Below are 72,089 nucleotides of genomic sequence, written 5' to 3' on the forward strand. Positions count from 1 at the left end.
TAATTCTTTACAGTTCGTAAATAACCTTGGAATGTTCATGCTAAGTGTTTGGAAGTGGTATAGGAGTAAAACCCAAGGATATTTTGACTGGATTTTCCCCGATTGTGAAGATTCTGCCTTCTGCGGTTACGAACTCACGACGTGAATTATACATGATTCACGACGTGAATTTTGGGGCTAATCAGAATTCATTTTTCTTCTATGTTTGATTTGTGGATATTTGTTTTGGCTGTTTCTTTTTTGTGTTTTTGCAGGAATGGCTCCAAGAAGAGAGGTTCCAGCTGGGGTTGCGGGTTTACACCCGTTTTACAATTTTCCCACGACGACGGCCCGTGATGTTTTGACCCGTTGGAACAACAGATTGGGGTGGCTTTACAACAGGGAAATTGCAGTTGCTCCAACAATCAATTGGACAAGATTGAGGGAAGTAGGGCTCGTAGATCTGGTGGGCCCGATCTTGACAAAGACATTTATTGGAGATGGCTATTCGTTCACCTGTTCTGGTTGGCAAAATCTGTTTCGGGTGCAAGAGCGGGTCTACAAGGAATTTTGTGTCAAGTTCTTCGCAACAGTGACGTTTCAGGAAGCGGTCCAAGATCCACATTGGCCACATGCGTTGGTATTTCGATTGGGGGGTGAGTACCGGGAGTGCAGCCTAATTGAGTTTGCTTGGAGAGTGGGACTGTAGGATCGACAGGAGGCTGTGACTCCCGAGTTTGGCATGTTTTTAGGAGGGGCTGCTAGCGGATATATGGAGGGTGTCACGGGATATTCTTTTTGGCATAACATTGCCTCCGGGATGTTTAATTCCGGAGTATCTCCTGAGAGTAGTATTCGGTCCCCGATCCATCATTTACTCCACCGGTTCATTACCTTTTCCATCAACCATAAGAGGCATGGAGACAAAGTGACTAAGCAGAACTTATTTTTCTTATCGTGCATCTTACAGCCTGGTGTCTGCTGTAACATCCCGTATTTTCTAGCCCGTTTTCTGGCTGGGTCTGCCGCGAGTTCGCGTCCTGGGAGCCCTATTTGTGGGGGTCATTTTGTTACTCGTTTGGCCCGTTCTTATCATCTGATTGTTCCCGATATTATTAGATCCATGACATGTGTGGACGAGCATGACTTTGGTATGGGATATTTGGAGACTATGCGGGTGGTCAGAAATTTTGGATCGCACTGGGGAATAGTTCCATCAGATGTTGAGGGTGAAGATGAGGATGATCAGCCAGCCGATCAACCTGCGCCATAGCCGAGACTGAGGCTCAGGAACGTGAGAGGAAGGGGAGACCGCGGGCAGCCGATACACCCACCTGCTTCCATGGTTGGTGCACCTTTTGGGGGTGATATGGCTGGTTACTTTGACCAGTTATCGTTGAGTGTGAATTGGATAGGCGACACGATGGAAAATGTGGTTCAGCATCTTGGGGTGGAGCAGCCGTCTCATTTAGGGTATCATTACCCGATTTGCCCACGATGGTCGGAGTATGGTGGTCGTGGAGGTGATGGAGCTGCTACCAGTGGAGCGCATGAAAATGAGGAGGATGATTGATCGTTATTTATTTTGTTTGATTTGTGTTTAGTTTGTTTTTTTTAGTTTGTTTTTATGGGATTGTAAGAACTACTTTGAATATTATGTTACTTTTATTCTTCGTTGTTGATTGTTTCTCAGAAATTGCTACGGAGTGCTTAGGAGGGATAGCGAGTTATGAATGCGTACGTTTTTAGCTGGGAGTGTTTAATTCCGAGAGTCGAGAACCATATTTTCAAAATAAGTTTGGGGTGAGTTAATGAAGTGGGGTGTCAGCGAATGAGTCATAAACTGATGACTTTGGAAGAGTCTTAATACATTAAGACATTAGAAGAAGGATTGAGCAATGTTTTCTACTTGTCCAGTTTTCACGACGTGAACATTTCTCAGAATACGTTCAGTTCGATTTCACGTCGTGAATTATTCCACACTCACGTCGTGAATATTAGATTTTTACGAGATTCAAGGCCCTTGACATTTTAATCTTCTATGGATTGATGCTGTTCTTCTTGTTAATATATTCAAGATTATTTTGGCTCATTTTTTTACCACCATGCAATGTGGCGTATGCTTTCCCACATTGGTCATTCTACTTTTGGAGACTTACACCATATTTGAAGATGATTGAAGGCTCGATTTCATGTTTTGCCAGTACACTCCTTATTTCGCGAGTTCCAGAATCAAGTTTCTATTTTTGGAAGTCCATATTCAAGATGCACATTTCCCGCACGTTTAGAGATCTTCACGCCACTATCCCAGGGGAGTTTGTTCTTTTTTCTCCCTTTTCTTTAACATTTTTTTTTTTTACTTTGATGCATACAATGAGGGCATTGTATGAAATAAGTGTGGGGTAGGGGTAGAAGAAGTAAATTGCTAGAAAATCATATAATAGTAAAGATTGAAATTTCAAATTTTTAATAATTGAATCTAGTAATAATAGTTTGAGCTATAATTGCTAGTATTATGCGGGATGATCCGATGAAAGTTCAAATGTTTAGTTGAGCCAATATACGTTATAGTGCATTTGTGGCTTCCCTTATTTTAGTGAAATCATGGAACAAAAACATAACCCCGCTCGGTTTGAAGGATGCAATATGTTTAGCAGCCTAAACCTGAAATGTATCCAGGAAAATTATTATCATTAACCAATAAAGGTTGAGGTTGAGCGCCTCTGCTTAAGCATGTAGGTTTTGAGTGAAAAAAGAGAGGTACATGTAAAAAAAAAAGAGAGAGAGAATTATGAAAAAGTTTGAAGAATTTTGGAGCAAATAAAGTGAAGATCAAAAGATCAAAATTCCAAGAAATCCGAAAAGTTGAAGATACCAAGAAATCAAATCAAATAAGGTGGTGAATTCAAAGAAATCAAAGATCAAATGTCAAAGAATTGAATAATTCCAAAAGAGCTCCATAGTGGTATCGAAAAGTTGTAATTCTAGATTATGTATGCTTAGGTTGCTCAACTAAAAATACCTTGAGGTTAGGAGGTTTTCTGCGGATGGATTCGAAGGGTTGCATAAAATGAGCATTGTTCGGAAAAAGTGGGCAAGTGTTTATGAAGATTGTGAGTATTTAAAGTATGGGGGGTACTTTAGGAAAATTTTAGACACAAATGCATGCGTTGAGGTCTTGGCATAATGGCTGAATTAGAGTCGGATTGTTCAATGTAATGTTAGTTTAAATTTGCTTGAGGGCAAGCAATGCCTAAGTGTGGGGTACTTTGATATTGCCATATTTATACTTATTTTTAGGCAATATTTAAATACATTTTTATTAAAAAGTCGGTAATTTGTTTAGAATAATGGTACTTATAAGCTTAAACGTTGTTTACAGCCAAAAAAGAAGACATTTTGAAGAAAAGGGGACTGAAAATGTTAAAGAAAGAAACTTTGGGAATAAGAAGAGTAAAAGTGAAGTAAATCTGGAGAAAAGGTTATTCACAACGTGAGAATTAAAGGATTCACGACGTGAATCAATGGTTCTAGAAGATATGTACGCGGGTGAAGAAATCCTTGACGGGCACGGTTATCTACTACTCACGACGTGAATTTATGATTATTCACGACGTGAATTTATGGATAACAACAATTATATAGATCCTTGACCGTGACGAATAGAGGGACTTTTGGCAGAAGAAAAGGAGTTCCAGGAGACGTTTCAGAGCAGAAGAAAGGTCCTGGAAGAGGGATTTCAACACCAAAAGAAGTAAAGTTTTATATTTTAGTTAATTATGAACATGTCTTTCATTAGTTTTAGCTGTGTTAGTTTAATTACTATGATGAGCAGCTGAATCTAGCTACTCTTGCTTAGCTAGATGAAGCTTTGAACTTATGAATAGTTATATGTTTATGGATTAATTTGAGTTGGTAAAAATTGCTTGTGTTTGATTTGTATAACCTAGCATGTTATTATTTGTTTATCTAATTGCTAGATTGCATATTCTGTGTAGCTTAGTGACCATGAAACTGCATGAACTTGTTTACCTAATAATTTAGTGAACATTAAATTGTTAGAGCTAGGATTGACCAATCTTAGTTAGTAATTAGACTGAATAAATCTTAGCTGTGCTAGAGAACATGAATTGTGACCATAATTGCGTTTATACAACAAATCTTACATAGCATATTTACATTCATAATTAGTTCTGTGTTTAATTATGTGTGAACATACATGGTTTGACATGAATTAGTTACTTATTGGTAAGATAGAACTAAATTACTAATATAACTAAAAACCAACTTAATAACCCATGATCATTAGCTAGCCATAAGGGAGAAGTGGATTCAACTAAGCAAGAGTGTGTTTTTATTTAATTTGATTTAAGTTCATCTGATCTTGCAAAATCAGATAAAACCCCTTATTAAACTTGTTAATAAATTAGGTTAATTTAAGAGTAAGTAGATTAATCAGTAACACCGTTCCCTGTGATCGACACCCGACTTACCTAAGCTATACTGTAATCTGACTACGTACATTGTCTATAAGTGCATAGTTAGTCTAAGTTTGTTAGGTTATAAATATTAAAATTAGTGGGTACTTTTGTTCACATCAATGGGGGAACTCACTAAGCTTCGTGCTTACATTTTTCAGTTTTGGTTTCAGGTACCTCTTCTTCGAAGGGGAAGGAGCTGGTGCGGTAGTGGCACATCACATACACGCTTTGTATTCCGCACTATGAGATCTTCCTGGGGATTTGTACTCTGACATTATTATGTTTTAATAAACTGGTTTCCAGACACACGACATCTTTTATGAAATGATATGATCGGTGAATGTTTTATTTCTAATGTTTTGCTAAGTATATGTTTTAAAAATGAAATTTTTGGCTCGTATTTTTGGGACATTACATGGATCTTCAAGAAGAAGACCAACATGGATGGTAATGTACACACATATAAGGCACGACTGGTTGCAAAGAGCTTTTATCAAACTTCAGGAGTTGATTATAATGAGTCCTTTTCACCACTAGCAAAGATTAAGTCCATTAGGGTTCTGTTAGCCATCACTGCATTTCATGATTATGAAATATGGCAAATGGATGTCAAAACCGCCTTCCTTAATGGAAGTTTGGCTGAGGATGTTTACATGAGTCAGCTAGAGGGTTTTGTCAGTACAGAATACCCTAATAGAGTGTGTAAGCTGGAGAAATCCATCTATGGATTGAAACAGGCACCTCGGAGATGGAATCTTTGCTTTGATGAGAAAGTCAAAGAATTTGGATTTTCAAGGAGTGAAGATGAATCTTGTGTCTATGTCAAGTCTAGTGGGAGTATAGTTAGTTTTTTGGTACTATATCTGGATGACATACTACTCATAGGAAATGACATCCCAACCTTGCAGGAAGTGAAGTCCTGGCTTGGGAAGTGTTTCTCTATGAAAGACCTAGGAGAAGCTGCCTATATTCTGGGGATAAGCATTCTAAGAGACCGGAGTAAAAGACTAATTGGACTTAGTCAAGGTACCTACTTGGATAAGGTGCTGAAGAGGTTCGGCATACAGAACTCCAAGAAAGGAGAGTTACCCATCCAGAGTAACGCTAGGCTGAGTAAAACTCAGAGCCCGAGTACTGAGAATGAGATAGTAGAAATGAGTCGAGTACCTTATGCTTCTGCAGTAGGATCGATCATGTATGTTATGACTTGTACTCGTCCTGATGTAGCCTTTGCTTTGAGCATGGTTAGCAGATATCAGGGGAACCCTAGCAAGGCTCACTGGACTGCGGTAAAGAGTATCCTCAAGTACATGTGGAGGACTAAGTGTAACAGCCCGGAAGTTCAGGTATTGTTATAATATTGTTTTTGGGGTGTTTTAGGAGGGGACTCGGCGAGTTGGAGCCAGACTCGCCGAGTAGGACCACAAACTTGGTCGCGGGTTCGCGACTGGACTCGACGAGTCCAGATATGGACTCGGCGAGTCTGCGCTGTTCAGCGGAAACCCTAGCCGATTGGTTTTGGAACGTATATAAGGACTTATAGGCCGTCATTGTCCGTCTTTAGCTACTGAGAAGAACCCTAAATCGGTTGTGGGCATCTAGAGCAAGGATTGAAGGCCATTGGCGATCTTGAAGAAGTTATTGTGCAAGGAAGAGAAGAGTTTGGCTAAAGGAACAGCAAGGGAATCAAGTTCTGAGGATAGGGGACACAGAGAGTGCATTATTCAGGTAATATTTCAGATCATATTCTGCTATGTTGATGTGTGCATGGATTTAGGGTTTATGGAACCCTTTTGGGACTAGATTGATTATTACCCTTGTTCCCCAAACGGTTGTAGCCCTGTATTAGGACCTTTAGAGGTCCAGAATGTCCCATGCATGTGTATTTCGGAATTAAGAGAGGTTTTGGATTGGAATCCTTATGCCTTAGGTCAAAATGTAAATTATAGGCCTTGGGGTGTAGCATGAGCACCTAAATGAAGGCCTTACGTGTTGTACCAGCTTAGGAGGACCAAACGTATGAATGGTCGGGACTATACTGACCTCAGGAAGCAGTTTGATCGACTGCATGGCATGGACTCGCCGAGTCCAATGAATAGACTCGGCGAGTATCTTGGAGAATAACTGGGACTCGTCGAGCTGTTCTTCAGACTCGACGAGTGGAGTTAGGGTGGCCCCGCGATTCTTCCACGAGGAACTTGTCGAGTCAAGAGGGATACTCGACGAGTAGAAAGGGAACATCAGGGAATTAGTGAGGACGTCTAGACTCGCCGAGTCGCCATAGCACTCGCCGAGTCCGGTCAAGTTGACCGTTGACCGTTGACCAGAGTTGACCAACATGTGATTTCTTAGGGTCAGTTGTCTTGAAAGATAAAAGTGTTAATAAGAGATATATGATATTATAGGGAGTCTGTAGCTCGGCGGATCGAGTGCGAGTGATTTCAGGAGTCGCTAGCTTTCATTACCCACGAGGTGAGTCTTCTCACCATACTGTACCCGGAAGGGTTTGACTGTGAGACCAGAAGGTCAGATATGATATGTGTTATACGTGCTATAAATGGTAAGGTAATTGCTATGCGTGCTATGTATGGTTATATGGGCCGGAAGGCAATATGTTATGTGACCGAAAGGTCGGATATGATTTATGATATATGTGTTGTATGTGGTAGAATAAATGTATTATGTGCTGTGTATGTTTATGGGCCGGAAGGCAATATATTATGGGCCGGAAGGCAATATGTTATGGGCCGGAAGGTGAATATGTTATGGGCCGGAAGGCGATTAGATACGGGCCGGAAGGCGTTGTGTTGTAGACCGGAAGGTCAGGGCCTGGAAAGGCGTATATGTGTAAGTAGTATACTGGGGAACTCACTAAGCATTTATGCTTACAGTTGTTATGTATGTGTTTCAGGTACTAGCGAGGACCGTGGGAAGGCGCCGGCATGATGCGTACACACTGTTGACATTTTTGAGATCTTGGGGATTTTATGATTGTATTTTGATATGAAACTTGGAATAATTTATTTAGTTTGAATAAAATCACTTTATTTTAAATGAAAATTTTGTTTGAAAATTTGCGTTGTTACAATTGGTATCAGAGCCTTGGTTTGAGGGATTCGGGTGTACCTTCGGGTGTAACTGAACTCAAACCGAGGATTTGAGGAAAATCTTTTATAAAAAAAATAATAAATATAATAAAGGCATAAACTTTTATAAATGGTAAAGTGGTAAACAAGAAAGAAGCAGTGTGTACGATCAGCCAGCACCCGGACAGTAAAGATCCCCAGAATACCTTACAATGTTATGTTATGCAATGAATTATGAATTGTTATGCATGCTAGAAGACTAGGTATTCGTGTTAGGACTAGAGTGGCCTAATTTGTGATGCCTTAGTCTAGGGAGTTTGCCGATATGAGATATTTGATAGCGTGCAGGTAGATAGTGCATGTCAAAAGTAGAGTACTCACTTTTCGGGGTTTGAGGAGGAAGATTTGGGACGAATGCTGATACGGTGTGGTCGGTAGTATTGGGCCCGTACTACCGAAGACACCGGGTCGGTGGAAGACCCAAGTAAGAATCCCTGGATATCGGAGACTGAGTAGGGTTGCGTTATCGAGTACAATTGTACTTGATGGAGTCTCTGATAATTTTATGTTGTATTTCAGAGACATCATGGTTACCACACGCCATGGGGCGAGTTCGAGCAGTGTGAGCGACGAGGATATTCGTCAAATGATTCAGGAGGAGGTAGCTGCAGCGATCCGGGCCGAGATCCCGGAGATGTTTGGGTCTATTAAGACCACTCTGATGGAGACGTTCGAAGAGCGGTATGCCGCAATGACTGAAGCTGCAGCCGCTGCCGCTACCGCAGCCGTGGTCGCTGCCAGGCCGCAAGGGGGCGATTCGTTGCTATTCCGGGAATTCAGCAACATGAAACCCCCTGAGTTCGATGGGACGCAGGATCCGATTACTGCGATGAGGTGGATCGCCGACATTGAAGGGTGCGTCTACACTTGCTCATGCCCGGAGCACCTGAGGGTACGGTTCGCTTTGAACCAGCTCCGTCTGGGAGCGAAGGATTGGTGGAAGTTCGTGACGGCGAACTTCACTTTGGCGGAGATTACAGCAGTGACATGGGAGAGGTTTACTGACATGTTCAGGGATGAGTACGTTCCCCCAGTGGAGAGGGAACGATTGATTCAGGAGTTTTTGACCCTTAAGCAGGGCACTGATTCGGTTGCGGTGGTCACACGGAAGTTTCACGAGAGGGCGATGTTCTGCCCCGAGCTGGTGTCTACAGAGCAGTCACGGATGAGCCGACACTTAGGCGTTTTGAGGAGGGATATCCGGGAGTTTGTGTCAAACTACACCTATCGTACTTTTACTGAGCTTCAGGCGAATGCCAGGAAGCGCGAGATCGAGTTGGAGACCCAGGCCAGGGAGGAGGCCGAGTCTCGGCAGGTGGACCGGCGGCCGGCTCAGTCTCAGCCGGCAGCCAAGCGGACCAAGTCCGCTGATTTGAGGACGGGAGGTCCGAAGGGCCGCACTTGCGGAAAGTGCGGCAAGGGTCACGAGGGGGCGTGTCGAGCTGGTGGTTGCTACAAGTGTGGCAAGGAAGGACACATTGCCAGGGATTGTCCTAAGGGGTTTATGGTTTGTTTTCATTGCAATCAGACAGGCCATCGGAAGGCTGAGTGCCCTCAGCTTCATCAGGGATCTACACCTACTACCAGGACTACTGAGACCCGACCGGCGAAGGTCGAGGCCCCGAGGGCTCGCGGGAGAGCCTTTCAGCTGACTACGGAGGAGGTCCGCGTTGCGCCCGATGTTGTGGCAGGTATGCTGTAATTCACGTATTTATTTAAAGTCGAAATGTTATGCTTATGTTAATATATGTGTAGGTACTTTTCTTGTGAACTCTATGCCTGCTCTAGTGTTATTTGATTCGGGTGCGAGTAGGTCCTTTGTATCTTTAGCTTTTAGTCAGCATATCAGCATTAGTCGTGAGCCGTTAAGTCGGCCTCTGAGCGTTTCTATAGCGGCCGAGAGGGTGGTTTGTGCCATGGAGGTTCTTCGGGGATGCGTATTAGAGATTTTCGGGGTTGAGTTTCTGATTGACCTAATTCCTATTGCGATGGGTGATGTCTGTGTCATCGTGGGCATGGACTGGTTGAGCCGATTCAGCGCTGTCATCGACTGCGAGCGCCAGCTGGTGACTATACGAGACCCTAGTGGGGGAGTTCTTACGGTGTACGGCGAGGGTACCCGTTCGGGATCAGCTTTTTGTTCGGCCGCTAGGGCGAGGCAATGTCTACAGCAGGGATGTAAGGGTTTTGTGGCGTATGTGATGGATACGCGGGAGGCTTCTGAGAGACTGAGATCAGTGGAGGAGGTCCCAGTGGTGCGTGAGTTTCCAGATGCTTTTCCCGAGGAACTGCCGGGAGTACCTCCTGCGAGGCAAGTAGAGTTTGGTATCGACCTGATTCCGGGGGCTGCGCCTATTGCGAAGGTGCCTTATCGTCTCGCACCTCCAGAGATGCAAGAGTTGTCCTCGCAACTCCAGGAGTTGCTGGGGAAGGGATTTATTCGGCCGAGTAGCTCGCCGTGGGGAGCACCGATCCTGTTCGTCAAGAAGAAGGATGGTTCACACCGGATGTGCATTGATTACCGGGACTTGAACAAAGTGACGGTCAAGAACCGTTACCCGTTACCGAGGATCGATGATTTATTCGATCAGTTGCAAGGGGCATCTTGGTTTTCCAAGATCGATCTGAGGTCAGGGTACCATCAGGTAAGAGTGCGGGATGAGGATGTCCAGAAGACAGCATTTAGGACGCGATATGGGCATTACGAGTTTGTGGTGATTCCTTTTAGGCTCACCAATGCCCCGGCGGTGTTCATGGACCTCATGAACAGGGTATGCAGACCGATGCTGGATCAGTCTGTGATTGTATTTATCGACGACATCCTAGTGTATTCGCGATCTAGAGAGCAGCATGAGGGACATTTGAGGGAGGTCCTTGAGGTACTGAGGTCGGAGAAGCTATATGCAAAATTCTCCAAATGTGACTTCTGGTTGCGGGAGGTCCAATTTCTTGGACATGTTGTTAATCAGGCAGGGATATTGGTCGATCCGGCCAAGGTTGAGGCAGTGATGAGTTGGGAGGTACCGAAGTCACCTTCCGAGATCAGGAGTTTCCTTGGGTTGGCGGGGTACTATCGGAGGTTTATTAGGGACTTCTCCAAGATCGCAGTACCGCTCACCAGATTGACCCGGAAGGGTGTTGCATTCTCATGGGGACCCGAGCAACAGACTTCCTTCGAGACACTCCGCCAGAGACTGTGCGAAGCCCCGGTATTAGCTCTCCCGGAAGGGATGGAAGATTTTGTCGTATATTGCGACGCATCGATTTCGGGACTGGGGGCAGTGTTGATGCAGAGAGGCCATGTGATAGCTTATGCATCGAGGCAGCTAAAGCCTCACGAGGCGAGATATCCCACGCATGACTTAGAGTTGGGGGCAGTAGTGTTCGCTCTCAAGATTTGGCGTCACTACCTGTATGGGGTTCGATGTACGATATACACGGACCATAAGAGTTTGAAGTATTTGATGGATCAACCCAACCTAAATATGCGTCAGAGGAGATGGTTGGATGTGGTCAAGGATTATGACTGTGAAATCTTATACCACCCGAGCAAGGCTAATGTGGTAGCCGATGTATTGAGCTACAGGGCGGAGAGCACTCCATTGCGAGATGTATGTCTGAGACTGACGGTGATGACTCCGGTATTGGATGCTATTCGTGGGGCACAGGCCGAGGCTGTGAGATCCGAGATGCAGAAGAAAGAGCGGGTCGTTGGGTTAATCTCAGAGTTCGTTAAGGATGGACGAGGACTTCTGACGTTTCAGGGTCGGATTTGGGTGCCGTTCGTGGGCGGTACGCGTGCTACTTTGATGGAAGAGGCTCACAGATCGAAATTCTCGATCCATCCCGATGCTACAAAGATGTATTTGGACTTGAGGAAGGAATACTGGTGGCCTTGTATGAAGAGAGACGTCGCCTGGTTCGTTGAGAGGTGCTTGACCTGCCGTAGGGTTAAGGCCGAGCACCAGAGACCGCATGGCAAGTTGCAGCCTTTGGAGATTCCTGAGTGGAAGTGGGAACAGATTACTATGGATTTCATCACCAAATTGCCGAGAACTGCCAGGGGAGTCGATGCAATTTGGGTGATTGTAGATAGGTTGACGAAGAGTGCACATTTCCTTGCCATCAGTGAGAGTTCATCAGCGGAGAAGTTGGCGGAGTTATATGTGAGAGAGGTGGTATCTCGGCATGGAGTGCCGATCTCGATTGTTTCAGACCGTGATGTACGCTTCACTTCCAGGTTCTGGAAGAAATTCCATGAGGAGCTGGGTACTAAACTTCATTTTAGTACCGCATACCATCCCCAGACAGACGGTCAAAGCGAGCGGACGATTCAGACATTGGAGGACATGCTTCGAGCGTGTGTGTTAGACTTCGGGGGTAGCTGGGATGCGCATTTACCCTTGGCAGAGTTTTCCTACAACAACAGCCATCATTCGAGCATTGGTATGCCACCTTTTGAGTTGTTGTATGGTAGGAGGTGTCGGACCCCCATTTGCTGGGGAGAGGTGGGACAGAGAGTGATGGGCAGTACAGAAATCGTACTTCAGATGACAGAGCAGATTCAGCAGGTTAGACAGAGATTATTGACCACCCAGAGCCGACAGAAGAGATATGCGGACAGACGCCGGTCCGAGCTTGAATTTCAGGTTGGCGACTTCGTTCTCCTGAAGGTTTCTCCTTGGAAAGGAGTGATCCGGTTCAGGAAGAGGGGCAAGTTGGGGCCCCGATTCATAGGTCCATTTCGTGTGATTGCAAGGGTAGGCCGTGTAGCCTATCGGTTGGAGTTGCCAGCAGAGTTGGGACAGATCCACAATACCTTTCACGTATCGCAGTTGAGGAAGTGTATAGCCGATGAATCGGCAGTGGTTCCATTAGAGGATATTCAGGTAGATGCGAGCCTGAATTACGCCGAGAGACCAGTAGCTATCAGGGATCGGAAGATCAAGGTTCTGAGGAACAAGGAGGTACCTCTGGTGTTGGTTCAGTGGCAACACCGGAAAGGATCGGAGATGACTTGGGAGCCGGAGCGTGAGATGCGGGAACAACATCCGGAGTTATTTGCAGAGTGAGACTTCGAGGGCGAAGTCTAGTCCTAGTGGGGGAGAGTTGTAACAGCCCGGAATTTCAGGTATTGTTATAATATTGTTTTTGGGGTGTTTTAGGAGGGGACTCGGCGAGTTGGAGCCAGACTCGCCGAGTAGGACCACAGACTTGGTCACGGGTTCGCGACTGGACTCGACGAGTCCAGATATGGACTCGGCGAGTCTGCGCTGTTCAGCGGAAACCCTAGCCGATTGGTTTTGGAACGTATATAACGGACTTATAGGCCGTCATTGTCCGTCTTTAGCTACTGAGAAGAACCCTAAATCGGTTGTGGGCATCTAGAGCAAGGATTGAAGGCCATTGGCGATCTTGAAGAAGTTATTGTGCAAGGAAGAGAAGAGTTTGGCTAAAGGAACAGCAAGGGAATCAAGTTCTGAGGATTGGGGACACAGAGAGTGCATTATTCAGGTAATATTTCGGATCATATTCTGCTATGTTGATGTGTGCATGGATTTAGGGTTTATGGGACCCTTTTGGGACTAGATTGATTATTACCCTTGTTCCCCAAACGGTTGTAGCCCTGTATTAGGACCTTTAGAGGTCCAGAATGTCCCATGCCTGTGTATTTCGGAATTAAGAGAGGTTTTGGATTGGAATCCTTATGCCTTAGGTCAAAATGTAAATTATAGGACTTGGGGTGTAGCATGAGCACCTAAATGAAGGCCTTACGTGTTGTACCAGCTTAGGAGGACCAAACCTATGAATGGTCGGGACTATACTGACCTCAGGAAGCAGTTTGATCGACTGCATGGCATGGACTCGCCGAGTCCAATGAACAGACTCGGCGAGTATCTTGGAGAATAACTGGGACTCGTCGAGCTGTTCTTCAGACTCGACGAGTGGAGTCGGGGTGGCCCCACGATTCTTCCACGAGGAACTCGTCGATTCAAGAGGGATACTCGACGAGTAGAAAGGGAACATCAGGGAATTGGTGAGGACGTCTAGACTCGCCGAGTCGCCATAGCACTCGCCGAGTCCGGTCAAGTTGACCGTTGACCGTTGACCAGAGTTGACCAACATGTGATTTCTTAGGGTCAGTTGTCTTGAAAGATAAAAGTGTTAATAAGAGATATATGATATTATAGGGAGTCTGTAGCTCGGCGGATCGAGTGCGAGTGATTTCAGGAGTTGCTAGCTTTCATTACCCACGAGGTGAGTCTTCTCACCATACTGTACCCGGAAGGGTTTGACTGTGAGACCGGAAGGTTTGACTGCGTTGTGTTGTAGATCGGAAGGTCAGGGCCTGGAAAGGCGTATATGTGTAAGTAGTATACTGGGGAACTCACTAAGCATTTATGTTTACAGTTGTTATGTATGTGTTTCAGGTACTAGCGAGGACCGTGGGAAGGCGCCGGCGTGATGCGTACACACTGTTGACATTTTTGAGATCCTGGGGATTTTATGATTGTATTTTGATATGAAACTTGGAATAATTTATTTAGTTTGAATAAAATCACTTTATTTTAAATGAAAATTTTGTTTGAAAATTTGCGTTGTTACACTAAGGACTAGGTCCTTACCCTTGGTGGGAGTGATGACTTGAGAGTTGTAGGGTATAGTAATGCTAGCTTCCAGACTAATAAGGATAATTTCCCCTCTCAGTCAGGTTGGGTCTTTACCTTAAACGGAGGAGCAATTACTTGGAAGAGTTCCAAGCAGGAGACAGTGGCTGATTCAACTTGCGAATCAGAGTATATAGCAGCAAGCGAGGCAGCAAAGGAGGCGATATGGCTGAAGAACTTCATTGGAGACCTTGGAGTTGTACCAACTATAAAGGAGCCATGGGAGTTACAAACCCATAGGTCATGGAAATCGAGTCATGTCACATTAGGGTTTACATGGTGTAACCATAGATGTGACACACTATATAAGGCACATGATACTCTCCAAAATTGGCTACACTAAGAACAAGAGAGGACTAGGCTAATTTTTACAAGTGTTATACATTCTCTTAAGTTATTCCAAAGCATTTGGTGTCATGTGAAGCATTTGAGGCATCACACTTGGGGTGCTAGGCTCTCAGGGTTTTCAAGGAAACAAATCAACTGAACAGTATGTAATTCTAGCCATCTTTTAGAATAAAAGTTCCCCATGTATGCTAGATAGGATTATGAACCTTGGAAATCATATTTTGCATGTATTTTAGACAAACATAGATCCAAGGTTTTCTAGGGTTGCATGTACACTTAGGGGGTGTAAGAATGCTCAAAACCCATCATACATTTAGTATAGATTTTTATTATTTATTAGCTAATTATTTTCAAATTATGGACCAAAGATACTTAATAGTGTTTAAATTGTATTTTTAGTCCAAAAGACATGCTCGGAAGCAAAAAGGAAGCAGGAGAGGCGATCGGAAGCTCGAGAACTAAAGAGAGAAGAAGAGAGTCAAATTCTGAAGCTACTCAGTGAGTTGAGACGTCTACTCAACGAGTACCCACGAAGGTTCACGAAGCCATACGTAAAGTCCTTGCTGTATACAGATTCCACAAGGGGGACTCGGCGAGTCGGTTATCTACTCGACGAGTAGACCCTGTTTTCCAAAAATTATAAATAGAAGTCACCTTCCCGAATTGAGGCTAGTTAGAGAATCTTAGTGGAGTTACCTGGCGACCAAGAATACATCTGGAGCTTGGGAAATCATGAAGAACCCTAATTCTCAATTCCAAGAAGATTAAGGCAACATAAGTTTACTTTTTCACTTTATCTTTGAATATAATTGTGTTTGGTTTGATTGAATTCGTTTTTAGGCTTTTATCTACTGTAATTATGAACTAATTTCGTTAGTTTCTGTTTAGGGTAGATAAGTTTGCTCCTATGGATTCATTTATGTTTGGATTGATTGTTATTTGGTGAACTTTGTTAAATTAAGCTTGTTAAAGACCCTTATGCATTAACCATAACTATTTTCTGTTAATTTCCAAGTAATTAAGCTGCATGAACATCTCTTAATTGCTTACCTCATATGATTTATGTGAAAACATTGTTATATGCCTAGGAATAGTGAATGTGAAACTAGGATTAACTAGAGAGTGGGTAAATTAATGTGTGAGCTTGTGTGATAAATCATCAACAAGAGGTTAATTGAATTATTAATTTGATTAACTAATTACAAGTCTTATTTAATCCGAATAATTAAACTAGGGAATTTATTAGTTTAATCACTCGATCACTATTTAAATTAATTTATTTTCTAAGGATTCGGAATAGCGAATGTGAATTTAATCACCTTAGTCGGTAACCAATAATAATTAATCCATTGCATTGACAATAAATTAACCATAGGAGTAAATGAATCCAACCTAAACAGAAACCCTTTTGATTACTGAATTTAGTTGATTTTTACTTGTTTTAGCTGTTAGTTATTTAAATTGCATGTTAGATAGTTTGTCAAAGTTTCTAGTCTTGCAAAACTAGAGAAAACCTTTTATTTAATTTATTTGCTTAGTTAATTCTAGTTATTAGTTTAAATTTATGTTCCCTGTGTTTGATACCCTACTTATTAACTATATCACTAATAGACATGTTCACTGCCTTTGTGTGTTTAAATTTCATCTCAAAAGTAGGACTAAAATTTGTGCATTTATATACACATCAAGAGTCCCTTACCGCCCATTAAAAGATGCAGAGATATGTTGATCGCTTGCTAAAGTTGAATGTTAACTTTGATGAAGAGATGATGATTGACATCATCCTTCACTCCTTGCCTCCCTGCTACAACCAGTTTTGCATGACCTACCACATGAACAAGGAAGATGTCACCTTGAGCAAGCTTCAAGGATTGCTAAGGACTGTTGGGAGCAATCTCAAGGATAAGTCTGTTGCATCAACAACCGCTCCAACTGCTGCCACTGTTTTGGCTATTGGGTAAGGGAAGGGTAAGAAGAGGAAGGCTCCCTTAAAGAGCCACCACAAGGGAAAGTCCCAAGATGGTACCTCTTCTAGTGGAACCAAAGTTGGTTCTGCTAAACCCAACTCAAACCCCAAGGAGACAGAGTACCACCACTGCCACAAGATATGGCATTAGAAGTGAAGCTGCCCAGAATATCTACAAGCAATCAAGGATGGGAAGATCAAGCCATCCTACGCAGGGATTTACACTATTAAATCTAATGATTCATCACATTCCATTTATTGGGTTCTTGATAAAGGATGTGGTTTTCACATCTGTTATGATTTGCAGGGCCTAAGAAGAGATAGGGATGTGGAGCATGGAAAGATAAATTTGATCATGGGGAACAGAAGATCGTCGCCTGTTACCAAGATCAGACTTTACTCTTTAATGCTCAGTAGTGGATTAGGATTAGATTTAAATAATTGTTTCTATTTGCGAGATATGGCAAGAAACATCATTTCATTTCATGGTTTATATATAAAAGGTTTGAGATATTCATTTGATAATGAAAAGGGTTCTATTAATGCTTATCTTAATGGTGTCTTTTATTTTGAAGCATTGCCTTGTAATGGAATATATGAAACTATGATGGTTGTAGATAACTTAGGAAATGATGTGTTGTATATTGATTCATCCAATGGTTTGGATAAAGCATGCTTGTGGAAATATCATCTTGGACATGTCAACAAGAAACGCATAGCCCAACTCCAAAAGGATGGAGTGTTGGAGTCATTTGACCTTAGGGACGATGACGTGTGCGAGTCTTGTTTACTTGGAAAGATAACCAAGTCACCCTTTACTGGCACTTGTGAAATGGGTGAGGATTTATTGGATCTCATACGTACCGTTGTATGTGGGCCCTTTAGATCCACCATAAAGGATACGAGCCGCTTCTACGTGACTTTTACCGATGATTATAGCAGATATGGGTATAGCTACTTAATCAAGCACAAGTCAGAAACCTTTCAAAAGTTCAAAGAGTTTAAACAAGAAGTGGAGAATTAGGTGGGCAGGAAAATCAAGATGCTTCGATCCGATCGAGGAGGAGAGTACCTAAGTATTGAATTCCATGACTACCACAAGGAATGCAGAATTGTTTAGCAATTAACACCACTCAAAACACCACAGTTGAACGGTGTGGCTGAGAGGTGTAATTGAACCTTGCTAGACATGGTTCATTCCATGATAAGTCGTGCTTCACTACCTATCTCATTCTGGGGGTATACCTTAGAGACTGCTACCCATATCCTTAACTTAGTCCCTACAAAGAAGGTTGCCAAAACACCTCACGAGATGTGGACATGGAAAGCTCCCTTGTTAGCACATATCAAGGTTTGGGGTTGTGAGGCTTTTGTAAGACGAGAGACTCACAAAAAGCTCGAACATCGTAGTGAGCGGTGTATTTTCATCGGTTACCCGCAGAAGTCCTTTGGATATATCTTCTATAGATCGAATGACAATGTTGTCTTCGTTGAGAGGAGAGGGGTTTTCTGAGAACGAGAACTCAGAAGCCAAAGGGGACAGTGGGAGGCAAATCGATCATGAATAAATTCAAGAGTTGAGCAATGAAGGAACCTCTAACACTGGCGCTCAACCCGAGGAGGAAACTCTGGTTGAACCGATTGACGATTCCTTACCTCTTACACGTTCTTATAGAGTTAGGTTTCAACCCCATTTTTATGGTTTTCATATTACTACCGAAGGGGATATGTTCATTAGTAATAGTACACTAGTGAATTTGGATGAACCTAACAGCTATAAGGAAGCCATGACAGGCCCGAAGTCTGGAAAGTGGAAAGAAGCGATGGACAACAAGATTCAGTCCATGTATGACAACCTAGTTTGGAATTTGGTTGACCATGTAATAGGTCGTAAGAGGTTCGGGTGCAAGTGGATCTTCAAGAAGAAGACCGACATGGATGGGAATGTGCACACTTATAAGGCACGATTGGTCGCGAAGGGTTTCACTCAAACTCCCAGAGTTGACTATGATGAAACCTTCTCACTAGTTGCAAAGATAAAGTCTATTAGGGTAATGCTAGCCATTGCCACATTTCATGACTATGAAATATGGCATATGGATGTCAAAACCACTTTCCTTAATGGGAAATTGGCTGAGGATGTTTACATGGCTCAGCCAGAGGGTTTTGTCAATGTGAAGCATCCCAATAGAGTATGCAAGCTTGAGAAGTCCATTTATGGACTGAAACAAGTGTCTCGCAGATGGAATCTTTGTTTCGATGAGAAAGTCAAAGAGTTCGGTTTTCTACGAAGCGAGGATGAATCATGTGTATATGTCAAAGCCAGTGGGAGTATAGTAAGCTTCCTCGTATTGTATGTCGATGACATACTACTCATAGGAAATGACATCCCGGCACTGCAGGAAGTCAATCCCTGACTCGGGAAGTGCTTCGCTATTAAGGACCTCAGAGAGGCTTCCTATATTTTGGGAATAAGGATAATGAGAGACAGAAGTAAGAGACTAATAGGACTTAGTCAGAATACTTACCTGGAAAAGGTACTAAAACTTTTTAGTATTGGGAATTCAAAGAAGGAAGAGTTACCAATCCAAAGTAATGCCAATTTGAGTAAGACTCAAAGCCCAAGTACCGAAGTCGAGATAGCAGAAATGAGCCGAGTGTCATACGCTTCCGCAATTGGCTCGATTATGTACGCTATGAATTGTACTCGCCCTAATGTGGCCTTCGCTTTGATCATGGTCAGTGGATATAAAGGGAACCCTGGCAAAGCGCATTGGACCGCAGTCAAGAATATTCTTAAGTACCTTCGGAGGACCAAGGAATGGTTTCTAGTCCTCAGTGGGAGTGATGACTTAAAGGTGCAAGGGTACAGTGATGCCAGTTTTCAAACCGACAGGGACAACTACCATTCGCAGTCGGGCTGAGTCTTTACCCTTAATGGAGGAGCAGTGACTTGGAAAAGTTTCAAACAGGAGACCGTAGTTGATTCAACGTGCGAATCAAAGCACATTGCAGCGAGCGAAGCATCAAATGAGGCCATATGGTTGAAGAACTTCATTGGAGACCTTGGAGTTATGCCAGCCATAAAGAAGCCCATGGAAATTTTCTATGATAATGAAGGAGAGGTTGCCTTGACCAAGGAACCGAGGGATCAAGGCAGATCTCGACATATCGACAGAAAATATCACTTTATTCAACATCGGGTGGAAGAAGGACTCCTCGTAGTAAAGAGGGTATCGTTAGAGGATAACCCAGCAGATTCGCTTACAAAGGGACTAAGCAGTGTTAAGCACTTGCAGCACGCTAGGAGCATCGGGATGAAGGACGATATTACTTTGGATTAGATAATTTATAAATGTGTAATAGATAAACTGTAATTAACATTTGATGATTAAATAAAAGAGTATTATTTATTAGTAATGTTACTGTCTTATGTTAATTGTTTACCTATTATTTCACTTTGCATATTTTGACTTCCTGAATAATGAGATTATTCGAACCGTCCACAGTCGTTCATATGTTCGAAGTAGGTATGAATGAAGACTGTCATGAATTGGTGTGTAGATTGTCTAAAGTGTATTAGACATAGGAAAAGTTTGCTACAATGTTCATGAGTGCTTTTGAGTTTGATTTGAGCATTGGAATAAACCCACGCTTTCATAGAATTTATCTCGAGTGATCTCAAGACGATAATATCATATGGTCTAAAAACCTAGATATATAGTTTATTGTTTGCTAATTGGTTGTGCATTGTTAATGCGTAAACGCATCAGTAACTTGATCTTATAAAACGCATTGTTGTGTATGATTTGACTAGTGGATAGTAAATGCATATAAGTTGGAGTTTATCTTCTCCTTTTATCCTAAGAGGGTAAAAGCGATATCAGGGCCCCTCAATGATTTGGTTTGACTTATGTGTCGGGCCCGATCAGGACTGAATTGATGTGTTCAATTAAGTTCTATGTCAAAAAAATTATAGATCGAGAAACAAACTGCTGGACAATAAGTATGACTATGTTCCATGTAATTGTCCACACGATATCTAGAACAGATGATTATATGATCCCTTATCTAAAGGACAGGTTACTGATAACATAAGAGTTTGACAGTGTCTTTGAGAGCTACGATTGCTAATCGGATTGTGCTTACATTTGTAGTTACTAGACTTATCCAAGTGGGAAACTGTTGGATTAGTGTCTAATCCCGTAACTATATTTGGTAAGTACTTGACCCGGTTGTGCATGGTCCTTTTGGGTTGCCTTCACCAAAGCAACATGATAGGATGATTTATGAATAAATAGGTTATTATGATTTATTAATATGTTATATGAATAATATATTAATGGAAAAATCATATAATTAGATTAATGTTAGATAAGGATTAATTAAGAAATTAATTTTGTGGCTAAAAGAGATTAATTTAATAACAGGGACTTCAACTGTCAAATGTGTGATAGTTGAGTATTGGGATGAGGAGCCTCTTGGACTAGGCATGGATGAAATTAGGATGTGTTCATCCTATATTTCGGCCATAAGGCCCTATTCCAGATGCTTCGTTGGATAACTTAAGGCCTAAGCTGTCAATTAGGGTTTTTGATTGAAACCCTAGTGGCTCGAGTATATAAATAAGTCCTTTGGGCTCCAGAAATCGGCTACCCTATTCCTAAGAGTGCAAGAGCAAAATCCAAGAGCCTCCAACCTCTCTCCAAGATCATTCTTTTTGCTCTTGGTGTTTGTAAGCCATTAGAAGAGTGATACTTGTAACTTTAAGCTTCAAAGACAAGAAGATTTAAGCAAACAACAAGATGTAATCATCTAGATCTGATTTTCTCATTAATTTCAAATTATTCTCATTAGATCTAGGGTTTGAAAGTCTTGGATGAATGCATGTACAATTAGAGAAAGCTAGATCCAAGCATTAGGGTTTGCATGAGCACATATGATTTTCTTTTAGCTAAAACCCATAAATAGACTTATTCAAGTGAGAGGCTGTTAAATTAAGGTGACTAAGATCATAACTAAACTGGTATATACTTGAACTGAAGGCAAAGTTCTTTTTGGGTTTCCTGTATAACTAGTAAATGGGTAGAATGAAATTTAGAGAAAGATGTTGATTTATTGATTTATTGTAACGCCGTAAAAATTAAAACAATTTTTTGCATTTTTAAACATATTTTCCAAACACATTCATTAATAAAAATGTCATAGTATCATATCTTTGTTTCACAAAGCATCCCCCAAGATCGAAATACATAAAATCCCATGTGTGTGTACGAATCAAGCCGGCGCCTTCCTGCGGTCATCACTGGTACCTGAAACTCATAAAACGTAACACTGTAAGCATAAGCTTAGTGAGTTCCCCAAAATACCACATAAAAACATATCGGCCACTCAAGGTTGTAGCTCTGTTGACCCTCTAGTCGAATATCTCTGTGGGACCCTCATGGTCCCATAACTCTGTGGACCCACTGGTCCTAACTCTGTAAACTCTGAATCATGCATTTCACATATCACAATAAATCACAACACGTAATATCATACAAACACACTGACATATAACTCTAGAATACTCTGTCACACAACTCTGTTACCACACTAGGTAAAGTATAGTGAGAAGACTCACCTCAGGCGTCTCGGTAAATCTCTGACTCGGTAGAAAATATTGCCTAGCCTCCGCTTATTCACATAAAGTAAATACTCTCATAAGTATACTCTCGAGACTAGACCCAACCTTCCATTGGCACCCTCAGAAGGGTAAAAGACTATTTTACCCCCCTCTTGCCACAAGGACTCCATGGTTGACCAAACCCTAAAAGTCAACAAAAGTCAATGGTCACACTTTGACCCTACTCGCCGAGTGCACTCTGGTGACTCGGCGAGTTCATGCATGTCCTCTAACACTTTTGTCCCGCTTGGCACGCCGAGTCCCTCCCTATGCTCGACGAGTCATACCAAGCATGAATCGCGGGGCCACCCCGACTCAACTCGCTGAGTCTCAAGAACAACTCGTCGAGTACCGCCTTGAACTCCAGTCCTCTAACCCCTTCTGACTCACTGAGTCATCCCCCAACTCGGCAAGTCTACTCACTGAACAATTTATGTGAAACCCTAACCCTACTCGCCGAGTCTCAAGAATAACTCGGCGAGTTCATGCCATGCACAAAACTCTACTGACCTCCTGAGGTCAGATCTGTTTCCCTAAACCATAGATCTGGCCTCCCCAAGCATGATTGTCACGTAAAGTCCGAAACTTGATGCTTGTATAACAACAACAAGGCATCAAAAGGAGATTTAGTCCCAAAAATGGCAACCTAAGTCCAACAACCCCAAGCTGATCCATAAAGCTCCAAGGGTTAAGGTCTCTGGACCTCTTTGAGTCCAGATCCAAGGCACAAAATCGAAGAGGGACCATTTGCTCCACATAATCGCTCTCCAAAGGGGTTAGAAAACCCTAACTCTAATGATCAACACCAAAACTGAAGGAGGTTCGAACTATTACCTTAAAATGAAGTCTCTGAACTCTGGAACTGCTAGAATCGCACCTCCTCTTTGCTCTTGGTCACCTCCTTCTTGCTAAACCAAAGGTACAAGGATCAAAAGCGACTTCCTCTTCCTCACAACGATTTGGCTCACTTAGGGTTCTCTTAAGGGACTGGTAGCCGCAATGGGAGGCTATAAGTGCCCTTAAATAGGCCCCAAACCCAAGGGATTAGGGTTTCATTAAACAACGTGGACTCGCTGAGTCCATGAATGGACTCGCCGAGTCTGGACGTGAACCCGGATGAACATCCGCGACCCTACTCGGCGAGTCTTGGCTCCAACTCGCCGAGTCCCTCCACAAATTCCAAAATAATTAAATAAAATAATATACCTGGAAATCCGGATGTTACATTTATTATATGATTAATGAATTGTAATAAATGATTTGTTAATATATTAATTAGAAATAATATTGTTTAATTATGGATTAATCAGAAATTAATTGGAATTAACTTTTAGGATTAATTGGATTAATAAAAGGTGCAAGAACTTAAGTTGTAATTGTTCAAAAAATCAAACAAAGGAAGGCTTCCAGAACCTTCCATATGTAGATGGTTTTGGAGGAGCCTAATTAGTGTTTGCGGAAGCCTCATGAAAATAAAGATACTAGATAATATCTTGAATTTGAAATATTATTATTTTATTCAAGATTAGGGTTTCCAGGGTTTTTCTATCAGCTATAAATATGACTCATTGGGTGCCTCATTTTCGTCCACTCCTTCTTCCTAATAGAATAGTCAATTTTCTTCCCTCTCATCCTCTCTTCTCAAGTCTTCTAATTGCTATGGTTTGGGTACAAACCACTAGAGACACTAAACATTTGGTGCTTTCTTTCCAAGGCTTTCAAGAAGAATATTGTGTGATTATTTGTTGTGATAATCATAATGTATGTAACCCTAATCCTATGTATTTTTCGATTATAATAGGTTACCATTAGGGTTCTTAATGTTCATTGTTTATTGCTATCAATTAAAGAAAACATAGATCCTCTATAGGTTGTATGTGCACTTAAGAGTTAAGCTTTTCTACTACACATGTTTTGTTATAACCTATAAAACTCATCATTTACAACCATATAACATTATAAATGTTTGAATTTTAAATTCTACGCAACTCGACTATCAATTTTACCAACTCGACTTCCAGTAACGGTTACTGGCCCATGGTTTTTGATAAATAAAAAATAATCACAATATAATGATCAAAATAATAATAATAAATAAATAAATATAAATTAAAAAATGTTTAAAAAATTATAAATAGGTTGGTGGGTTGTCAATGGGTTAGAAATTTCAATCTTATCCCAACTCATTTAATTAAACGGGTTAGACGGGTTGACCAATTTAATTAAATAGGTAGGAGCGGACGCAGGATTTCATAGTAGAGATGTCACGGGAAATTTTAGTAGTATCACGATAATAGAAGAAAAAATTCAATAAATTTCGAAAAATTTTCAACTACATCCAAAAAAACTAACCAGACGTTGTCGGTGCCACTACGTGCACCATAATAAAATCGTCAGTGTAAACGGGTTCAAAATGTCACCCCTAGCACTTGTATGAAAATTATATGAAAGTATAAAATAAAAAAAATAAAAAAAATAAAAAAAAAAATTATAAACAATGTTTTAAAAATTGTATTAGAAAAAACTTATAGGAAAAAATATCATAAAAATGTTGCAAAAAGTTCTAAAAGATCTTGAGAAATTTATAAGAAAAAGTTATTCAAATTTAAACAACTTTTTTTATACATATTTGACCATTTAACTTGTCAAATGGGTTCACATGTTACCACATTCTTTTGAGATAGCAGATAACAATAATCATAATATATGAACACATTGAACAAGTTAAATGGATAAATGTGTAAATAAAGAAGTTGTTTAAACATGAAGAAGATGAAAAAATAATTATTTAGACAAGTCATTTCCCATAAGTTAATCTCCAGTGACAAAGTACATACTGGGCTTCAGTTGTTTTTTGTTTCAATCTTTTTGTTAAACATATTTAAAATCACAAAAAATTTAAGTAGTTTTTTGTTTCAATCTTTTTGTTAAACATATTTAAAATCACAAAAAATTTAACTCATTTAGTTAAACGGTTATAAAATTTCAATTCAAACTCAAATATACTAAAATAAACATAACAATTGAAAAGTTTATTATTTTTACATTCATTATCTAGTATCTACAATATATAAGACTAAACGTGGATAACTCATTTAATTTAGAAAATTTCAACTCAAACTCAATGTATTAAAATAAATATGATGGCATGTTTATTATTTTTACAATTCATGACTTTCTATAATAAACGGACTGAACCTGGTTAAATCATTTAATTTTCAAATTACAACCCATCAATGTGTCATTTATACTTACAACGTTTGATTTTACTAAATTTGATTGAAATCAACGGAGAAGTCAATCGGTGTAAAAAAACAGTTATTTGTTAGAGTTTAAAGTGTCTGGTAATAAGACCCCTCAGTGCGCCTAATATTGCACATCGTTGTATGTGACGTGTCACTACGGTGTGCGGTAAACACCACACCTATCAACCATGCTCCACCGCGGTAAGCATGCCATACGTTATGGTTTCACCGCATGGTCTACCCCTTCAAAGGTAGTATTTTGTGTATAAAATTGTGTCAAGTGGTGAGTGCGGTAAGTTGTGCTATGACATCCATCAACGTAAGGGCCAAAACAAAATAAAGGAGCAGCCTCCAATTAAGTGCATGGATCGCATGGATCCCAACGTGGCTGGAGTTTTTCCTTACCTGTCAATTTAAAAAATCCAACCATTTGCTAATGTACGTCTCTCTCTCTCTCTCTCTCTCTCTCTCTCTCTCTCTCTCTCTCTCAAATTTCATTTTAAGAACCCAACTTTATCTATACACCAACCATTTTTTAGTACCATTTCTTCGGTTTCAATCACTAAGGTGATGTTTGTTTTTTAGAAAAAATCTCTTCAAATCTCTTATTGTTGCACGGCGCAGCACACGCGCAACACTTATCATCTTGTAGTTATTTGTTTTTCAGAAGCATTCGGATTAAAAAACCTATGCGTGTGTTCTTCTTGGCACAACACTTGTTTTGCCTCTTCCTACCTCTTCTAACCTCTTCTTCTTCTTTCTTTCTTGCTAAAATATTGATTATATATTTCTGAAATCTTATTTCATATTATTTTTTTTCTTTTTTTATGTTTATTCTTGTTGAATTTTTTTATATTGAATAATAATAATTTGTTGATGAAATATCATTATTTTATGCTAAAATATGATTTTTTTTTTGTTAAAATATCATTATTTTTGCTGAAATATCATAAATTGTTGCCAAAATGTGATACATTATTAAATTTTCGGTATTAAAAATCTATTTTCGGATTATAAAATCAGTTTATTTTAATTTTTTAATATCTACAGCAGCATGTAGATGTTAAAAAAACAAGCACACTTCTTATTACAGTCTGCAGCTGTTTGGTCCACCTCTTCTATTACAGGGGGTTGTAGAAATGATCCGCAGACTTAATGGATTTTTACTTCAAAAAAACAAAGAACACCTAAATCATCTTAAGACACTTCTCAACATATTTCAATAAAAGTTTTAGAAAAATATATTACTCCACAATATAGCAACTGTTTTGAATATTTTAAATTTTTAACATGTCCAAATTGAAAATTTTGGTTATCAAGTTAAAAGACATGAGTCAATTAAAAATTTTCATTTTAATCGTAGAACATCGGAAAAATGTCAACGAAGATTAACTTATTGAACAAATCATAAAAGAAGCCGAAGCCCTAGAACTAGAAACTTGTATGAATTTAAAAAACCTCGGAGGAGATCTTCGGACTCTTTTTTCTTTGAGTATTTTTTTCTTAGAGGACGAACTGCCTCACCCCATTAAGCTTCTAATTTACTAATGATTTCACATGCGATCAAAATACATAAACAACAAAAAGGCAAAACGAAAAGAGGGAAAATTTCAGGATCACTGAAAAGATATTGTAATTGTATATTTGATGAATCAATCAAATTAACAGATTGCAACAGCCATTCAAGCCAAATATGTCAATCTCTCACGATGATCTGTAGAGCCACCAAACCACCAATAAGGGTAAGAGAAGGGGACCGATCAAATTGTATCTAAAGTCGCCTCTCAGATTTCTATTTGGTTCCCACATGAAGACTTTGGTTTAAATAGGCTTTTGATTTTGGGTGCTTTATTCAATCGATATCAAATTTGTAGATGGAGCCGATACTCCATGATAGTGGCGGTTTGAGTCGTTTGACTAGAGATGGAGTTGGCAGGAAAATTAATATGGATTTTCTATGGCTTAAAGAAAACCCAAAACTTATTTGAAAAGAATGAGGGAAAACTTTTTTTTTTAAATAGTGGAATGGTTATGAAGAATAGATGTGTATGTGTGAGAGAGTAGGAGTAGACGTTGGTTTTGAAAAAGAAATGAAGGTTTCTCTTTCTTCAATAATTATAAATTAAATAAGTGTATAAATGTCGATAAATATACTTATGAGTTGAAGGATAAAAAGTTAATGTGTATTTTCTCTTCCTTTGCTAATCTTTCCCTGTTTATGAAATATTTTATATTTTCTCTTTCTTCAGTAACTATAATTAAAACAAAGGTATAAATATCAATAAATATAATTATGAGTTCATGGATAAAAAGTTAATATGGATTTATCAGCTCCCTTTGCTAATCTTTCACTGTTTATGCAATATTTTATTCCTCCGCTATGAATGGCTAATCTTTCTCTGTTTATGCAATATTTTATACCTCCCTTATGAATGGATGTTAGCTTTTGATTGATGAAATATATCCAGAAAAAGCAATAAAGAAAGCCCCATTATCAATTAACAATTTCCCGTGTAGATGCATGTTCTCCACAAAGAATTAAATTGGAATAGAGTGTGGGCAGTGGCGAGTCTAGAATAGAAATTTAAGTGATTCATCAATTAGGGTCGGTACAAGAAAAAAATCAGTTTACTCAGAAAAATAACCAATTCAATACGTATAAAAACTAATGGTGAGAGGACCGAGCCCAAACCGATCAACCTTAATTTTTTTTTTATTAAAATCAACTTAAATTTAAAATAAAGCCGATTTGTTAATTATTATTCACATATCTAATAGCTAGTAATAAAAAAAAATATGTGAGTAAAGGATTTTCTTTAAATAAAAAATGATATGAAAATATATTTAAAAGTAAATAAAAATAAAAAAGAAATTAACAAAATGGATATAAATTCACGATCAAATTCCCAAAGCAGCAAAAATCAATAAATAAGATATATGTTTATTTTTATTATAACTCAAAATAAAAAATATAAAATATAAAATAATAATAAGATAGTAATAAAAGAGAATCCATTATCTTTAATGGAATTGGGAACTAAAGTAGAAAAAGCCTATTATTTTTAAATAATTTAAATCGTGGTTCCATTGCTTCACCTATGTTTCAACAATTGAGTTTTTTTTTACCAACAAATCTCTCTCTCTCTCTCTCTCTCTCTCTCCGCCTCCGTGCATTGATCCATAAGTGTGAATAAGCTTGTACGGAGAGGGCACAATCTAAGGTGGCTCGAGTGGTGTTGCGACCAAATTCTAAAAAGTTACTGTAGGTTGTGAATTTTCTGTTCTTTTGTTGTCCGATTTTTGTTCTTGTTCTTTTTTCTGTTCTAAACGTTTTGTACCTTCTAGCCCCTGGTTAGTTTTGTTTTATTAATATATGTTTGCCGTTCAAAATCTCTCTCTCTCTCTCTCTCTCTCTCTCTCTCTCTCTCTCTCTCTCTCTCTCTCTCTCTCTCTCTCTCTCTCTCTCTCTCTCTCTCTCTCTCTCTCTCTCTCTCTCTCACACACACACATTTAGGTCCTTAAAAAACCTTTAGGTGGTTCCTTAATGTCTTGGTATAGAATTTCTATTATTATTTAGTATAATATTAGGTGGGTCATGCATAAAGCCATAAACTCGCCTTTGTGTCTATGTAAACGATATGTAAACGATGAATGAACACAATGTCTTTGTATAAATGTCCGTGAGAGATTCTCGAATAAGCAATAATAAATTTATCGACAATATAAAAACCTATCATTCAATTCAGTATTGTGTGTCACCTTATACACTATATATATAAATTGTTTTCAAATGCACATGGCCTTTTGAGCTTCTACTCGTCTCTGCTCTCCCACAATTGTTTTTCTTTCCCTCTCACATGGTTTCTCTCTCCACATTCTCTCTCTATCTGATTAATTCAATTAAGTAAACTTGTTTTTGTTTTGTTTATTCATTGACTGAAGACTTCTAAGATACTTTCCAGATCTACAGTGAAAAACAGGATGACATGAATCACAAGGCCAGATGATTTTCTTTCCCCAATCTGAACTTCTTTCGCTTTTCTGATCTAAGTGGCATTTTTCATTTCCAATTTGTGGATCACGTCAATGGTGAGTATTATGCTTCTCCAATTACATTTCCCTCTTCTGTTGACAAACTTCTCTCGATCTTAATTTCATAAATTTCGTTCTGCAGAAACATTTTGTTAGTTGCGTATAGACTTCATTGATGCTCAAAATCACAATTTCTTCAAAGTAAACAGACATCGATACTTTTTTCATTATTATTATTGTTCTAAAACGGTGAACGAGATGGAGGATGATCATGTTAAAGATACAGAGGTTGAAGTCCTCTCTTCAACGTGGCCTGAAGACATTAATGAAGCTGGAAAAAAGTTCAGTGTAGAAAAACCAGGACTCCATGAAGATATGTTAGAGGATGTTGCCTTCACTGAAGAGCCTAGTATAGTTGACTTCGCAAGGTTAGTAGAACTCACAAGTTACAGTGAAAAAGGGTCCTCACAGTTAGCTTACCTTGTAAAAAACTGGGAATATAAACAAGAAAATGCTGTTAGACTTTTGAGGGAAGAGCTTGAAAACTTGAGAAAACAACAACATGAAGTTAAGCTTAAAAATTTAGATATCTTTGAACAACATCGTTTTGAAGGTGATAAACATCCGGTTTCTGTGCTGGATGAAGGTTATGAAAATTTTCAAGATGTACCCGAGAAAAAAAATGATGTTATTGCTGAAGATAAACGGGTAGAAATAGATGCTGAATATGATACAGTTATATATTGGAAGCAAAAGGCATTGCATTTGGGAAAATTGTTGGAAGAAAGTGTTGAGAGAGAGCATATCCTTTTGGAGAAGTTGGAGGAAAGCATTGAGAATATTGAAAAACAATCATCGCCTGTTGAAGAACTGTCCCAGATCTTGAAAAGATCTGATAATTTTTTACATTTTGTTCTTCAAAATGCACCCGTTGTTATTGGCCATCAGGTAATTTGATTTCAAGCAAACCCTTTTTCTTTTGTTCCTCCCTTTTTACATTGTGATTGTCATATCTCAGGACAATGAGTTGCGATATCGCTTCATTTATAATCATTTTCCAAGTTTACAAGAAGAGGTAATATGATGTCATCAAATTTTATAAACTCAAATTTATTGTTTGTTGTAAGTTAATAGATTTTTGAACCATGTCTTTTTTTTTCCTTATACTATGCATAGGATATAATCGGGAAAACAGATGAGGAAATATTCAAAGGTGGTGGTGTAAAGGAATCCCAAGACTTCAAAAGAGAAGTTCTTGAAAGAGGATTACCAGCAAAAAGAGAAATTACTTTTGAAAACGAATTATTTGGTGACAAAACATTTTTATTATATGTTGAACCTGTTTTCAGCAAAGATGGAGAAACAATCGGTGTTAATTACATGGGCATGGACATCACTGATCAGGTACCTTCTTTGTTTTGTCTATTATAACATCCTACTTTTATCTTTTCTTTTACTTGGAAAAATTTACCCAATTCACTTTTATAATTTGATAGATTTTTCAATGAAAGTAGGATATGCGATTTCTTGTACTTTGTCCTCACTTCTAATATATATTTTTTATCATGTGACAGGTTAGAAAGAGAGAAAAGATGGCAAAACTCCAGGAAGAAATAGCTGTGAAGAAGGCTAAAGAGGAAGAACTTAATAAAACCATTAATATTACAGGTTGGTAACTTTTCTTTCTCTTAAACCTTATAATTTTTTTTTATATATAAAAAGTATTATCGAACATTTTGCTTAAATCAATTTCTTTTAGAGGAAACTATGAGAGTGAAACAAATGTTGGCAACCATGTCACATGAGATAAGATCTCCATTATCCGGGGTTGTTAGCATGGCAGAGATTTTATCAACTACAAAACTCGATAAGGATCAAAAACAACTCTTGGATGTTATGTTATCTTCTGCTGATTTAGTTCTTCAACTTATAAATGAAATTCTTGATCAATCCAAAGTCGAGTCAGGTTATTTTTCATCCCTTTATAATTTGTATTTTTTTAATAGACTGATATTTATACTGTGTAGTATTTAAAAGTTTAGATTATTTTCAGGAGTTATGAAGCTGGAAGCCACAAAATTTAGGCCTAGAGAAGTAATCAATGATGTTGTTCAAACTGTTGCTGCATCATTGAAAAAGAAGCTGATTTTGGAAGGACACGTAGCAGATGATGTCCCATTGGAGGTTTAATCTCTAATCTTGATACAATTTGCTATAAAAAGAAAACATTTATGTTAACATTTGTTAAACAATTTCAGATTATTGGTGATGTTCTTTGGATTCGACAGATTCTCACCAACTTGATCAGGTATTTCTAAGCAGGTCAAAATGGTCCATACACAACAAATTCTAAACTCATGAATTTTGTGCAGCAATGCTATTAAGTTTACTCACCAAGGGAAGGTCGAGATAAATCTATATGTAATATCAGATCCATATCCTCAACATGAACCGAAGAAGATAAACACAGATGACTCATCGATCTCAGCAAAAGACAATCGGCATGAGGAGAATGATCCTCAATCGCATGAAACGGTAGTCTGGATACGCTGTGATGTTAAAGATACAGGAATCGGAATACCAGGTACCTTTCAAATTCCTAATTTCTCATTTTCGTAGCTTCATGTTAACTACAATATTTCATTCATCGATTTGATCGATGTCAGAAACTGCATTGCCGAATTTATTCAAAAAATACTCGCAAGCCAGTGCAGATACAGCTAGGAAATACGATGGGACTGGATTAGGTTTAGCGATCTGCAAACAATTGGTAATGATTCTGGATTCGGAATCGAAATCGGAATGTGAGAACGAAATTGGTTTTGACCTAAAATCCGTGTGAATCATGATTTATCGCAGGTTGAGCTGATGGGAGGACATCTGACTGTATCGAGTAAAGAACATTGTGGATCTACATTTACTTTCGATTTACCTCATAAAGTTCCACATCCGTGGTTCAGATGATATGGCCGATAACGACGAGTCTGAAGATGACGACATCACTTGTGATGTCGGAGCAGAGAAGACAAGAAACTAGAGCTCTTTGGTAATTGTTAAATATAGGTCGACTTGAACGAAATTTACAAAGGTTTGTTCCTAACTTGGGGTATTCCGCGTTTCTTTCTGCTTCAATAAATTTGTTATTTATTTACGTGTAGTGAAACTGAAAGCAGTAAGACAAAACTCATGAAAATAAGTTGCTGTTCCTTACATTTAATCAATCATAATATGAAAGTTTTTATTCGTTTAGTGTTTACTCAAGTTGTATTAAAAAATTCCGATAATTAATTATGTAAATGATTTTAAAATTAAAGGCTAAATGCAAGATACGGCGACATACTTTACTTTATTGGTAGCTAAAGCAAAAGTCAAGGGAACTACATTTTTTCTATTTGAAACTGTGGAAAACACTTGCTAACACGCTGTATCATCTGTAAGCCGTATGTCACCAGTAAATAGAAACTCATAATTTACCATGCATCAAATTAACCATGGGTCTATATTAATAGCCAGTTTTCTTTTAGATCAATTTTTAAAGTAAAAACTCAAAAAGGTAGCTAAAAGATGTAACTAAAATGAATTCAAAGAGGGGAGGTCCAGGATCTAACTAAACTAAAAGAAAATCGAAGAAAGCACCTCAAAATCCATTGACCTTCCCCATGAAAATACAGATCCACTCTGTTTTATTGGAAAGAGCTCTTGCACGTAAAGAGAAATGTTTCAAATACAACTTGTTGCAAGTGGAGAAAACCATCTGGATATACCCATGAAAGTTGATTTGTCTACCGGTGGAGAAGCATATGCAAAAATCAGGAACATGTGAGTTTCTGCTTACACTTGTCTGCATTTGAAAGTTTCAACAAAAATCAAAATGATAATTTTTTAAACACGTAAATCTCGAACATTCATTTTACTAGAACATCATTTCGTTCTAAACCATATTTTCTGTCTCAATACTTGAATTCCCAAGTAGTATTTCACAACTAGATTATATTCATCAACAATAAGACTTTCTGATATTGGGACAAGAACTTATCGTATATGATATACATGCTTATGCTGGGATAATATCTCTCGTTTACCTTCATATTAATTTCATAAAGAAAGATGAGTTATTAAAGTTAACAACTCACAATAAAAGCCAAAGTTAAATGGAAAAGCGTACAAATTGTTGCAACGTCAACATCTTGGAACAGCAGATGGTCTCCTCTACTTTTGTTCTGTTTTTAAGTCTAATCTCAAAAACAGAGACTACAGAATAAATCAAAATCGACCTATCTTTCAGATTTTTCAATACTTGAATACCCAAGTAGGAAAGTACTAATTCACAACTAAATCATATTCATCAACAATAGGACTTTCTGATATTGGGACAAGAGCTTATCATTTATGATATAGTACATGCTTAAGCTTGGATAATCTCTAAAGTCTGCTTTTTGAGTCAAAGCAAAATCTATTATTTAATTTTTCATATATTAATAAATAAACTACAAGAGGTCAAAGACAAAGGAAGGGTTTACCTTCATATTAATTTTATAATTCCTGGGGGATATGGGAGATAAGGGGCCTCTTCTAATAATCTTTCTTGGGCATCTTTGGGCAGTTATCAATAGCAAGATGCTGGAGAGAGGTGAGTTGAGGTGTTGCAATCCCATTGAGAACTGCTTTAAACTTCTGAAATTGGCCTACCAAATTTCAGAAAGCAAAGATTAGAGTTACTAAAGTTAAATTACAAATAAATGTCAAAAGTCATATGTAAAAGAGTACAAATTGTTGTGACTTCAACATCTCACAACAGCAGATGGTCTCCTCTGTTTTTGTACTTTTATAAGTCTAAATCTCAAAAACAGAGACTACAGACAGAATAAATCAAAATCAACCTATTTAATGAAACTTTCATTTTCTTACACCATGTGACATACAATATGTGGTAAATTGCTAATCGGTTTTGTTAGTATTATCCATTCGTTAGATGGATCATTAAATAAAGAACATATTAATTGACATTTTCAAATGGATAAAGTGATACGTAGCTATCAGGAAATACATTATTCTAAAAATCTCATGTACGTGAAGCGATTCATTATTTGAACATATTCATAATTTGTTTGTTTCTACTTTTCAATCATTATTACAAAGATGTCAAAATCTAACTTCTACAACTTTATCAAATAATACAAACTCGACGATCAATACTAATTCACAAATTATGTTAGGATTTTGAATCTTTTGTTTTTATTAAAAAATTGAGGTATTTACACAACTTCAATCATATTCAATAACAAGAAAACAAAAAAGAAGCACTTGCATGTCCATGTTAACAACCATATATTGACATGCAAACATATTTTTTATTATATAAATGTTTATGTTGATATAATATTTGCATTTTCCTGATTGAATGAAAGCAAAATCAATTATTATATTTATAATTTATCAAAGGCAGAGGGAGAAACATACCTTCATATTAAGTTTGTAACTGCTTAGAATATGAAGGTGAAGGGGATAAGGGAGATGAGGGGCCAGTAGGAGCCTCTTTTACTAGTCATTTCTTTCAGATGTGGGCATCCTTCAATTTCCAAACTCAAAAGTGAAGGCAGCAACATTTCTGGTAGATCTATCATCTTTGGGCAGTCCCAAATGAAGAGATGCTGGAGGGATGCGAGGTGTTGGAGTCCCATTGAAACTGATTCCACTTTCTCAAATCCATTTATTTCAAGAGTAGTAAGAGATGAAGGAAGAAGATGGGACAACTGACTGAAATTACACACGTCGTCCAACTGTCCACCTATTAACCACAGTTCCACAAGTGAGGTTGGAAAAGTCTGTGGGCCCCACTTTGAAATGGGCTTCTTCAACCCCCCTATGCTAAGTGAACATAATTTTGGAGGCCAAAGCCCACCAGAAAAGGAAGCATCCATACTTTGACAATATGTAATTGACAAATGTATTAGCACAGTGAGATTTGGCAACTCGTGGTCAGGAAATGACTCCATATTTGGACAATTTGTTATTACGAGTTCCCTGAGGTGATTGAAGGAACTCAACTCAGTGATCGATTTCAGATTTGGCCAATTATGTATAATTACAGATTCAAGCATGAGTATGTCTGAGTTGATCAGAGGCTTCTGATCCTTTTCCAACAGATTATCACAATTCTGGATGAAAAGTGACTTGAGGCTATTTGGACAGCTGCAATGCTCCAAGCTGTCACAACCGAATAAGGTCAAGCTCGTAAGAGATGTTAGGTTGCTCCCACAATTATCCTCCTCTTTCTCTCCTAAACTCACCAAATTTGAACAACCTTCTACTACCAACTTCCTTAAATTCACAAGAACCTTACTTGCCTCGGCTTCTGATTCCCACAAGTATCTTATTTCATCACACTCATAGATGTTTACTTCTTCAACTGCTCCAAGATGCTCTATAACACCTCCCCACACCTGATCATTAAGTCCAGAAATACGACTTAACTCCAGCTCGTTGATCGATGAAGCTGCATGGACCAAACTTTTTAACACTTCATGGTCACAACCAATTATCGTTAGAACCCTCAGTGAAGGTAATGCTTCAAGGGAGACTCTAACCAAATTAGGACAACTTCTAATGCAAAGCTCTCGAAGGACTGGAAACGTTGTGATGACAACCCCATTATTATTGTTTGACCATGCCTCCCACCCTTTCATATCTCGAAAACTTAGAGTTTCAAGTGAAGGGAATGCAAGACCAGTCCCAAGCAACTCCGGACCCACAACTTTTACCTCATCCATACCTCCAATAGCCAAATTCTTAAGTGATGGTAACTGCCCAAGTGGCGGTAGAGATGTACACTTTTTACAGCCGCTTATCTTAACATGAGTCAGCTGACCAAACGAGGGATCCCTAACCCAACTTGGAAACTCTATACCTCCATATGACACAATTTTCAGTTCTTTTAGACTATCACTACAAGGCTTCAGCACATTCAGGACCTCCTTTTCAATTGTTTCTTTTCGAGAACCATCAAATTCATCACTCCATTCCAACTCTAACTCACATGGCTTCTTTTCAGATAAGTTTGCTTCCTGTGCATGCATTGAGCCTTGCACTTTTTCCAGCCCCTTAACAGAAATTTTCCACTGGAGATCATTTAAATCTTTACGCTCAATTATTGAAAATCCATTGCCTCCTTCAATAACCATCCCATAGAGAGCTTGTAGACTTTTCAACTCAAGAATCCCTAAGGGCATCTTCCTCAAACATGGAGTATCCCTCATGTCAAAATGCCGCAAATTTTTAAGCTTTAAGAAGCTCTCGGGTAACTTTTTCAAACTTTTACAGCCAGAAACAATCAACGTCTGTAAATTATAAAGGTTGCTGACATTATCCGATAAATATGTGATTCTGGTTCGAGATAAATTAAGATAACGCAAGTGCTTCAAACTAGAAATGGATTCAGGTAACTTGCTTATACTAAGTTGACACAAACTGAGGACCCTTAACAAAGGTAACTCTTGAAGTAAGTCATCAAGGACCTTATTTGATAAGAAAAATGTTCTCCAACTTTCTTTTTTCCCAGCATACACTGCTAAGAATGTTCTCAAATTTCCAGCTCCTTTGAATGCTTCGAACCTTTTGTAAACCATGTACTTCTCACAAACCAATGAGAAATGGCGTTGCTTTTCCAAAGCTTCCTTCCTAAATTCCATCTTCATCTCAATGTCTAACCTTGAAAAAAAATCTCCTGCCACAGATGTTGCCAAGTCATTCATGATATCATGCATCACAAACAATGATTTGTCATCAGGTGCATGCTGTAAAAATGATCTTGACAACAACTCATCGAAACCTTCATGACCCAAGCGTTCCATCGACTTGCTGGTGGTTGATCGGTGCAAAAACCCTTCTGCCATCCACAACAGAATCAACTCTTCCTTATCAAACAAATAATCTTTTGGGAACAAGGAGCAGTATGCAAACAACTGCTTCAAAAAGGCAGAAAGATCATTGTAGCTTAGTTTGAGAGCTGGAACAATCTCATCTCCCTTACCTGACTCCCATATTTTATTATTCAACAATTCCTTCCATTCTTCCTCGTCTGTTTTTGTCCTCAACAACCTCCCAAGTGCGATCAAAGCCAATGGCAAACCAGCACATTTTTCAACAATGCCTTCGCCATGTGGTTTAAGTGTTGGATGTGAATCGAAGTTACCTTCACCCAATGCATGCTGACAGAATAAAGACAGAGCACTGTCATGTGACAAAACGGAAAGGTTGTAAGGTTGCTTGTAACCGAGTTTGGTTAGCAATGACTGCTTTCGGGTTGTCATGATAATTTTACTTCCGGCTGCCCCTGCAAGAAATGGGCGTTCCAGAATTTCCCAATCGGCATAGCTTTCACTCCAAACGTCGTCAAGAACAAGAAGAAATCGTTTCTTTAAAATCTTCTCTTTTACAGCTACTTGAAGGAGGTTTAAGTCCTCAAATTCTTGGTTTCCACCTCCTATCGATTGGAAAATAATTTTGCTTATATTGAATATATCAAACTCATCAGAAACACATACCCACGCCTTGAGTTCAAAGTGATCCTTCTCTTGCATCTCATCATACACAAGTCTAGCTAGAGTGGTCTTACCCACCCCACCCATACCAACTATGGGCACAATGCTAAAGTTCCTGTCACTTGGTTCATCTCCCAGTAGCTTATGGAGCAATTCATCCTTATCACCTTCACGTCCAACAATGCTAGATGCATCTATCAAAGAGGTTTGTAATCTTCTGTTCGTATGTTTTGGGCTTTCACCTTTCACACTTAAACCAAGATTATCTTTTTCCTCTACCAGTTCTTGTAGCTTAATGGTAAGATTATCTAACGTGCTACCCATCCTACTACTTAGTGAGAAATTTGTGCAACAAGTTGGGATTATCTTTCTTAGCAAGCTGGTGGAGGCTCCAGATTCATCGGTCAACTCACGATGCATAGCTTCTGTTGCCAAATCATCAAGTAAGTCGTCTATGTCGTAAGCCAAATGTTGGAGACCATTCAGCCATTCTTTAACAGCTTCATCACATATTTCCTTCTGAGAAGCATCATTAAGCACAGCTCTGATCTGGATTAATGACCTCTTCAGTTTCTTGAGCTCAGAATCAATTCCCTTGGAGCGAGCAATCTTCTTCAAGGCTTCAGAGGCCAGCTTTTCAAAGACTGCTGTCAAGAATGAAGAAAGAACGATTTCAGCCATTGCTTATTGTGAAGACTCAAAATGGGAGCACTTGGTATGTATGTATGTATGAATTTTTGGGATGCAGATGAAATGAGTCCAGAAATAAGAACAATTTAAGCCATTCTTAATAGTGATTTCAGCCATCTTATGGTCAACATTTTATAATATATATTCCACCTCCTAGCTGGCTGACAAAATGCGATCAACCACCCCGCAACAAAAAAAGGGGGTAGGGACAACAAAACATTTACCAACCACTAGACAACATAGAAAGGGATAAGATAATGTTAGATTCTCATATAATATTAATATTATTAATCATTTTTTCCACATCAGTTGGTAATAGTTAAGCATTTTATTAATTGAGGTATCATATAGGGAACTTTGAGTTTCTATGCCCAATAGGCAATAACATCGCTTATATATGTTCAATATTATCATCTTATTAAAATCAAAATGTTCTATGTTGAGACATTTTTTGTAATAAAGATTTTTACAAATTTCAAATAACTAAAACTTTGTCTTCTTGGTTGGTAGTTTCATATATACGTACATTCTATTGAGAAGTAAGTTTTTAATTATAACAAACACTTAATAATTTTCATTTGTCAATGGGATACATCTCCACTGGTTTGTTATATTTATTTTTACTTTTGTTAAAAGTCTCATTTAATGTAAGCTTTTACACAAGATACCTACATGTATGTCAGATAATAAGATTAAAATATATCAATCTGACAGCAAGATGCTACCACTTGTAAACATATTCCAGTTCTTTTGTATTAGATATTTAGATAAATTCAGTCAAGTGACAATAATCTACAGAATATTATTGCTTCAAAGTTCAAATTTACCTTGTTTGAGTGTTTAAAATAACAAGCAAAATGGAAGTAATTGGCACATCATACATTGTTTTGCTCTTTTGTTTCTATATATATTTACTTTTTCGAAACTTATCCAGATTATATAATCTGGGTGCTGAAATGTTTGACAAAATACCAAATGAAATGTTTGACAAAATACCAAAAGTTCAAACATTTCACAACCCAGATTATACAAATCAAACCAAGAAAAACAGAATGACTCACACATAGCAGAATACAAAATCAGATCAACAATCTGATACATGAACAAAATTAAAAATACAAAACAAAAAATGCAAATTTACACTCTAATTAATCATAAAAGAAACGGCAATGTACAAAGCACAAACAGTATTAGTGTAAAAGTATGTTACCTCCTTCCAAAATGCAAAGCTAAGCAGACGAACTAAGGTCAGTGGAGGTTGAGAAATAAGAGAGCCTTGAGCTTATAAGGATGTTTAAATAATTCCCAAACCTTAAAAATTAGGGTTTGACATTCTGCCAATTACGCTGGTCGTACCCCAGCTTACGCCGCCGGGCATACCCACCCAGATACGCACCTTTCATTCAATGCATGCATGGGACCAATCTTGCAAATCTTTTCCACTAAGGACTATTTCTGCCAATTATTCAAACGGCCATAACTTATTCGTCTTAGAGGGTGTTTGGGATTGCTTATAAAAAAGGCTTATTAGCTTATTTGCTTATCCAATAAGCAAATAAGCTGGAAATGTGTTTGGGTAAATGAAAAGTGCTTTTAAAAAGGGCTTTTTGGTAAAGAAGAAAAATCAGTTTTTGAAAAGCAAGAGAATCGTGGCTTTTTAGGGCTTGTTGACTTTTTAGCTTTTATCATCTTAAAAGCTAATCCAAACACATTTTTAAAACTTTTTTTTTAGAAAAAAGCCATAAGCCAATAAACACTTTTCTAAAAAGACACTTTTAAGTATAAAAAGCACTCCCAAACACCCTCTTAGGTCCGTTTCGAACGAACTTTATATCCACAGAAAGGTGATGAGAAGCCCTACACTTCTGACAGCTCACCCTTGCCATAAAACTTCCTGAATAAAAACCCAAAACTCATAAAGAACCGAGCCGCCAAATTACAATAATACCCTTGGGCTCTGAAACACAAACGAACACTCAGATTACTTATTCCATAACACCCATATCCAAAAATGGCCAATTCCCTTCTTCTCCAAGGCCCTAAGCCTTATGATAACCAATAATCGGGCCACAGCCCTGAATAACGAAACGATTCGAAACTGGGTGTTACATATCTATATCTCACCATTTTAAATTTAGTTGGCATTTATTACGGTAGTCATCTCCTTCACACAACTCTTTGCGAAATCTTTCACGAATGTGTAGCTAGAAATGGTCAATCGATTGTGCTTTTCCTAGCTCTAAATCCTCCAAAATGTCAACCTAAGATTGTGTCAACTCTAACTCTTTTGTCGGAGTCTACGCTTTAGGCTTGCCCTTTTTTTCTCTTCCATCGGTTGTTTTCCTTTGTGACGTGGAGGGGTGAGGGGGTTGTGTTTCTCATACGACTTCGTCATCCGAGTCTTCGAGCTTTGGGTTTGAGGGTGGTAGGGTTTGGGTTTGGGTTTGATAGTGATAGGGTGGGGTTTGGCTTTGGGTTTGATTTGGTTAAAGTTGATCAGAAAAAATGAAAAAGTTGTTAAACATGTTGGGGTTACTATTTGGCACTTGTATGTGGTAGTGTTGTCAACCATTTTGGTATTGAAATTATGGAGAGGATTGAACGGGGGCTTCATGTTGGGGACAATAAACCGAGCGCGATGGATCAACAGCAAAAATGTTTCCAGTGGGCATGGCTAAACTAGAAACATAGGATTTTCTTCTCTTAGATTTTGGGGTTAGGTTGTTGGGATTATTGGGATTCATTTTTCTTAAAAATAGAGAGGAAAATGATGGAATAAGGTGGGATTTTGATTGTGGGCTAGAAGGGGTATTTATTGGGTTTTTAATTGGTAATCAAAAAATAATTGACTGTTGCCAATTAAAAAAAATATATTTTTTATCGTTGGAATATAATTCAAAAATAAAATAAATAATAAATTTCATTTTAAATCTGTAGCTAATCACAGAGAGAGTAAGAGAGATCAGGGAGAGGCTATCACACCCCCAAAACTTTCACCCTAAACCGCACCTAGGGTGTGGTGTTCCTGGGTGAGTTTTTGGCCACGGCACCTAGCGGTTTGGGGTACACCGTCCGGCCTTAGACTTTACTTTCCAAGTGCCAATGGTAGTTTTTCATCAATAAATCAAGATTAATCTTTTAAAGATCAAATACATTCAATATATTAAAAGACGAATAAAAGCAGTTAAAGTGACAATAGGATAATAACATAAAAGATTTGATAAAAGCAAAACAGAGTAACAAAAGTGCACATAATGAATGTATTTGTAGTGGTCTCATTTGTAAGAGGAAGTTAATACCATAAACTAAAGCGTGATTTCCAATTCTCGAAGTGATTCCTTTCATCCATGAATTAATGGTCTAGGCCTTGTGATTTAAAGTATTGTTGCATTTCTATTAAGGTAATCCTTCATTAAAAGCCAATACTTCTAAAATTAGACTTTCATGTATTCCCAATTGAACAACAGGCGCAGACTGGACTAGTTTTGTTGGGTGTCAATCAGATAGTATTTTTAACTATAGAAGCTAGTTTCACCAAAGAAAATATATAGTGGAAAAAGTCAAAGTTCAATTAAAAACAATATATCAAACTGTGTTTTGTATCTGGGCTATCTAATTAAACTTTGCAGAAAGCAATATGCTGTTACTAAGGTTTTACAGCTGCAAATGAAATTCAAGTTTACATGCAAAGTGTACAAATGTGTTGTGACATCAACTTCTTGGTGTTATCTATTTTTGTTCTGTCCTCAATCTACCTCTTTTTTCGGAAAAACAGATAATACTACATCAAATAACAGATATGAGTAGTACTTTTGTCGGGTATCAATCATATAGTATTTGCATGCTATTGCTTGGTTGGTGCCACCTTCTAGTCTGAGGTATTGACTATTCAAATAACTGTATCTGTATCTGCAATTCCTTGACTATGCAGCATAGGGGTCTCGTGCTAAAAACCACCAAGTCTCTTTCTCCTCGGGTTTAATTAAGTCTAGAAAAAGCAGTAATATTAGAAAAGGAATCTCATAATTTATATAAAATCTGACACCAGAAAGTAATTAATTTGACAATGAGATAAATGTATATCTTTAAAGTTTTCGACATCAAGGTTACGTTGAGGTAAATGACTAGCAAATTTCATATATTTGAGCAGCACCAGGATTTGTGTACTTAATGACTTTTTAACAACCTAGTAAGTCAAGTAACAGTTCTTTAATCATAAAAGGGTAATTCTTATAAGCATAATAGTCTTAGAGGTCTAGAAGACCCTAGCTAGCGATGGTGGAAACCTGTAAAGCAGAGGGTTGAGCATATGGTTTAGATATTGAAGTCCATAAAAAGTCAACTTTTTACCCCTAGGCACAAAAGTTTTGATGGTTGGTTGGTTTTTGCCAAATCATGTTTAGATTCGGAAAATCATTTTAACAAATCCATGAACTCAAGTTTCTTTGAGATGGAGGGTTCTGGTCATTTTATTAAATGCATCAATAGACTTGGGTGATATAAAGTATGGCCTAAAAGTTGCAATGCAATAGGTGCTCATCAACCCCAATATGTTCCTCCCTTTATAACAACAAATTCTTTTTATTAATGATCATGTTATATGCAAGAAAAAGCACCGAACTTTCATTGATTTGTTATTATAGAATCCTACATTCAATTATTCATATTACAACCTTTTTTTTTTTGAAAAATTTGCCCAATTTTAGTAGTTTAATCTGCTATGAATTGATTTACCAAAGCAACTTAATAACAGGGACAAACACAAACTGATAATAAAGTATAGATTTAAAGCTCAAACTACTGATAAACACAAGATTGCAAGACCAAAAAAAAAAAAAAAAACCCTAGCTCTTTGAGAGGCTAGTCTCTCCCAAGGTATACAATACCAGATTTCATCAAAAAGATGATTCTCTCATCCCCTGTACGTCCTAAAAGTACTATGCGTGACAAACTAAAACAATTTAAATGCCTAAATTACACCTCCACTAACAAGATGCTCTTTATTTTGCTGAATTTCCTGTAATACTCCTATCTAATATACTTGACTAATATCAGAGGTATAGCGTAATCCAAATACAAAGAGCAACATACTTTCACTTATTTGTTATTCTAGTAATTTTCAGAAGTATAATATAATAATAAAGAAATAAAATTTGAAACTGCAATGCTATATTTGAAGAGATTAACAACCCAGCCTTGAAAGTAGATTCAATTTCTCAAAGTAGGCTACCAAATTTCAGAAAGCAAGAGGAGTTACTAAAGTTATACAACTTCCAATAAAAGTCAAAGTTACATGACAAGATTACAAAGTGTAGTGACTTCAACATCTTGGAATAGTAGATGTTTTTGTTCTGTTTTCAGTCTAAATCTCAAACTTCCGTTTTCCTTCAACATCTTTGATGAAACTTCTGTTCGCCTATGCGATTTGACTTTCAGAGGTTGTCCTGGGTTTAGTTAGTATTACTCATAGGTTAGATGGATCAATGAATAAAGAACATAAAAAATTGACATTTTCAAATGGAGAAAGTGATATGTAGTTATTTGGTAATACATTATTCTAAAAAACTCATGTGCCTAAAGTAATTCATGATTTGAACATATTCATATTGTAAATTGTTATTACATGATTCCAAAATCTAACTTGTACAACTTCACCAAATAATACAAACTCTACGTTCATGCTTTTCCTAGACTACTCTACTTTAAAGCTTTCCGTAAATCAATTTGCTATATATTATGTCGGGTGTGATGGAATTTATCAATTTTGTATGGATTATAATATGTGAGAAATCTAAAAGAATTAAATGGAAAATTCTTCAATTTGATCGGAGGAGGATCTTATCTTGAGGGCTCGATGCTAATCCCAGTTTTTCTTTATTTTTTCTTAGTTGAATAATCAATTTGTTAGTAATTGATTCTTATATAATATACCGGCATTTAGTCCCCCTTCTATGTTCCGCCACTGCTTGTGGACAACTTTTCTCATATCAGCTTCCAAGTTCCAAGAATCAATTTTAGTTTCTTTGCTTATAATCTGAGCTGAACAAGCCTGTATTTTTTAGTTTTACATGTATGCCATGTGTTTGATAAAATGCTTCACTGAAATCATGGAACAAGAGTAATATGCAATTAATGTGTTATAGGTAGTCTTTGGCAACCAATTAATGTTTATTTCCAAATAGGGTACACATGTTCATATTTGCCACATCTAAGCAATTTAATATGTACTCGTTTATTAATATTTTATCCTAAAATGTTCACTTTGGGTGATAACTTCAGTCATGCTTATCAATATGAAATAGTGAGTATTGACCTTCAAAAGTCCTTTGTGGTTGTGGATGGATCTAAGTGGTTTGATCTGCTTAATGAACCATACTTTAATGCAACTACTGGTGACTTCCCACTTGATGAAAGCATATTGTTTGAATCAGATGATGACCTTAGAGATGTGGCATAGATGAATTCTCCAAATTTGTGGCATATCATTTATTTTATTTGTATGTTTATATTGATATTTAACTTCTGTGCCTTGTTTTCATTTTTGGGCATTGACAAAGATTCTTTTCTCAGCCGAAGGCAAAGCAAGGGCATTGTTTTTTGATTCTTTTCTATAGGTTATCTGCGACATTGATTTTTAGGTGATTGATTAGGTGTTCAGATGAGTGTAGTTGTCTCCACTAATCCAAGTTATTTCTCTTTCTTTGTCTCATTTTTTCTATCTACTTTTGGTTAGCCGTGTAAGTTAAAAAAAACTCTCATTTAATCGTATAAGCATAATTCTCAAAAGTAGATTTGTTTAAGATCTAGAGGACCCTAGTGATGGTTGAAACTTGTAGAGCACATGATTTAGAGATTAAAGTCCTTAAAAACTCAACTTTTTATGCCTATGAACATAATGGTTGTTTCCATCATTGCAAGATTAAACTCTCGTCTCACATTATGTAGCATAAAAATGTTGAGAGTCAGTTGTTGCTAAATCATGTCTAGATTCAGAAAATTATTTTAATAAATTCATGAATTAGGGTATGGCCTAAAAGCTCAAGTGTGACAAATTCTCATTAACCCCGATATGTTCCTGCCTTTATAATAACAAATGTTTTTCTATTAATGATTAGAGTTATATGCAAGAAATAGCAACACACTTCCATGGATTTGTTATTATAGCATCCTATTTTCTTTTATTCATACTACAACATTGTACTTGGAGAATTTTACCTCGTTATAATAATAATATCATCCAAATATAAATAACAACGCACTTTCATTGATTTGTAATTAGAGTATTTTTTAGAAGTACTTATTAGAAATAAAAATTAAAAGTACATTGATATAGTTGGTTAAATTAGCAACCCAACCTTGTAGGCACTTGGTAAGCATTTGTTAGCCCTCCATTATTACGAAACACATATTCTAGATACTCAAGATACAAAGTCAAACCGAGTCAATTGGTCAAGGAGTGTCTGGATCAATTACAAAAGTCAACGGAAGTTAGTTACATCAGGAACATGGAGTCTGTTACAAATGGCTGGGAGGTAGGTACTGAAAGAAATTTAAGGAGGGAAATTGAATGATCTAAATAAACTAAAAGGAAAGCAAAGAGAGCACCTCCTCCTTATCGGCCTTCCCCATGAGAATACAACTCCCTTGTGGTGAACTTGAAAGTTTAAAGAAAAATCTGAAGAAGAAATTAAGATGATAGTCTGAAACAAGTCTTGACATGTTAAATTTGGGGATTCTGATCTGTCCTGAGGAAATTCATTTAGAACTTAACACTAACATTTATTCAGATGGGACCATATCATGAGCGCAAATCTTAAATACTCATTTACTTGAACCCAACCAACACAAAATAATCCAATCTAATTATATTCCAACTAAGGGTCTAAGGAAGACCCTTAGTTTTATTTGGTAACAGTAATAAGAGTACCAGATGTACAAGAGTATTTAATTTGATATCTTGCTGTAATCAGTTCCAACAAAGAGCATTGGACTATTTTTTCAACTTCACAAGTGTCGAAGTTGGTTTCTCATCCGATAGACAGAGTGAGCAATTACAAACCATGTTTCCTCTCATATGCAGTCCTTTCCCAAATTATCAACAGTTGAATACCCAAGTAGTATTTCCACCTACACATCAAAATTGAACTTTTTTCAAATTTAATCAATTCAACACCATGGTATCGAAATCCACCATATGTTTTTTAAAATTTTAAAATATTTAAATTGTTAACCATTTTGATCTATTTTGCAATCCACCATGGCCCTTCCATGTTCGCAACTACATGACATTCACCAACAAAAGAACTATCAGATATTGATAAATATACGTTATGCTGAGAAAATCTCTAAGGGCTGCTTTTAGGGTGAAAGCATAATGCATTATCTGATTTATGCATATGTATACTAAAAGAAGTGAAAGGCAGATGGAGGGGCTTATCTTCTGACTAATTTTGCAAAATACAGGGATACATGTAGATTCTCAAACTCAAATATGAAAGTGTTCAATTTCTCAAAGTGACCTACCAAATTTCATAAAGCAAGATGGTTATACAACTGCTAATACAAGTCAGAGTTATATGCCAAAGACTACAAATTGTGGTGACTTCAACATCTTGGAACAGCAGACGGTTTCCACTGTTTTTGTTCTGTTTTCAGTCTAAATCTCAAACTCAGAGATTGCAGAATAAATCAAAATCGACCTATTTAATGAAACTTCCATTCGCTTACTCCATTTGAATTTTTAAAGGTGGTGATGGGTTTACTTAGTGTTACTTTTAATAGGTTAGATAGATCATTGAATAAAGAACATAGTAATCAGTAGCTACCAGGGAATACATTATTCTAAATCTGACTTGTAGAACTTTACAAATAATACAAACTCCATGATCAATCCTAATTCACAAATTACTTTAGAATTTTGAATATTTTGTTTTTCTTAAAGATTTGAAGTATTTACACTTGTTACCCATTTTGACTTATTTTGGAATTCATGGTGGGCTTCCCATGTAGACAACCTCAATCGTATTCAAAAGCCATAAAACAAAAAAGAAGCAATGGCATGTCCATCTTGGCAACCATATATTGGCGCGCAAACATTTTTTTATATATACATGCTTATGTTGATATAATACTTGCATTTTGTTGATTGAAAAAAAGCAAAACCAATTATTATATTTATAATTTATCAAAGGCAGAGGGAGAAACATACCTTCAGATTAAGCTTGTAACTCCTCAAGTTATGTGAATGTAGGGGATATGTGAGACGAGGGGCCAGTATTTACCACTCCTTTCTTTCAGATTTGGGCATTCAAATATAGTCAAACTCAAAAGTGAAGGCAGCAACATTTCCGGTAGATCTCTTGTGTTTGGGCAGTTGTCAATGGTGAGATGCTGCAGAGAGGTGAGGTGTTGGAGTCCCATTGAAACTGATTCCACTTTCTCAAATATACTTATGCCAAGACGTTTAAGGGATGAAGGAAGAAGATGGGACAACTGACTGAAATTACTCACGTCTTCTGACTCTCCACCTGTTAACCGCATGTCCACAAGTGAGGTTGGGAAAGTCTGTGGGCCCCACTTTGAAATGGGCTTCTTCAACCCTCTTTTATGGATTTATTAAACCTCTTTTAATTATACTCCTTAATTAATTAATAAAACCATAAGGGTGTGATTTGAACTTTTCAAAACATTACTAGAGTTTTAGAATTTAACATTTCTAATTAAACCTTTTAATCAACTTTTAAATTCCAAAACTTGAGGGCAAGTTTTGAAACCTTTTTCAAAACATTAGGGTTTTAACTATTTAAATTTCAAAACTTCAAAACTTTTGGGTTCAAATTTAAATTATAAAACCTAAAGGGTAAAATATGAAACTTTTCATAACAGCAAGGATCAAATAACAAATAATTTTAAATTAACATTTAATCACATAATTATCCATATTTGATTTATTTAATGATTTCTTGCAAAACAATTTATCAATTTACTCAAAATAATTAATCAATTATCTTATAAGGAAACAATTATCTTGTTAATTGATAATTATCTTTAATTAGATCAAGAATATAGTCATATATATCATAAAATCGGATTTATATTGATCTAACATGATAAGGTAACTATCCAAATGCAAAAACAGCAAGAAATCCCGAGATAAGCATTATCTGACGCTCGAACTCGCCGAGTACCACACTGTACTCGCCGAGTTGAGGTCTACTCGCCGAGTACACTGTGGTACTCGCCGAGTTCCTCAGCCATAAAGCCCAAAAACGATTTTCCAGTTATACAATGCATCAATACAATTGAAACCAAGCTAGGCTCTGATACCACTGATGGGTTTTGGTCATAAGACATCCTATGTGCTCATACAAACCCTAATGCTTGGATCTAGGTTTCTCTATTGTACATGCTTTGAATCCAAGACTATAAACCCTAATTCTAACATATGGAAATCGACATTAACATATAATTAGGTTTAAGAACATACCTTGATTGTTATATAGCAATAACAATCACAACTCCACCTTGGATTGACTTTGGAATGCTTAGAGTCACAAGTGTCACTCCTCTAATGGCTTACAAACACCATAAGCAAATGGAGAAGGTATAAAGAGAGAGGTGAGAGGTTAGAATTCGTATCTAGGACCTCTTGGGAAGGGATACACGAATTCATGGCCCTAGGGGTGTTTATATAGGTGTAGAGATAGGGTTTCAGTCATTATCCTTATCTAGTTGATTATCCATTAAGCAACCAATAAGATAATCCTTGAATCCTTATCATACTCGAATTCTAAGGCTTTTCAACCTTAAATTCGTCCACCATATAAATAAGATAATCCTTACCTTATTTTGTAACTATCACATAATTACAAATCAGCCCCTCTAGTTTAATTAATTACATTTGATCACAAAACTAATTCTTAATTAATTATTGACCAATATTAATTAAACAAATATGATTTCTCCTTTAATACATTATTCTTATAACATATTAATAAATCATATTATCCTCTCTCTCTTTATTCATTTCTCCAATCAAGTTGCTTTGGTGAAGGCAACCCAAAAGGACCATGCACCATCGGGTCAAGTACATACCAAAATAGTTATGGACTTAGACACTAATCCAACAGGAACTCAATTCAGTGATCGATTTCAGATTTGGCCAATCAGTTATGTATACAGATTCAAGCATGAGTATGTTTGAGTTGATCAGAGGCTTCTCGCGTCCTCCTATCAACTCCTTTTCCGATAATTTATTACAATTCCGGATGGTAAGTGACTTGAGGCTATTTGGACAGTTGCAATGCTCCAAGCTTTTACAACCCAATACGGCCAAGATGGTAAGAGATGTTAGGTTGCTTCCACAATTATCCTCCTCCTCTTTCTCTCTTAAACTCACCAATTTTGAACAATTACTTACTTCCAACTTCCTTAAATTCACAAGATACTTACCTGCCTCTGCTTCTGATTCCCACAAGTATCTTATTTCACTACACTCTTCAATGCTTAGTTCTTCAACTGCCCCAAGATATTCTATAACACCTCCCCACACCTTATCATCAAGTCCTAAGATATTACTAATATTCAACTTGGTGATCGATGAAACTACACGGACCAAACTTCTTAACACTTCATGGCCACAACCATGAATCATTAGAACCCTCAGTGAAGGTAACGCTTCAAGTGAGACTCTAACCAAATTAGGACAACTTTCAATATGAAGCTCTTGAAGGCATTGAAATGATGTACGGACAACCCCACTATTATTGGTTGACCATGCGTCCCACCCATCCATATCATAAAACCATAATTTTTCAAGTGAAGGGAATGCAAGACCGGTCCCAAGTGACTCCAGACCCACAACTTTTACCTCATTCATCCCTCCAATATACAACTCCTTAAGTAATGGTAACTGCCCAAGTGACGGTAGAAATGTACAGTTTTTACAACCACTTATCGAAACACGAGTCAGCCGACCAAATGAGGGATCCCCAATCCAACTTGGAAACTCTAAACCTCCGTATGATGCAATTCCTAGGCTTTTTAGTTTTTCACTACAAGGCTTTAGCACATTCAGGACCTCCTTTTCAAGTGTTTCCTTTCGAGAACCATCAAATACATCACTCCATTCTAAATCTAACTCGCTTATCTTCTTTTCAGATAAGTTCGCTTCCTGTGCATGCACTGAGACTTGTACTTTTTCCAGCCCCTTAATGGTAATTTTCCCTTGGAGATCCTTTAAGTCCTTAAGCTCGGTTATTGAAATTGCATTGTTTCCTTCAATAACGATCCCATAGAGAGTTTGTAGGCTTTTCAACTCAAGAATCCCTAAGGGAATCTTCTTTACACGTGGAGTATTCCTCATGTCAAAATGCTGAAAATTTATAAGCTTTGAGAAGCTCTTGGGCAACTTTTTCAAACTATAACAGCCAGAAACAATCAACGTCTGTAAATTACAAAGGTTGCAGACATTATCCGGTAGACATGCTATTTCAGTTCGAGATAAATTAAGATACCGCAAGTGCTTTAAACTACAAATGGATTCAGGTACCATGCTTATGTTAAGTTGACACAAACTGAGGACCCTTAACAAAGGTAACTCGTGGAGTAGGTCATCCATGACCTTATTCGATATGTAAAACGTTCTCCAACTTTCGTTTATCCCAGCATACACTGCTAAGAATGTTCTCAAATTTCTAGCTCCTTTGAATGCCTCGAACCTTTTGTAAATCATGTAATCCTCACAAACAAATGACATATGGCGGTACTTTTCCAAAGCTTCCTTCCTAATTTCCTTCTTCATCTGGATGTCCAACCTTGAAAAAAATTCACCACTCACAGATTTGGCCAAGTCATTCATCAGGTCATGCATCACAAACACCAATTTGTCATCAAGGGCATGTTGAAAAAATGACCTTGACAACAACTCGTCAAAACCTTCATGACCCAAGCGTTCCATCGACTTGCTTGTGGTTGATTGGTGCAAAAACCCTTCTGCCATCCACAACAAAATCAACTCATCCTTATTGAACAAATAGTCTTTTGGGAACAAGGAGCAGTATGCAAACAACTGCTTCAAAGAGGCAGAGAGATCATTGTAGCTTAGTCTAAGAGCCGGAACAATCTCATCTCCCTTTCCTGACCCCCATATCTCACTATTCAACACTTCCTTCCATTCTTCCTTGTCTGTTTTTGTCCTCAACAACCTCCCAAGTGAGATCAAAGCTAATGGCAAACCGTCGCATTTGTTGATAATACCTTCACCATGTGGTTTTAGTGTCGGATGTGAGGCAAAGTTGCTTTTCCCCAAGGCATGTTGACAAAATAAAGATAGAGCATTGTCATGTGACAAAACCGAAAGACGGTAAGGTTGATCGTACCCCAATTGGGTCAGCAATGATAACTTCCTAGTCGTTATGATAATTTTGCTTCCAGCTGCCCCTTCGCGGAATGGGCGTTCCAGAATTTCCCAATCAGCATAGCGTTCACTCCACACGTCATCAAGAACAAGAAGAAATCGTTTTCTTGAGATCTTTTCTTTTATAGCTAATTGAAGCAAATTTAAATCCTTAATGTCGTGGTTTTCCCCACCTATGGATTCAAATATAGTTTTGCTTATACCGAAGATATCAAACTCATCGGAAACACAAACCCACGCCTTGAGTTTGAAGTGATCCTTCCGTTGCATTTCATCATACAAAACTCTAGCTAGAGTGGTCTTACCCACCCCACCCATACCAACTATGGGCACGATGCTAAAGTTTCTATCACTTGGTTCATCCCGTAGTAGCTTATGGAGCAACGCATCCTTATCATCTTCACGACCAACAACGCTAGATGCATCTATCAAAGAGGTCTGTAATCTTCTGTTCGTATGCTTTGGGCTTTCACCATTCACACTTAAACCAAGATTATCTTTTTCGTCTACCAGTTCTTGTAACTTGATGGTAATATTATCTAATTTGCTACGCATCCTAGTACTTAGTGAAAAATTTGTGCAACAAGTCGGGATTAGCTTTTTTACCAAGCTGGTGGAGGCTCCAGATTCATCAGTCAACTCTCGATGCATAGCTTCGGTTGCCAAATCGTCAAGCACGTCATCTATGTCATAAGCTAAATGTTGGAGGCCAATCAGCCATCTTTTAACAGCTTTATTAACTATCTCCTTCTGAGAAGCATCATTAAGCAGATCCTGGATCTGGTCTAATGACCTCTTCAATTTCTTGAGCTCAGAATCAATTCCCTTGGAACGAGCGATCTTCTTCAAGGCTTCAGAGGCAAGCTTTTCAAAGACCACTGTTAAGAAGGCAGAAAGAACGCTTTCAGCCATTGTTTATGATAAGAAGAGCAGAGAATATAGTAGAGATGTGGATGAAACCCATGCAAAGGGGATGATGTCAATTATTGTTTAGATGTGGATGAAGTGGAAGCATAAAGAGAACAATCTGAATTTTGCTTAGTGTAAAGATGTGGATAGAACTAACGCACATCACAAGTTAATTTGTGGCCCTGAACATAAAAGATTATTGTCTACAAACACAAAATATTAGAGTTATTAACTAAAGGATAGTAATTACAAAAATTTATTTACCATATTATTATATTTTAACTAGCGATATTTCCTTTGTTATTTGTTATGCGGTTATAATTAAAATATTGATAAATATATGTTATTAAAATAAATATATTTTTATTAATAACTTTAAATTAATAATTTGTACACTAATTTATTATAAAATATTTTAAGTATTTTAAATAAATGATAAATATTATCAAACATGAGTGTACGGAATTATTTTCGTAATTAATTTATGAATATCAAATAATAGATCTCATATTATTTTATTTAAAGTCGCATCATCTTAATAATCGTCATATGTGAAAATAAAAATAAAATTAATTTAGATAAACATATTTTATTTGATATTATTTTAGTGAAATTTATATAGGTTATGTGTGAATTTGAAATTACGATGTAGGTTTTCATATTTAACATTTTATTTATATCTTTATTGTTTTTAATAAATTTTAAAACTATCTTTTGATACATGTTTTATATTTAAATTTTTAATATTTTTAATTTAATTCAAACTATCTATTTCGAGAAAAAAATTATTATTATAAAAATTAATTTTTAATCATTTTTTTTGTTAATTTGACATTTGATTTAGATCTTATATTTAAACCTTTTAGCTATTTCGAAAAAATAGGTTTTTCTACAAATATATGCTTTTTTTTTAATATAACAATAACGTTGTTGCTAAATTTGATATAATAATTCGTATATTAAATTGATATAATATATTGATTATTTTAAATTATATATATATATATATATATATATATATATATATATATATATATATATATATATATATATATATATATATATATATATATATATATACACACTAGCAAGGTCTAAGGGTCATGCTTAGCACGGCCCACAGAGATTTCTTTGGTAAATTTTATAACAATTGTAACAACATTAAGCATGTAAGGTTAATATGTAGATATTCAATGTACAATGCATGACCAAAAAGAAATTGAAAGTGCAGTTCTATCAACACATAAATGAAGTAGATTGATATTTCCTGCCTTCTGCTCGTCATGAAGTTACAGTTGGATTCAAGTTCAACTTTTAATTTCTGAAACATTTTGTAGCCCTCATAAATATGATTATAAATTGAAATAAAAGGAGGCTAAATTAGTGAAGTAGTCATGATATATAGACATGTTAGAAGTTTAGATCAAACTGATTTTGTACCCCTAGATTAAATCCAAATTGCAGAACAAGCTGTTCACACTCATTGTTTGGACGAATCTTGTCTATTGATTCCCTACATGTATAAATAAAACAAAATCACATTTAAAAGTCATTCATAGGAAAAAGGAATATCAAGCATTAAACCAGTTAAATTAAGAATCTCAACATGTATAATATGAGACACGGGTCACTAGCTTTATCACCGATCATTTAAGAAATATTACTGTTTACAAATGAACCAAAAAATACATTCAACACAACAGAAGTGTGTTGTTCTTCATAACATATAAAATTGACGTTTTAGGACTTAAATTCATATCTAATTTATGTTTTTTCATTTCATTTTCCATAAAAATAAGATTTTTTTTTATAAAATCACAATATAAATACCAACACTTGAGAATATAATGGGTGGGAATTAAATGTCGCTAACTTTTCGTTTTCATAAATTATGACAGTATCTTAGATCATAAAGTAAAGTACTATTGTGGTGAAATTACAAAAAGAGCATTGAAATTATTTTTTGTTAAGGGTTAAATACATAAATAGCACCCTACTTTTATTTCCTCCTGTTAAGAGGTTGTACTTTAGAAAACTACGTTATAGCATTCTACATACAATTTTTTTCTTATAAAGACATTAATTCCTTCCACTTGTGACGCTATGAGATTAAGTATAAAAACCTATATACCAAAAATACTATTCTAAGTTTTACAACCAAGTATCAAGGAATTTGAAATATAAGTATCTATTGGCACATAGTGTTGATCTTACCCGTGGTTCAGGCAAGCACACTTGGGGATAAATATTCAAGATCATGGTGGCCATAGGTTCCCATAACCCTAGCTAAGTATTTATAAAATTGTAACATGTCAAAAAGCCAACCAAACCTACATATAAGATGTGAATTATAAAATTAATTAATACTTGATCTACATATAGATTACCTCCAGAATCTTGCCCACATGAAAAAACGTATAAGTTTCAGTAAATTACTTACAATCACCGATGTGAAACAAAGTTATTGAAACTACATACCAAATTACCAATACGTCAACTATAAAACATTATATTGAAATCATAGATGAAAAATATAAATAAAAAGTACGTATTACTTACCAATTTTCTAGCGTGTGTATTTTCAGGTATAATCATATGAAATATACACTTGTCATCAATCATGTTTCCCAAGGCTAGACCGCTCCCTCTCATATCCCTCTTAGGAGGGTAAAAGACCAATTTACCCCTCACTTGGCTCAAATACACTAAAGTTGACCAAACCCTAAAAGTTAACAAAAGTCAACCCTCCGGGTTACGTTGCGCGTACCAAACATGTACGCTGGGCGTACCCGGAGCCTTCACAGAATCGGGGTACGCGACCCCTTACGCCACACGTACTGGGATTATGCCCAGCGTAACTCCCAACTTTTTCCTCCTTTTCATTCAGGTCTTAATTGGTTAAGACTTGCATCCAAAATCCAGATCTGACTCCTCTAATGCGACTTAATCCATAAAGTTGGTGACATTAAGCCTTTGCATGGTTGTGGAAGTCACCAACACCCAAAACACTCCACTTCTAACCTTACAAGGTCCATATCTCATGCATGAACAACCTTTAACAACCAAGACTGGATTTTTATCACCTAATAACACTCAAAGAGCTAGTAGGGGACAGATCTTGGCTCCTAAGAGCTCAACTACTCATAAAGTATGAACTTGGGGACCAAAAACCCTAAAACTTCTCTCTACAAAGCATGAACAGAAAAGATGTAAAGGTTGAAGCTTTTTACCTCAAAATGAAGCTCCTTTCACTGCTTAACTCGGATCCAAAAGCTTGAGCTCCAACTCTTCCTCTTCCAAGGTTATCTCTTTGCTCCAAAAGGCCAAGAACACAATACAAAGCCCTCCTAGACACTCCCTTGCACTGAAAATGAGATTTAGGTTTTGAAATGGTAAAGCTATGGAAAAAGGTGGCCAACAAATGAGCCTTAAGGTTGCTTAAATAGGGAGGCTCAACATATTAGGGTTTCTCTTCTGGGCCGGGTACGCCCCGCGTACACCTTGGTACGCCCCGCGTACCTGGCAACCCTTCCCGATCAAGACGCGGACGGGTACGCTGAGCGTACACCCCAGTACGCCCCACGTACTCGCCAAACATGCATTTCCTTAAGAGGGCCAAATGTGCCAAATGCTCAAAGATAAAGGTTCAAAGGTATACCTGATTTTTGGGATGTTACAATTCTCCCCCACTAGAACCAGACTTCGCCCTCGAAGTCTCATGCTATGAACAACTCTAGATGCTGCTCCCGCATCTCCGGCTCCAACTCCCAAGTCAGCTCGGACCCTTTCCGATGTTGCCACTGGACCTGAACGAGGGGCACTTCCTTGTTCCTCAGAACCTTGATCTTCTGATCCAAGATTGCGATCGGCTTCTCAGCATAATTCAGACTCGCGTCCACCTGGATATCCTCTAATGGTACCACTGCAGACTCGTCGGTAATACACTTCCTCAGCTACGACACGTGGAAGGTATCATGAATCTGGTCCAACTCTGCAGGTAGCTCCAAATGGTACGCTACCTTGCCCACCCTCACGATCACTCTAAACAGCCCAATGTACTGGGGTCCCAGCTTGCCCATCTTCCTGAATCGGATCACTCCTTTCCAAGGAGATACCTTCAGGAGCACGAAATCACCGACCTGGAACTCGAGCTCAGATCGTCGCCTATCCGCATAACTCTTCTGGCGACTCTGAGTGGTCAACAACCTCTGTCTGACCTGCTGTATCTGCTTTGTCTTCTGAAGCACTATCTCCATACTACCCATCATATGTTGCCTTACCTCACCCCAGCAAATGGGGGGTCCGACACCTCCTTCCATACAACAGCTCAAAGGGTGGCATACCAATGCTCGAGTGATGGGTGTTGTTATAGGAAAACTCAGCCAAGGGTAAGTACGTGTCCCAACTCCCTCTGAAGTCCAATATGTATGCCCGAAGCATGTCCTAGAGCGTCTGAATCGTCCGCTCACTCTGTCCGTCAGTCTGTGGGTGGTATGCGGTACTAAAATGCAGCCTCGTACCCAATTCCTCATGAATTTTCTTCCAAAATCTGGAAGTGAAACGCACATATCGATCTGAGACAATCGAGATCGGCACTCCATGCTGCGATACCACCTCCCTCACGTACAACTCTGCCAGCCTCTCAGCAGAAGAGCTCTCAATGATGGCTAGGAAGTGAGCGCTCTTCGTCAACCTGCCCACAATCACCCAAATTGCATCGACACCCCTAGCAGTCCTCGACAATTTGGTGATAAAATCCATGGTAATCTATTCCCACTTCCACTCGGGAATCTCTAATGGCTGCAACTTACCATGCGGACGCTGGTGCTCGGCCTTAACCCTGCGTTAAGCACCTCTCTACAAACCAAGCGACATCCCTCTTCATGCATGGCCACCAATACTCTCTCTTCAAGTCCAAATACATCTTAGTGGCCCCAGGATGGATCGAAAATCTCGATCTATGTGCCTCCTCCATCAAAATGGTACGTGTTCCGCCCACAAACGGTACCCAAACCCGACCCTGGAATGTCATAAGCCCTCGGCTATCGGTAACGAACTCTGATACCTGCCCGATAACCTGCTCTCTCTTATGGTTCTCCGGTCTCATGGCCTCAGCCTGGGCCCCACAAATGGTGTCCAACACTGGATTCATCACTATCAATCTCATGCAAATGTCTTGAATCGGCTACCACATTAGCCTTACCCGGGTGGTATAGGATCTCGCAATCATAATCCTTTACCACATCCAACCATCTCCTCTGGCGCATATTCAGGTTGGCCTGATCCATCAAGTACTTCAAACTCTAGTGGTCCGTATATATGGTACACCGAACCCCATACAGATAGTGACGCTAGATCTTGAGGGCGAACATTACTGCCCCCAACTCTAGAACGTGGGTAGGATACCTCGTCTTATGAGGCTGCAGTTGCCTCGATGTGTATGCTATCACATGCCCTCTCTGCATCAGCACCGCCCCGAGCCCCGATATTGACGCGTCAGAATACACCACAAAATCCTCCATCCCCTCCGGAAGGGCTAACACCGGGGCTTCGCACAGTCTCTGGCGAAGTGTCTCGAAGGAGGCCTGCTGCTCTGGGCCCCATGAAAATGCAACACCCTTCCGGGTCAACCTAGTGAGTGGCACGACGATCTTGGAGAAGTCTCTGATAAATCTCCGGTAATAGCTTGCCAACCCTAAGAAACTCCTGATCTTTGTGGGGGATCTCGGCACCTCCCAACCCATCACTGCCTTAATCTTGGCCGGGTCGACCAATATCCCATTTTGGTTAACGAGGTGCCCTAGGAACTGGACCTCTAATAACCAAAAATCACATTTGGAGAATTTGGCATAAAGCCTCTCCGATCTCAAAACTCCGAGGATCTCCCTCAAATGCTCCTCATGCTCCTCTCTGGATCTCGAATACACCAAGATATCGTTGATGAACACGATCACCAAGCAATCCAACATCGGTCTGCACACTCTGTTCATGAGATCCATGAACGCTGTCGGTGCATTGGTGAGCCCGAAAGGCATCACCACGAACTCGTAATGCCCGTAACGAGTCCTGAATGCTGTCTTCTGGATATCCTCATCTCGAACTCTCATCTAATGATATCTAGATCTCAATTTAATCTTGGAAAACCAAGACGCTCCCTGTAACTGATTGAACAAATCGTCGATCCTCGGCAAGGGGTAACGGTTATTAGCTGTCAGCTTGTTCAACTCCCGGTAATCAATGCACATCCAGTGTGAATTATCCTTTTTCTTGACAAAAAGGATAGGTGCTCCCCACGGCGAACTACTCGGCCGAATAAATCCCTTCCACAACAGCTCGTGAAGCTGTGAGGATAACTCTTGCATCTCTGGAGGCGCAAGATAAAAGGGCGCCTTGGCGATAGGTGCAGCCCCCGGAACCAAATCGATACGGAACTCTACCTGCCTTTCGGGAGGCACACCCGACAACTCCTCCAGGAAGACATCCGGGAACTCTTGCACTATCGGAACCTCATCAACTGACCTCGGTCTCTCTGAATCAACCCTCGTATCCATCACATACGCCACAAACCCTTTACAGCCCTGCTGTAGACTCTGCCTCGCTCTAGCGGCCGAATAAAATGCCGACCCAGAACGTGTACCCTCGTTGTACACCGTGAGAACTCCCCCATTAGGGTCTCGTATGGTCACCAACTGTCGCTCGCAGTCAATAATTGCCCCAAATCTGCTCAACCAATCCATGCCCACAATGACACAGATGTCCCCCATCGCAATAGTAACCAAATCAATCGAAAACTCCACCCTGAAAATCTCGAGTACACATCCTCGAATCACCTCGGTGGCATACACCGCCCTCTCATCAGCTACGGAAACTCTCAGAGGTCGACTCAATGCCTCTCGGCTAATACTGATGTGCTGACTAAAAGCCAAAGATACAAAAGACCGACTCGCACCCGATTCAAATAACACCAAGGCAGGTACAGAACTCATAAGAAAAGTACCTACGCATATCATAATATAAGCACAATATCTCAAACTCAGCATAAATAAATGAAAGAATACATACCAGCCACGACATCGGGCGTTGCGCAGACCTCCTCCGCTGTCAACTGGAAGGGTCTCCCATGAGCCTTCGGTGCCTTGGCCTTCACTGGATGTCGGCTGAGACTGTGCCGGTCGCCGATCCCTCCCCTGAGACTTAGCCTCCTCTCTAGCCTGGGTCTCCAACTCTATCTCCCTCTTCCGGGCATTTTCCTGAAGCTCGGAAAATGTCCGGTACGTTGAGTTCGCCACGAACTCTCGTATATCCCTCCTCAACACACTCAGATATTGGCTCATACATGCCTGCTCGGAGAACACGTGCTCTGGGCAGAACATCGCCCTCTCATGGAACATCCGAGTAATCATTTTAACAGACTCGGTACCCTGCTTGAGGGTTAGAAACTCCTGTACCAATCGCTCCCTCTCCACCTGGGGAACATACTCATCTCTAAACATAGTAGTGAACCTCTCCCAGGTCACTACAATAAGCTCAGCAGAAGTAAAGTGCGCCGTCACAAACTTCCACCAGTCCTTCGCTCACAAGCGAAGCTGGTTCAGCGCGAACCGAACCCTCAAATGCTCTGGAGATGAGCAAGTAAAGAAACACCCCTCTATGTATGATATCCACCTCATCGTTGTGATCAGGTCCTGGGTCCCATCAAACTCTGGTGGTTTTGTGTTGCTGAACTTTCGGAACAGCAATGCATCACCACCCTGTGGCCTAGTCGCAGCAATAGCTGCAGTGGTCGCAGCAACAACAGCCTCAGAAAGAGCAGCGTATCTCTCATCAAAAGTCTCTATCAGCATGGTCTTGATAGACCCGAACATCTCTGGTATCTCTGCCCTGATGGCTGCAGCTACCTCCTCATGGATGATCCTACGGATCTCCTCATCATTCGTACCATTGCTCTCTGGTGTGTGGCGTGTCCCAACCATGATCTCTCTCTGAAATACAACATAAGAATATTAGGTACTCGCTCGAGTATACTCACACTCGATAACTCCACCTTACTTGTTCCTTAGTACCCTAAGGATTCTTACTTGGACTGCGCACCGACCCGATGTTTTCAGTAGTACGGGCCCAATACTATCGTCCACATCGCATCAACATTCATCCCAGTTCCTCCTCCCAGAGTCCCAAATCCCAAGTACTCTACTCTCTCTAGACATATGCTACTCGCTAGTAGATCTCTTATAAGCTCCTCGCTGCTATCTAAACACTCTCAAGCATCTCTAGCAGCAAAACTCCTAGACTAACGCATCACATATCAGGCCACTATAGTCCTAATAAGAGTACCTAGTCTACTCTAGCATGCATAACATAATTCATCATATATCATTGCAAAACATATCTCATAACACTTATTGTAAGGGTATTTGGGGAAATCACCGTTCGGGCGCTGGCTGATCGTACACACGGCTCTGCTCTGGTTGTCTCAAACTCATTTTACTCTTTGAAAATTGTTTTATTATCAAAATTTTCCTCAAATCCTCAGTTTGAGTTCAGATACACCCGAAGATGCATCCGAATCCCTCAAACCAAGGCTCTGATACCAACTTGTAACGACGAAATTTTCAAAACAAAATTTTCATTTTTCAACAACCCAAATTACATTTTAAACCATTCTCAAAAAGAGTATTTCTCAATTGTTATTAATCAAAACATATCCCAAGATCATAATCAATTATTCCTCTTCGTATGTACGGGTCACGCCGGCGCCTTCCTACGGTCCTCGCTGGTACCTGAAACACATAACACAACATGTGTAAACATAAATGCTTAGTGAGTTCCCCTAAATACTGCATACAGCACATACGCCACTCGAGGCTACTGATCGACCCCCTGGTTGATGTGTCTCAGCGGGACCCTCCAGTCCCATAGCTCGTTGGACCCTCTGGTCCGGTCATAGCTCGTTGGGCCCTCTGGACCGGTCTGAATCGTTGGACCCTCCAGTCTGGTCTGTATCGTTGGACCCTTCAGTCCGGTCTGTATCGTTGGACCCTCCGGCCCGGTCTATACAATCATATAACATACATATATCACATAGCACATAAACTCATTAATAGCACGTAATCTCATACATAGCACATAAGACCCTCTGGTTAACACATAATACCACTCTAGGTAACGTATAGTGAGAAGACTCACCTCGTGTAACTCGGTAACTCAGAATCTCGGACTCTGTGAAATAGGATCTAGCCTCCGCCTAATCATATGAAATATACACTTATCATCAATCATGTTTCCCAAGGCTAGACCGTTCCCTCTCATATCCCTCTCAGGAGGGTAAAAGACCAATTTACACCTCACTTGGCACAAATACACTAAAGTTGACCAAACCCTAAAAGTCAACAAAAGTCAACCCTCCGGGTTACGCTATGCGTACCAAACGTGTACACTGGGCGTACCCGAAACCTTCACAGAATCGGGGTACGCGACCCCTTACGCCACACGTACTGGGATTACGCCCAGCGTAACTCCTAGCTTTTTCCTCCTATTCATTCAGGTCTTAATTGGTTAAGAGTTGCGTCCAAAATCCAGATCTAATCCTCTAATGCAACTTAATCCATAAAGTTGGTGACTTTAAGCCTTTGCATGGCTGTGGAAGCCACCAACACCCAAAACACTCCACTTCTAACCTTACAAGGTCTATATCTCATGCATGAACAACCTTTAACAACCAAGAGTGGATTTTTATCACTTAACAACACTCAAAGAGCTAGTAGGAGACAGATCTCGGCTCATAAGAGCTCAACTACTCATAAAGCTATGAACTTGGGGACCAAAAACCCTAAAACTTCTCTCTACAAAGCATGAACAGAAAAGATTTAAAGCTTGAAGCTTTTTACCTCAAAATGAAGCTCCTTTCACTGCTTAACTCGGATCCAAAAGCTTGAGCTCCAACTCTTCCTCTTCCAAGGTTATCTCTTTGCTCCAAAAGGCCAAGAACACAATACAAAGCCCTCCTAGACACTCCCTTGCACTAAGAACGAGATTTAGGTTTTGAAATGGTAAAGCTCTGGAAAAAGGTGGCCAACAAATGAGCCTTAAGGTTGCTTAAATAGGGAGGCTCAACATATTAGGGTTTCTCTTCTAGGCCGGGTACGCCTCGCATACATGGAAACCCTTCCTGATCAAGACGCGGAAGAGTACGCTGAGCGTACACCCCAGTACGCCCTGTGTACTCGCCAAACAGGCATTTCCTTAAGAGGGCCAAATGTGCCCGAACCCGCTGTGCTAGACGCCAACTCTATCTTCCTCTTCCTCTCGATCTCCAGATCGATCTCCCTTTCCCGAGCCCGTGCTATCATATCCTCCAGCGTTTTACAGCTGGATCGGCTCACAAGCTGATGGATATCACTCTGCAACATCTCATAATATCGGGCCTTTTTAATCTCCTCATCCGCGGCATACTGCGGAACAAGCAGAGCCCTCTCCCTGAACTTGGCGGTAATCTCCGCCACCGTCTCTATCGTCTGCTAGAGATCCTGAAACTCCCTAGAAAGTTGTTGCACCTCAATGATGGGTGTAAACTCGGCCCTGAACCTGGTAGTGAAATTACCCCAAGTCATCGCATCCAAGACTGTGTCATCTCCAATGGCTCTCCCAACCTCCTCCCACCAGTCTCGTGCCCTGTCCTTCAGAAGACAAGATGCCAATCTGACCTTGTCCCCATCGGGACATCTGCTGGTGCAGAAAGCATTGGCAACATCTGCTAACCACCTGGTACTAGCAATAGGGTCTCGGGCCCCATGGTAATCAGGAGCTCCACAGGCCCTGAACTTCCTGAAGGTGAGCGTGCGCGACCTGCAACACCCAGAATAAGAAAGACCAAGAAAGGAAAGGAAAACCCTAAGTCAAAGGGGTCAACTCGTCGAGTCCATAGGTGAACTCGATGAGTCGGAGCGGGATCCGGGTTATTGAATAAGTGACCGACTCGGCGAGTCGGCGAGTGGACTCGGCGAGTCTGGTCTGGACGAGAAAAACCCTAAACCCGGGGGTTGTGCCCTATTTAAAGAACATTACATTACCTCCTTAGACTCTTTACTCCCCTCTTGAGATCCAGAAACCCCAAATCGTGAGTGAGAGCCCTTGGAAGCATATTGGAACCTTGATAAGAGGTTTTGTGAGAAGACATTGAAGATCAAGAAGCTTGGAGCAAGGGGCTTTGCAGAGATTGGGATTATTCTTCAGTGGGGAGGGGGTCATATTTGAGGTAATAAGTTGTTGCTTTGGCTCTATTGCAATTAGAACTATCGTATGTATGAAGATTAGGGCATTTTGGGCATGTTAAGGAGCCAATTTGAGTTAGAAGTCCAGATCTGAGGTTGCTACTTCAGATCTAGACTTGTCTTGGTCCAAGAACCCATAAAGTATCAGTCCTTGGTATGATTATGAAGCATGTTTGTCTCAAACCCTAGCTCAAGAGTGTTTTAAGCCTATAACTTTATGTGAGGAATAGACTTTGGAAGAGTACATCTATCAGTTGGAGCCCCTGCATGGCTTAAAAAGCCACTATATGGATTAAGAACTAAAGCTACTCGGCAAGTCACATGGGTGGACTCGGCGAGTTGTATGAAGATAGGAAGGGACTCGACAAGTTAGAAGAGCAACTCGGCGAGTCTGTTGAAGATTGTCGTGGACTCGATGAGTCTGTTCTTGGACTCGGCGAGTCAGGTCGCGAAACACTAACCCCTTCTGGTTAAGGCTCAGATCAGTGAGTTGAGTGGTGACTTGGTGAGTTGGGCAGGATGGGACTCAGAGATCGTTGAACTTGACGAATCTTGGGGTGACTCGGTGAGTTGGGTCACATTATGAGAGTTCTGAGTATATGGACTCGACGAGTCAACGGGTTGACTCGACGAGTAGAGTCAGTCAGGAAGATTGACTTCGACCAGGACTTTGACTTTGACAAGAGTTGACTTAGTTTGGCTTCTAGAGTTCAGTTTGGAACTAAGTGTTATATTGATATTGGTAACTCGGGGAGCTAGTGGAGCAGCGGTGTAGAGAGTTGTCGGGCAGCAGCCAGAGAGTTCCAGCAAAGTTCAGCAGTGCAGGTGAGTTTTCCCTTTCTGTGAATGGGTCTACGGCCAAAATGTCGGCCCATGTAATTTATGAGTATGAAGACCCGGGGGTTAGCCCTAGGCATTGTTTGTTAGTATCATATTCAGGACCAAGGTCCGATGTCGGGCGGGTGCCCAAGGAATGGTTTGCATGATAAAGTATACTTGTCGTCTTTGTGATGCATGTATGTGCCTGGTAGGGAGGTGAGTGTGGGAAAGGTCCCGTATCTCACCAATAGCCGATAATGGAGTGAGTGTGGGCGGGCCCATATCTTACTTACAGCAGGAGCTTCGACGGGGTTCCATGACTCACTAGTAGCAGGATAGGGGCGAGGCCCAAGGCAGGCGAGGCCTTAGAACAGGATTACAGTAGGCTATGTTCAGATATGTGTTATATACTATCTCGTATTATGTGGTTAGCGGGCGGGGCCCAGAGTCAGGCGGGGCCTAAGAGAAACAGATCTGTATCCGAGTGGGGCTCAAAGCCAGGCAGGGCCTGGAGCGGTGGGGCCGTTGTAGCGAGCGAGGCCCAAGGTAGCGGGCAAGGCCCGGAATCGCGGGCGTAGCCCGATATGTGCAGTATGTGTTTATGCAGGGTATGTGGTAGGTTGGGAAAACTCATTAAGCTTCGTGCTTACGGTTTTCAATTTTGGTTTCAGGTACTTCCGGTAACGGAGGGAAGAGCTCGGGGTGATCGCATGGCACACACCATTGATTAGACAGCCTGGGATGTTTTACTCTGATAATGAAAATATGTTTTGGAATTAATACTCTGAATTTATGTTATGACTTATGATATGGTTTATATAAATATGGTTTTAGTAATGTTTTAAAGAAAATTTTTAGTCGTGATGTTTGGGATGTTTCAAGTTGGTATCAGAGCCTTGGTTTGAGGGATTCAGACATACTCTCGGGTGTGTCTGAACTCAAACTAAGGAATTGGTATAGTAGTTTTCAAAATAAAAAGACAGTTTTGTAAAAAGAATTTTGAGAAAGGAAACTCTTTTAGAAAAGCGAAAAGAATTTAGAAAGAAAAGAACTTTGATAAGAGAAAAGGGTGTGGTGCATGCAATCAGCCGAGCTCAAGTAAGTACCCCCAAAATACCCATACAAGTTTATGTTTGGATTATCAGTCAGTAGAACAGCATGCTAGATTAGGACTAAGGATCTAGGGAGGATGCCTTATGTTCCTATTGTATGTGCTTTTGAGCTGCATGGTAGTACCGATTAGACAGTAGTAGGGTAGCCTGCTTAGGCTATGCTTGAGTATATGAGATAATGCTACATGCTAGTGCAGATTCTTGATATGGGATTATGATTGCTTGAGTATGTTACGGTTAGATTTTCCCTGGTCTGAATGCTGCTTGCTTTGTGAATTGTGGGATTCTGAGTGATGGGAGTTAGCCATTAGGTGAATACGTCACGTCACATGTGATCAGGGTTGAATAATCTCAGAGTGCTGGATTTGGCCCTACTGCGCAGCTCTTGTTTGAGTCCAACCGTTGTAGGGACGAGTCTTTTACTCGAGGGATTATTTGAGCCTTGTCACATGTGATGGTATTCAGGTGATGGCTAGTTGGCATCATAAGGAGGCCTTCAGCAGTTGAGGACTGGTTTGGGTGGAGTCAGAGGTTTCCTTAGGGTAAGCCTAGGATGAGATAGTGTTGGGAGCAATAGTAGTGGAAAAAGGGACCTGGTGGAGTCGAAGCAGTTCTTGAGGAAAGTGCGGATAAATGTGGAAGGTAGTATGGGCCCGTACTACTAGAAGCATAGGATCCGTACTCGATTCGGGAAAGGCCGAGATGAGACTGGGAAACTTGTAGTGTGTGTGTATGATCCCTCAGTAGTGTTGTGTTTTCTGATAGTTGTTGTGATATGTTTTCAGCATGGTGACATTACGTGAGAAACCAGCGGGCGGGTCAGGCGCCGGGGACGGATCAGGCTCAGGTTCAGGGGCCGAGTAGCTCGAGGAGCGTATGAGAGAGTTTGTATAAGCAGAGGTTACGCACAGCATACTAGATCAGATTCATGTGATCTTAGGCACGGTCAAGGAGGGTATACTGGAGATCTTGGATGAGAGGCCGGGAGCCTTCCATACTGAGATGATGGATCTGATGGGAGTGCGTACCTTGACATTCCGAGAGTTCAGAGCTTGCGGAGCACCGGATTATCATGGGGCTAGGGACCCCATTTCTAGCAGTAGGTGGTTGGCCGATGTCGCCAATGCTTTCTGTAGGAGCCGATGTCCCGAGGGGGACAAGGTTAAACTCGCCTCCTGTCTTCTAAAGGACAGAGCGAGGGATTGGTGGGAGGAGATTGGTCGTTCCCTGGGAGATGATGATGCGTTGGACGCAATGACATGGGGTGATTTCTTGGCTAGGTTCAAGGCTGAGTTCTCACCGACTATTGAGGTGCAGCATTTGGCACGGGAGTTTCAGGATTTGACGCAGACTACTGAGACTGTGGCGGAGATCACCACCAAGTTATGGGAGAGGGCCCTTCTTGTTCCGCAGTATGTCGTGGATAAGGGGATGAAGAAGGCCCGATATCATGAGATGTTGAGAGATGACATCCGACAATTTATGAGCAGGTCCAGCTACAAAACATTGGAGGATATGATCGCACAAGAAAGAGAGAGGGAGATTGATTTGGAACAGATACGAAAGAGGAAGCCGGATGAGATTCAGACGGCCACAGGTTCGTGCAAAAGGCCCAAGGGGTCAGATTCGAGATTGAGGGATTACCAGAGCCACGGCCGATGCGGGAGGTGCGGTAGTACGCACGAGGGTGCGTGTAGGAGTGGTAGTGGTGGAGATTCGGGCTGCTTCAAGTGCGGTCGGACTGGTCATTTTAGCAGAGATTGTACTGCTACCACCGCATAGGGATCAGACCTGGTATGTTTTCACTGCAGTTAGCGGGGCCACAAGAAGGCCCAGTGCCCCAGTTTGCTTTCAGCAGGACAGGTGATAGCACATGCCCCTGTAACTTTGAGGATCACAGACGGCCGTGAGGGCCGAGTAGAGGCGTCTGTGGTAGGAGGCAGAGCTTTTCAGATGACTACCATGGAGACGTGAGCAGCGTCAGACGTTGCAGGTGTGTGTCTTTCACTTCTCTGTTAATTTTCTTATTCATGATTATATTGTTATGTTTCTGCATCGTTATTGGTATAAGTATTTCAGAATTGTGCGGCTTGTTTGTGATTTAGTTATATGCCATCTGCATGCCTTGGATATTAAAATGGTAGTTAGGGGTTGTGCCCTATTCGAACAAGTTACCTAGGATGCAGTAACTATAGCATGCTTATGTGGAACTTAGGGGTGATCCGCTGGATTCAGGAATGTGTTATTGAGTGATGGATTGGTTAGATCCCTAACTGTGGCAAGGTTGGGTTTCCAGCATATTGATTTCGGTATAGTGGAGAAGATTGGGAATTCTTCCCAAGCGTTGAGCAGTGAGGTATAAGCAGGATCAAAGTGGGGGAGAACCCTCCGAGTATACCAGGGTAAGAGCAGGCAGATCCAGAATGAGCACACGACCTTTGAGAAGGAAAGGAAGTTGCAGAACGATTGATGGATTGAGGAGTTCAAGGTTGGGAGTTTGGGAAACTCCCAAACAGTTAGTTCGCGTAATCAAGATGGTTAGTAACTGGTTGGGAATTCAGGTTGGAGGATTGTCTGTAGGACTCGAGTGAGTCGGAATAAGGATCTTGAGAACAGATAGTATGGGATGCTTTCGTTTTAATAGTCAGTAGCAGAGACAGCATGGTAGAGCAGCGGGAGAGCCGCATCATTTTTCCAGCAGCAGTCAGTGGTGGAAAGTGACGTAAGACTACGGGGTAGCCGTAGCATTCACTAGCAGTCAGTGAGTATGGAAGGTGTTGTAAGACTACGGGTAAGCCGTAGCATTCCCTAGCATTTTAGTCAACGGAGAGTGGGCGGAGTCCTGTATCTCCTAGTTAGCAGAGTTTGGGCGAGGCCCTTACCTCCTAGTGATCAAGGTAGGGATCAAGAATGGGTAGTGGATAAGAATAGTATGGAGCTTTCCTACATAGCCCTAGAGAGGTGAGACCTTGGGAGAGGCCGCTCCAGGATGAAGTTGGGTGAGACCCGTGGGCGAGGCCCGCATGTGAGTAGCAGTGTAGTTGAGACCTGAGAGCAAGGTTGCTCAGTAGTATGGTTCGGGTGAGACCCGTGGGGGAGGCTCGTGAGTTTATAGTAGCACAGGTGGGACCTAGTAAGGACCTTAGGGTCAAGTTAGGGGATCGAGGATCCCAGGACTTGTAGCGCCAAAGTGGCAGAGTGGATGGAGCAGTATAAGGTAGCCGAAGTTTCTTCAGAAGTCGCTGGGAGCGACTAAGAGATCGTGATGGGGCTAGCGACCGGTGGGAGCCCGGTAATCCAGATGTTTATAGATTAGTAGAGCCCAGGGAGGTCTCGGTTCATCCGGAAGGCGGAGAAGGGACAACAAAATTTTCAGTCCATGGCAGTAATGGTAAGAAGACTATGATATAAAACAGCTAGTTGATTGGGGAGTGCTATGCATCTCACAATAGGGTTGGATAATCTCAGAGGGAAGGGTTTGACACTATTGCACAACTCTTGTTTAAGTCTAACCATTGCAAGGATGAATCTTTTACTCGAAGGATTATCTGAACCATTCGTTGTGATGGGTGATCAGCACTAAGTTGTAGTAGTAAGAAGTATCCAGTGGGTACTGGCAGTAATGACCTGCACTGGAAGTAGCGGGAGTAATGGATTCGGTGAAGGATAAGTACTTCACAGTGATAGGGGAGGTAGTTGGTTATGGAACGTTGCCTTAGGAAGGACAGAAAACGCACAAGGAAAAGGGGGTGAACCCCTAGGAGGTCCAGCATAAGTACTCGGGGAGTACCAGAAGGATTGTCAGTTGAGTAAGTTGTGTTCCCAGGATGGTCAGGGTTAGGGTGAACCCGAGAATATTATCCACAAGGATTAATGATAGTCAGAAAGATCGGGCAGAAGGCCGGCGGAGGTAGTCAGCGGGTGATAGTTTTTTTTTCAAGCAGAGTGTTGAAAGCAGATTGCAGGGAGAGTGGCCGTAGAGAGACTTCGAGGATGAAGTTTAGTTTAAGTGGGGGAGAGTTGTAACACCCAGAATTAGAAAGACCAAGAAAGGAAAGGAAAACCCTAAGTCAAAGGGGTCAACTTGTCAAGTCCAAAGGTGAACTCGACGAGTCGGTGAGTGGACTCGACGAGTCTGGTCTGGACGAGAAAAACCCTAAACCCGGGGGTTGTGCCCTATTTAAAGAGCATTACATTCCCTCCTCAGCCTCTTTACTCCCCTCTTGAGATCTAGAAACCCCAAATCATGAGTGAGAGCCCTTGGAAGCAAAATGGAACCTTGATAAGGGGTTTTGTGAGGAGACGTTGAAGATCAAGAAGCTTGGAGCAAGGGGCTTTGCAGAGATTTGGATTATTCTTCAGTGGGAGGTCATCTTTGAGGTAATAAGTTGTTGCTTTGGCTCTATTGGATTAGAAATATCGTTTATATGAAGATTGAGGCATTTTGGGCATGTTAAGGAGCCAATTCGACTTAGAAGTCCAGATTTGAGGTTGCTACTTCAGATCTAGACTTGTCTTGGTCCAGGAACCCATAAAGTATTAGTCCTTGGTATAATTGTGAAGCATGTTTGTCTTAAACCCTAGCTAAAGAGTTTTTTAAGCCTATAGCTCCTTAGTTTCACGTAAAGTTTGCAACTTTACGTGAGGAATAGACTTTGGAAGAGTGGATCTATGAGTTGGAGCCTCTGCATGGCTTAAAACGCCACTGTATAGATTAAGAACCGATGCTACTCGGCAAGTCACATAGGTGGACTCAGTGAGTTGTATGAAGATAGGCAGGGACTCGACGAGTAGGAAGAACAACTCGGCGAGTCTGTTCTTGGACTCGGCGAGTCAGGTCGCGAAACACTAACCCCTTCTGGTTAAGGCTCAAATCAGTGAGTTGAGTGGTGACTCGGTGAATTGGGTAGGATGGGACTCAGAGATCGTTGAACTCGACGAGTCTTGGGGTGACTCGGTGAGTTGGGTCGAATTATGAGAGTTCTGAGTAGATGGACTCGACGAGTCAACGGGTTGACTCGGCGAGTAGAGTCAATCAGGAAGATTGACTTTGACCAGGACTTTGACTTTGACAAGATTTGACTTAGTTTGGCTTCTAGAGTTCAGGTTGGAACTAAGTGTTATATTGATATTGGTAGCTCAGGGAGCTAGTGGAGCAGCGGTTCAGAGAGTTATCGGGCAGCAACCAGAGATTTCCAGCAAAGTTCAGTAGTAGAGGTGAGTTTTCCCTTTATGTGAATGGGTCCACGACCACAATGCCTGCCCATGTAATTTAGGAGTATGAAGACCCGGTGGGTTAGACCTAGACATTGTTTGTTAGTATGATATTCAGGACCAAGGTTCGATGTCGGGCGGGTGCCCAAGGAATGGTTTGCATGATAAAGTATACTTGTCATTTGTGTGATGCATGTATGTATCTGGTAGGGAGGTGAGTGTGGGCGAGGTCTCGTATCTCACCAATAGCCGAGTATGGACGGTGTTCCATATCTCACTAGCAGCAGATCAGGGGCGAGGCCCGAGATAGGAATGGAGTGAGTATGGGCGGGGGGCCCGTATCTTACTTACAGCAGGAGCTTGGATGGGGTTCCATGACTCACTAGTAGCAGGATAGGGGCGAGGCCCAAGGCAGGCGAGGCCTTAGAACAGGATTACAGTAGGGTATGTTCAGATATGTGTTATATGCTAACTTGTATTATGTGGTTAGCGGGCGGGGCCCAGAGTCAGGCGGGGCCTAAGAGAAACAGATATGTTTCCGAGCGGAGCTTGAAGTCAGGCAGGACCTGGAGCGACGGGGCCGTTGTA

The 72,089-nt window shown here is 39.7% G+C and overlaps 3 protein-coding genes across 4 annotated transcripts; 1 reads left to right on the top strand and 2 right to left on the bottom strand.

Annotated features, from left to right (window-relative positions):
- Positions 1 to 28,613: 28,613 nt before the first annotated feature.
- On the top strand, positions 28,614 to 32,786 carry LOC145037577 (histidine kinase 5-like). 2 transcript variants are annotated; one of them, XM_078986269.1, is made up of 12 exons: positions 28,614 to 28,764; positions 29,461 to 29,587; positions 29,673 to 30,478; positions 30,549 to 30,605; positions 30,707 to 30,934; positions 31,105 to 31,198; positions 31,290 to 31,496; positions 31,584 to 31,714; positions 31,789 to 31,838; positions 31,903 to 32,114; positions 32,197 to 32,300; positions 32,390 to 32,786. In XM_078986269.1, the coding sequence occupies exons 3-12, from the start codon at positions 29,789 to 29,791 to the stop codon at positions 32,492 to 32,494; spliced, it is 1,878 nt and encodes a 625-aa protein (XP_078842395.1). In that variant the 5' UTR covers positions 28,614 to 28,764; positions 29,461 to 29,587; positions 29,673 to 29,788; the 3' UTR covers positions 32,495 to 32,786. The 2 variants fall into 2 exon arrangements, with proteins under 2 accessions (XP_078842395.1, XP_078842394.1); XM_078986268.1 differs by lacking the exon at positions 28,614 to 28,764 and having other exon boundaries at positions 29,310 to 29,587.
- A 228-nt stretch (positions 32,787 to 33,014) lies between these two features.
- Positions 33,015 to 38,792, bottom strand: LOC145037576 (putative disease resistance RPP13-like protein 1). The gene is made up of 3 exons (XM_078986267.1): positions 34,991 to 38,792; positions 34,051 to 34,215; positions 33,015 to 33,371 (listed from the first exon to the last, which is right to left on the bottom strand). The coding sequence occupies exon 1, from the start codon at positions 38,749 to 38,751 to the stop codon at positions 35,014 to 35,016; it is 3,738 nt and encodes a 1,245-aa protein (XP_078842393.1). The 5' UTR covers positions 38,752 to 38,792; the 3' UTR covers positions 33,015 to 33,371; positions 34,051 to 34,215; positions 34,991 to 35,013.
- Positions 38,793 to 46,614: 7,822 nt separating this feature from the next.
- On the bottom strand, positions 46,615 to 53,146 carry LOC145036224 (putative disease resistance RPP13-like protein 1). The gene is made up of 4 exons (XM_078984684.1): positions 49,888 to 53,146; positions 47,969 to 48,359; positions 46,992 to 47,038; positions 46,615 to 46,887 (listed from the first exon to the last, which is right to left on the bottom strand). Exons 1-2 carry the CDS (start codon positions 53,087 to 53,089, stop codon positions 47,992 to 47,994), a joined length of 3,570 nt encoding a protein of 1,189 aa, XP_078840810.1. The 5' UTR covers positions 53,090 to 53,146; the 3' UTR covers positions 46,615 to 46,887; positions 46,992 to 47,038; positions 47,969 to 47,991.
- Between the last annotated feature and the right edge of the window lie 18,943 nt (positions 53,147 to 72,089).

Source organism: Lactuca saligna, chromosome 3 (assembly GCF_052625555.1).
Source record: "Lactuca saligna cultivar CGN05327 chromosome 3, ASM5262555v1, whole genome shotgun sequence".
NCBI classification, from domain to species: Eukaryota; Viridiplantae; Streptophyta; class Magnoliopsida; order Asterales; family Asteraceae; genus Lactuca; species Lactuca saligna.

Bases quoted from the DNA above. Each gene is read 5' to 3' on its own strand.
- LOC145037577 (XM_078986269.1), top strand. From the start codon at position 29,789: ATGGAGGATGATCATGTTAAAGATACAGAGGTTGAAGTCCTCTCTTCA. The intron at 31,715-31,788 runs GTTTAATCTCTA...AAACAATTTCAG, and splicing joins CAGATGATGTCCCATTGGAG to ATTATTGGTGATGTTCTTTG. The intron at 32,301-32,389 runs GTAATGATTCTG...GATTTATCGCAG, and splicing joins TAGCGATCTGCAAACAATTG to GTTGAGCTGATGGGAGGACA.
- LOC145036224 (XM_078984684.1), bottom strand. From the start codon at position 53,089: ATGGCTGAAAGCGTTCTTTCTGCCTTCTTAACAGTGGTCTTTGAAAAG. The intron at 48,360-49,887 runs GTTGGATTAGTG...TCCATAAAAGAG, and splicing joins GATCACTGAATTGAGTTCCT to GGTTGAAGAAGCCCATTTCA.
- LOC145037576 (XM_078986267.1), bottom strand. From the start codon at position 38,751: ATGGCTGAAATCGTTCTTTCTTCATTCTTGACAGCAGTCTTTGAAAAG.